This window comes from Myripristis murdjan, chromosome 15, assembly GCF_902150065.1.
Source record: "Myripristis murdjan chromosome 15, fMyrMur1.1, whole genome shotgun sequence".
In the NCBI taxonomy this organism is placed as follows: Eukaryota; Metazoa; Chordata; class Actinopteri; order Holocentriformes; family Holocentridae; genus Myripristis; species Myripristis murdjan.
In genome coordinates, this window is record NC_043994.1 from 28,139,166 (window position 1) to 28,210,750 (window position 71,585).

The 71,585-nt window shown below is 42.6% G+C and overlaps 4 protein-coding genes across 4 annotated transcripts in view; 1 reads left to right on the plus strand and 3 right to left on the minus strand.

Annotated features, from left to right (window-relative positions):
• The window catches only part of stpg4 (sperm-tail PG-rich repeat containing 4), an 8,895-nt gene extending 2,049 nt beyond the window's left edge, over positions 1–6,846 (minus strand). Inside the window, exons 1-5 of the mRNA XM_030070147.1 lie at positions 6,781–6,846; positions 6,611–6,667; positions 3,857–4,111; positions 2,878–2,942; positions 2,488–2,533 (exon numbers count right to left, since the gene is read on the minus strand). Of these exons, the coding sequence (XP_029926007.1) occupies positions 2,488–2,533; positions 2,878–2,942; positions 3,857–4,111; positions 6,611–6,667; positions 6,781–6,846 (489 nt within the window). The remainder of the gene's footprint in view (positions 1–2,487; positions 2,534–2,877; positions 2,943–3,856; positions 4,112–6,610; positions 6,668–6,780) is intronic.
• A 3,385-nt stretch (positions 6,847–10,231) lies between these two features.
• Positions 10,232–14,841, minus strand: calm2a (calmodulin 2a (phosphorylase kinase, delta)). The gene is made up of 6 exons (XM_030071406.1): positions 14,699–14,841; positions 13,668–13,698; positions 12,034–12,177; positions 11,824–11,930; positions 11,604–11,739; positions 10,232–11,509 (listed from the first exon to the last, which is right to left on the minus strand). The coding sequence occupies exons 1-6, from the start codon at positions 14,699–14,701 to the stop codon at positions 11,481–11,483; spliced, it is 450 nt and encodes a 149-aa protein (XP_029927266.1). The 5' UTR covers positions 14,702–14,841; the 3' UTR covers positions 10,232–11,480.
• A 4,998-nt stretch (positions 14,842–19,839) lies between these two features.
• Positions 19,840–54,622, minus strand: LOC115373122 (fibrillin-3). The gene is made up of 24 exons (XM_030071386.1): positions 54,023–54,622; positions 50,196–50,245; positions 47,939–50,020; positions 47,153–47,275; positions 44,451–44,584; positions 44,006–44,173; positions 43,388–43,564; positions 40,928–41,528; positions 39,635–39,784; positions 38,030–38,244; positions 37,638–37,713; positions 36,274–36,564; positions 35,284–35,520; positions 33,956–34,108; positions 33,124–33,302; positions 32,128–32,320; positions 31,345–31,464; positions 30,037–30,156; positions 29,233–29,253; positions 29,026–29,093; positions 26,310–26,502; positions 24,958–25,086; positions 23,895–24,018; positions 19,840–20,885 (listed from the first exon to the last, which is right to left on the minus strand). Exons 1-24 carry the CDS (start codon positions 54,025–54,027, stop codon positions 20,756–20,758), a joined length of 5,739 nt encoding a protein of 1,912 aa, XP_029927246.1. The 5' UTR covers positions 54,028–54,622; the 3' UTR covers positions 19,840–20,755.
• An 11,826-nt stretch (positions 54,623–66,448) lies between these two features.
• On the plus strand, positions 66,449–70,045 carry epcam (epithelial cell adhesion molecule). Its single transcript, XM_030071401.1, has 9 exons — positions 66,449–66,814; positions 67,611–67,712; positions 67,831–68,089; positions 68,185–68,253; positions 68,516–68,579; positions 68,835–68,933; positions 69,139–69,336; positions 69,460–69,504; positions 69,617–70,045. The coding sequence occupies exons 1-9, from the start codon at positions 66,757–66,759 to the stop codon at positions 69,638–69,640; spliced, it is 918 nt and encodes a 305-aa protein (XP_029927261.1). The 5' UTR covers positions 66,449–66,756; the 3' UTR covers positions 69,641–70,045.
• Positions 70,046–71,585: the final 1,540 nt, after the last annotated feature.

Here is a 71,585-nt window from a genome sequence, read left to right on the forward strand (position 1 = left end):
TTCAGACCTGTGGCGTATTATTGATCCCCGGCATTATGACACTCGGGCTTTTCCAGTCTGTCTCTGGTTGTGTCGAGGATTTCACCCTCGATGAGTTTCATTAAAGAACAGTCCGTTTCTGTCTCTCTCTCCCTCTTCTTGCCTTTCACTTCTCCTTTACTCCTACCCACTAACACACATACTGGTCATCACCAGCGGCATGCCATGCAGAAATAGCATCACCCCCCCACCGCCACCGCCACCGCCACCCCTCCCCTCAGCCCCCCATCTTGTCCTCAGACATTAAACTGTCTCCGTGTCCCTGAACGGAGGACCGGCCTTTTTCGATTTCACACACTCTCCGGTTCTTACAGACGGACAGAAACACAGCCAGGTCTCGTTTCCTGTCTTCTGCCCCCTTGGATGTGCGGGTGCTGCCATTACGGGCCATTTGATCCCAGCAGCCCGTTCACTTGATCCCCTGCTGGCGGCTCGGTGGACCCGCGGGCCCGCCGGCTGCACCCAGAGGTGCTAATGCAGGTGTATTTCACAGGAGCCGGTGGAGGGGACATGGGGGACTCAAACTCTCGTACGAGTGGCTCTGCCTGCCATGATGGTACTTCTCCTCTGTGTGTGTGTGTGTGTGTGTGTGTGCAATGTGTGTGTTTGAGCCAAGGCACCTGGCCTACTTTCTGCTAACACGCTAGCAGCGTTCTCCCACTGTGGCGTGGATAACTGGCACATGCTGCAAATGTCTGTGAAACCTTTTAACTGTGACCTTTTGTTAAGTATGGGTTTCAGCAGGCCTCAGTGCAGCCAGCAGCCCCCCGCCTCCCCGCCAACACACACACACACACACTTTTTCAATACTTCCTGTGAATCAACTGGCTGTGGAACCAAGACTGTAACTCATAGTTTGAAAATCTGAAACAGTGATAGAAAATGACACGAGATCCTTGTGTTTAAGCAAGTAATAATATATCACGACACAGTATCCTGCAATTTAAATGCATGCATCACAATATCCCTGATCTCACAGCAAGTTCACACGAATGGTGATCTCATAAATTAATGATTTCATAACAAAGCGGCAAGACACTTCCTCCTCTGCTGATTCACTCTTCATTTGAAGGAGGAAACCAGAAGCCTGAGTCATAACGCCGTCACAGACCTGGTTTGATCATCATTTCTAACACAGTATCATTACAGAGTTGCGAAGTGGGTGAAATATCGTCCCCCAAGTTGGGAATTTTACTTTTAACCGAATTATTACTCAACACCGGATAATTAAATGCTCAGCCAGATCCTCAGCAGCTCTTGTTTTATTTCTTGGTGTTAAGTTTTCACTGCTGCGCTGTTCCTGCACCGCGCTCCCCCAGAGGTCACCCGCCAATCAAACGGCGTGGGGCGGGGCTGTGAGGTCGCTCTCCTCTCGTTTGCAGTGGACACTTTGTGTGTTTGTGAAGGCGGCGCTCTCCGTCTTGCACCGCCATGGTGGCCGTCGCCTCTCATCCCGCCGAGCCAGCTCCTCTTCTTCCTCTGTTTATTCCAAAACACCACAGAAGGGCGCCGGAGAACGGGACGTCTGTTTACATGAAAACGATGTGGATTATTACTTTAATTCGGCCGGGCTCGAGTCTCAAGGCGGGATTTGTCCTTCCGAGCAGAACGTGCAGCAGACATTGCACAAACATATCACAAATCTAGGACACACATTGGCCCCGGGATGGAAAAATTAAGTCGAATCAGAATAAGAGAGTATACATTGTTTTTGTTGTTTTTTCCTTAAACATCCTCAGCTCAGTGGACGTTTCTCTTTGCATGTTCTCGTCTCATCTCGGGACAAATTTGAATCCTTCCTTTCCTTTGCACAGGCGTATTTGGACAAGACCTGCCTCTCCCGGTGTAAACCATTAAGACGGCTCACCTTTGACCCAGTAATATCCGTCCAACCTGTCCGTCTCCATCAGCTGTCTGTAAAGGGGCCGCGGCCCACAGAAACCGCCGCTCACGGGATTTGTTGGGCTGCTTAACCTTTCACAGTAAACTTGTCTCGGAGTCGCCGTGACACCACTAAAAGCAGAAAAACTGCTCCCAACTCTGCAGTAATAACGCCCCCGGGATTTCTTAGCACCTTTCCTTCTCTGTCAACACCCGGCAGCTGCCAGCACGGCTCAAATATCCACCAGCTACCGCACTGGTGAGGCTGCAACCCTGCGCAATATGAACCAAACCCGACCTGCCAGCCAGCACAGCGCCATAACAGGCGCTCAAATGAGGCGAATGATATAATCAGATAACCTCTGGTATCGTTTTTCTTTGACCCTTATGGTTGTCATAACTAACGCTGTTGTGTACAGCGCATACCGCCGCGGATGAGGTCACGGCGTTGGGTCACGGGGTGAGGTGCAACCAAAACCTATTGAAAGTCATTGGTAAATGAGCCCCCTTTTTGTAAGCAGTGGAAAGATTGGTCCTAATAACCAGCGGTGGTGACTAGATACTTACAGGCAGAAAGCTGATACGTTTCACGGCCGACCGAAACATCACATGCCTGCAAGCAGAGAGGAGAGAGAGAGTGTGTGTGAGAGAGAGAGAGAGAGAGCAGAGAAGCGGCCTGTCAGAAAGAGAGAGGAGAGAGGGAGAAAACAGTGAGGGGGGAAGGAGTGAGAGAAGAAAGGAAGAAGGCCACGCATGATCAGAGGTAGAGAAAATGAGAGAGCAGGTTGGTGATTGCTCTGCTATCGCTGCGCTGCGAGGAGATTAGAGAGGGAGAGAGAGAGAGAGCGATGCGGTGATCAAGGGATGATTCATGGGACTTGTGCTCGGCTGCGATTCGGCGGGGCTGATCAGAGGGAGGCAGGGCGCTAAAGCGAGGCTGTTTGTCGAGGGCTTTACTTGCAGGGAATCTTCTCCACTGGCGCTGCTGTCACATTGTAGTCGCACGGCGAAGTGTTTACATCCTGGCATAAAGGGAATAAAGTGGAGATAAATCAGTGTTTGAGGATATACGGAGGTGCGACCACGGGATCGTTTTGTCTGCTGCGTTGCTCTGTCAACAACATGCCTCTGTTTCTGGCACTTTCTGTATTCAGATAGTCCACAGCAGGTACTTTTTTTTTTTTTTTTTTTTTTTTTTTTAATTTTAACTTTAACAGCAAGACAGTGCAGCATTGTGATGAAACACGCCACCGCCCTGTCAAATACACCTAAACAACAACAGTGAATGAACAATGCCCACACTAATTACACCCTTTTGTTTCTTAACAAGACACCAAAGTCCAAGTGGTGTGGAGGCCTATAACGTAATAACTGCCTATAATGTAATAAAATGTAATGCGATACAACCCACATCATAATGAAACCCAATGATCTAGCAAAATCTTGCAATAGTAGCAGCATTTTTGTCATTAATGTCATAATTCATGACATTATTGACTTGTTAGTACAGTGCTGACACTTATTTTTTGGCTGGATAATCTAATATCATCAACCGATGATGCAGCAACTTTCTTTAAATCTCTTTTTACATGTTCAAAGGGTTCATATTTCGTGCAAGTAACATGATATCCGCTGTATTATTTTAAAGTAAAGACACAGCTGCTCATTTCCTCTTTACTGAGAGAGGGTTTCTCTCACTGTCGACAAAACATCATCCATTTAATCTCGGCTGACGTCAGAGAGCCATAATGGTTAATATAATTTTGCCAATAACAAGAATTATGGTTTCAAGATTTTATTGCATTATTGGCTTTACGTTATGGGCTTCATTACATTTAGTTTTATTGCATTACAGGTCTCTATAGGGTCCTGGTATGGGACAGAGGTCTGTATATGCCAGGAAGGGGGTTAAAGGTCACAGCTAAACCACCCCCACCTTGTCTCTGACGCCCAGGGTGACGATGTCGGGACGGGGGCAGGTTTTAAAGGCGTAGGAGGCCCGGCGCTTCAGGACCTCCCGGGTGGAGTCGGGGTAGTCGTACGCCCCGGGTAGAAGCAGATCCCCTTTATGCGTGCCCCAAACCGGGACGCTCCTGCCTGGGCTTTTAAAACCATAAGTCTTCTTCACCGGGTTCAGCTCAGCCTCCTCGGTGAAGTCCTGGATGCGGTAGTGACCTGGGACGGGCGTGTCCTGGAAGAAATGAGAAGACGGAGGCCCGAGGGAACGTGTGACCTCATCGGTGTCGGGACGAACACTCTGTCCTAAATTATCACCGCGCTGCATCACCGCTGCCCCGTTCTCTTCAAGAGCTAAATGCAGCCGGGGTGATTCCAGCAGAGAGCCATGAAACATCAGTGTGGTGTGGTAAAAATCCATTATGAACATAACATCGTGAATCATTGTGAAAAAACCATCACATTAAACGGGATGTTAATAAACAACAATACACAAAATGAAGTGGTACGCTGGTCAGGGACAATACCGCACAGTAAAGCCGAATTTTAACACAGTTTTATCATTAATTTATTGTTGAATTTTTTATGAGCGACCGCTGAGAATATATTCCAGAAATAAAAATGGTTCCCTCTACAGTGTTGCTGCTGGTGTTGTTGTTACTTACAGGTACAGTATCAGAGGTAAACGAGTAATGGGAGATTCTGGCGCTCATCAGGACGGCTCTCAGCCAATCAAAACGCGAGACTGGAGGAGGTCATGGGGCTGTGGTCTTATTTCCCATAATCCTTTTTGAATGCAATTGCGCTTTAACAGCAGAAGTGAGGAACTTAATTCCATGTTCAGCACCTCGTGTTCTTGAATCTTTTTATGGTAATAACGCAAAACTTAATCTGGCATTTTATAAAGAAACACTGGTACCCTGCTTTATGTATTTTCTTAAAAAATGTGTTTGCTAACTGCTCAGTTTCTAATATTATCTCACGAGCCAAGTCATGAATGGTACCATATGTGACCAGCTAGGGATCCAGATAACTGGGGACACCTTTAATAAACCGATTATCCATCATATTTTTTTTTTTTTTCATAAGCAACATCAATACAGAATCAATAGTCATAATCAGCTCACACATAGACAGAGATTTGAAATATATCATGTCTATATGCATGAAAAAGAATACAAACAAGAGAAAGGAAAATAAAAATATATAAACATGCATGCCATTAGAAGAATCCGAAAAAAAATATATGAGTGACTTCTGCTTTTAATTAATTCGAGGATAGCTTCTAGTAAAACTACCAATTTTACTAGATTTGTATTTTGAAAATGCTGTAGAATTAATTAATTAATCCCAGAATTGCCTAAGTTTTATCGCATTATTAAAAAGTATGGATAAAGCTGGAAACCGTCCCCCTGCAGCTCCTCCAGTAGCTGCTGGATGATGGTGACCCAGTCGCCCCTGTTATGTGCGGTGATCTAAAATACCTCACCACCAGCCTCCATTTAACTTCTCTCCAACCATTAGGACCATTAAGTTATTCAATGAGATTCAGAGCAGATGTCCTCAACGGCGATTCCTAACCATAATTCTCCTCGTGTTTACTAAGAAATTGTCTAATTTGTCGTTTCCTAGAAAAAGAAAGAAAAAAAATCAGCGTCCAGGACACCAAATTCAAATGACTTAATGTTGTTTGAATCCATTAGAAGCTGTACAGTGTCTGAAGCCTGAGTCTAATTGTAGTGTTTCAAAACTGGGAGTGGATTGGATTGTTGTTAAGGTCAACAAGCAGGTACAGGTAATTCATAAATGTTGTTGAATTTCTCTCCGTATATAACCGACGTTTCTTGTCCTTATGATTAGCATGACGTCAGAGGTGTATTTGAGAATGACATTTGTTCAGTGGAATATTCACATTTTGTTCTGTCAGTGTTCAGCCATCTTGTTGTGGTATCTTTGGTAATCCTTGTAAGCCAACATGGCCAAAAAAAAATATAGTTTTAGGTTCAGTAGGACAAGCTCCTCATTGGACTTTAAGACTTTGAGGCATAAATATTGAACTGCAGCGCTGCACTCAATCATTTTACGCATACACAATACACTGGAGAGAGATGGGAGATATGAGAAAGACATATAACCATTAACAACCTACATGGAGGCAATGGATCTTATTGCTACTGTAGCTATACATTATTGATGGACAAATACAGTGGTTCTCAAAGTGGAGTCCAGATAAGCCCAAGGGTCCTTGAGGGGCTTCCAGGAGGTTCATTTCATTCAAAAACATGGAAAAACGGGGATTAGTAAAAAAAAAATAAATAAATAAATAAATACAAAAAAAAATACAAAAAAAAAAACATGATAATTTGTAAAAAAAAAAAAAAAAAAAAAAAAATTAGGGGGGACTTAAAATTAACAAGAAAAATTACCAGAGAATTAGAAAAAACAATTAATATTTGCAAAAAAGTAATGATATTAATGTAATGTAATAAAGAAAGAAAATTACATTTAACTTTTATTCGCTACACTGTATCGTGGTTGTGTCAAACCGTGAAGCCTGCATTGAACATTGAATCGTATCGTCTTATGCCTATCAAACACAGGCTAATGGTAATTTTCCTATTCGCCAATCAAAAACCACAAATCATGAAATGAGGCCGTTAATGGCAGCCGTGCAAGTTTACCTTCCAAACACTAAACATAAAAAAAAAAAAAATGCCCTAAAGCAGAAACCTACTCGGAGTGTTGCCAGCCACCAGTTCCCTCGGCCGCTCGGGTCTGCCTGCTTATGGGCCTGCACATAAACAAGAAGATAACGCTTGAGTATTTGATTTTTTGCTTGAATCGATGCATCTGTTTGCTCGCATTAACCACACGGGGTTATGAGCCGGCTTCATCGATCCTTACCTTGCGCACTCCTCCTCTGGACGTATCACTGACTCCAGAGCTGCCTTTGTTTTTCCATGTGGCCATGTTCTGCTCTGCACCAGCTGTGGTCGACTTGAGATCCGGTGACACCTGACCATCACTAAACTGCGGCTGTTACTATAGTAGCGACTCCACTATCAATCAATTTTTCAGCGAGCTGGGCTGGGCGGAGGGCTAAATTTAGACTCGTGGGCCAGTTTGACTGAGAGGAGGACACAATGGGAAGCCAGTACCAAGGTGCATAAATACTGCAAGATATACTTTGTGTTTATAAATAAGCAATTTCTCCTCTCTGGTGTGTGTTTGTGGAGTGATATTACGGTGCAGATCACGGTGATGCGGTTGATGCACATGATAAAACAATTCATGTCTCATTTGTCCCAAAACGGTGGACGTGCCTCAGCTGTTTGTGTTCCCCGAAATTGAAGTCGGAGGTGAACCTGGGGGACCTACACGGGGTCCCGGGACAGCCAGCAAGAACAGGAGCAGTTTCATTTTGTATTTCTTTCACTCTGTAGGAGAACAAAGGAGAAACAACTGAAAAGGAGTGACTGTTTTGATCATAACAGCTTCATCTGCGTCCTGTTGTCACCTCATCTCACCTCGCAGCCGTGTAACTCCGCCTGGAATGACAGATAAATCGACTCAGGCGGCGTTTCTTGGGTTAAAATCCGTGCACTAACATGCCTCTGTGGTTTTCAGGGTGGATGAAAAAGTTTGGGAGGCCTACGAGTTGAAAGCCCTTTACCTTAAGTAACTCTTTCAAACTCACCCACTTGTCTGTGTTTGGAGTATCTCACCTCTTGTGGCAGATTAGTCATCTCAGAAGGTTGGCGAGCGTGATGCACCGAGGCACACGCACACGCACACACACACACACACGCATGCACTCATACACACTTGTGAGCACACACAGTCAGCACAGCAGTATTTCAGAGTAAGACCATCATCTGAAGCTAAAATCTGGCTCTGCGGGGACAAAAAAAGCTCCACATTCAGCCCGGTTGCTAGGCTACAGGGAACATATGATCCGAGGGAGCCAGGAATTCATGTTTACTCTGCTTTAGAAAAGTCCCATGTGACCTGAGAGTGCACGAGGACTCACACACACACACACACACACACACACACACACACACACACCTCCCCTTGCATCACGGTACCTGCTGCACACTCGTCTTATTAGGGCCACTCATTGTGTCTCGACCTGATCCGTACCTCCCGCCCAATCGCCGGCGCGCATGTGCGGCTCAAGCGCAACTGACAGAAATGCAATCTGATAAAAAAGCTGCAATAAAACGGTGAAAAGCTAAGCATGTTAGGTAAAAATAGCATCGCTCTCTTGTGCTCTGCAAAGCGAACGCAGGAAGGTTGTTGCCACTAATTAAAGCCTCCCCTTATCTTGGGGGTCAATTTGCCTCCATTCAATGTTTAACGTCTCGAAACACATGATAAACATTTTTTTCATGACTTTTCCTAATTTAATGGGGACAAGTGGGTAAACATAAACATGATGATATGTTTTCAATGTCCCGGACACATTTATATGTATCGGTGTTTCTCTGGAGTCTATTTGACCCCAGGCTTTTTTTTAGCTGTATAAAACATAGAAGAAATATCATTTGTTTTGTTGTGGATGACGAGATGAGACTTTGTATAATTGGGGATGAGTGAGTGGGGGAGGTTGTGTTTTATTTAAAGGGCTATTTAGGTCATCAGCACATAAAGTAATCATTTTTATTATAATCACTTTCTGGAGGTTTAAATTACTGGGGTCAAGTTGAACCCAACTGCTAAATAAAGTTAGTAAGTTTGAAGGTAACAGGAGGATTAACAAGGTAATGTAAAAAGAAGATATTTATGATATATTATAAGCAGAAAAACATGTTGCAGGACGATGACGAGGAACTGGGGAACAGTGAGAAAGTTGTTGATCGAGAAAGATCAGCTGTGGCAATAATCTGTTTCTGTGAGTGCTCGTCCAGGATCAGATATAAGCTCTTAATTCATATGATGTAATAAGCAAAACTGATCAGTACTCATACAATTTGGTGTCTTGTAGTGCAAAAGCAAAGTAACAAGTAGGCCTGATGTTATTACCTTTTAAGAGAGAGTAATAAAGCAATGTGATTACAATTTCTACACAGTAACTTTACCTATTTCCTTTTTTCGAGTAACTTCTCCAACACTGCCGGTCAAAGGCCTGCAGTGTGAGCACAGTCCTTTTAATATGATTTTTGCATTCACTGATAAAATGACTTGGCCAGTTCCTTACGTGCAGCATCTTAAATTTTAAAATCCAAAATCCCCAAAAAAATCCATATATTTTCATGTATAAATTGAACAAGTGGCCTCTGTCTTGCACATTGTGGTGGTTTGTCTACTTAGGGCTTTTTACTCTTATTTTTCTTTTTTGAAGAGCCATATCGCTTTTTTTTTTCTTTTTCTTTTCTTTGATAGACCTGGTTGCTTGTTTTTCTTGCAAGATCTGGCAACACCGGTGAGGGCGACTCCACTGCGGAGAAATGGCGCCTAGTTATTGTGATGTCTGTGACAGGGGAGAGCTAATTGTCTTCAAATTGCATTAATGTGAGGTGAGGTTCAGTTTGCTTTGCACTTATGCTATTAACTCATTAATAATTAACAGCTGCTTCATGGAAAAAAGGGCTGTAGAAATATTTTGAATTTTTGAATGCTAAAACACAGCCTGTACTTTTTACTTGAGTACAGATGCAACAGTACTTCTACTTTTACCAGTTTCTTTTTGTTGTGGCTGTTGTTGTTGCACACAAGTATCTGTACTTCTACTTGAATGAAGAATGTGTGCACTTTTGCCACCTCTGAAAAAAAATGCTTAGTGTTAACTGGTTTTGACAGGATGGGTGCCACTGATCCACACAAACTGCTGTGGGTGAGAGACAGGCCTCACTTTCACGCTGACCCTGGAGGCTGAACCCGGTCGTAGTGCATGTGCACCGTGCGAAGGGGGATGACCCACTCCTTTGACTGTGTGCATGATGTAACAAGATTAAGGAAAATCAAATCAAACGTACTTTCACTAAACAACCCCTTTAAATGAAATAATAGCATATGGCTGGTACTATATTGCTGCAAGGCCTCTTTTTTTTTTTTTCCTCAACGCTCAAAATGTTTAAATATGCATCCATGGGGACTATTGAATTTGCATGACTGGCCAAGCTTCAAAACAACCTCAGCTTTTACTGGTCCCTAGGCACGACTGAATATCATCACACTAAAGTTTAAATATGGGAAAATCTGACCAAAATCCTCAAAAAACAGGTGTGCTCGTGCCTGCTCAACCTTGAAAACCACACAAATCTACAAAAAGTACCAGCAGGGGGTTGTGTATCCATTATGTACAAAAAAAATAATAATGTACCAAAATAATAATAATCACACAAGGCAGGGCAGAGGTCCACAATAGAGCTTTATTTTGTCATTCATCAAAATAACAAACTTAGTATCTCTGCAAGCTACTGTAACAAACTCAATATTCAGAAATTAAACAAAACAGGTACAACTCTATTTACATCACGGTTTCTGATGTACGCTCATATCACCTGCACCTCGTGATTGGGGGCAAATGCCAAGTAAGACATGAGGCAGTCAGCTTCTACCTGGTGCTGTGCCAACAGTAGCAGACAACACACACGCCTATCTAGTCAGTAGGGGGGCTGGACAGTACATGGCTAATCTAATGTCGAGTACCATTGTGTGCACTTCAAAATAGAAGCCTTTGATCCCACTCAGTGCTTTAAATTATTTTAATGACAATACAGATTTGATCTGAACTTATCTGAACATTAAGAGGCATTGGCTGATGCTCCTCTCAGTGCTTCGGGGGCATTAACAGGGGACACTTTTAAAATAAATGGTAAACATCGTTTCATATGTATTCTAAGCAACAAAAGAAAATAAGATCCTATATCAAAAAAGGAGCATCCTGCCCTTAATACAAAAATGGGAATTATTACAGCGTATACAAACTCAAGGATCCATTCTAACTGAGAAAACAAGACAATTTTCAAATCTGGGTAGATTGTAAATTTTATTGGAAAACAAAAATATACAACTTGGAATGGATTATTTGAGGCATGACCAGAGGCCATAAAAAAAAAGTAAAGAAAAGTAAAAGTAGTGAGTAAAACATTAAAAAGCATAAGATTAGTCGTTTTCTGGTATATAGAACAGCAGATACAAAAAGAGTTTGTACGAGTACCTAGGAGATACACCCGTGTCATTTTTTTGCAGTAGTGCAATGCTGAGAGATTTTCCATATATACTTTGTCCGTACTAGTCCATGCAGAGTTAACTCCTCTACATTGTTTCCATGTCAACAACGTTGCCAAGTGACAACCAGCTGACAGGTTTCCAATGTCGCCATGCGTGGAGGGGCCCGAGCCCTCAAGAAAGGAAGATTCGAAGTTCTCCGGCCCACAGGGGCCTCCACGGGCATCTGGTTGTATGACCGCTCCGTCACTCCAAAACACCATGACAGCAAAAGAAAAGGGACATGGGGACAAGAGCCTATGCAGTTTACATGCAGTTCCTTTGGACAGCAGAGGGGGCGGGGACGAAGGAGGGGCTATTAAGATTTTACAGATAAATTACACAAAGAAAAAGGCAAATTATTTATATAAGAAATCTGTACAAGGCCTTCACTTCGCCGTCATCATTTGTACGAACTCTGCAGGAAGAAGGGGGGGAAAAAATTAAAATTCACGTTGCGGCGCCATCTGTATCAAAAGAATGACTCAAATGAATAAAGAAATTACACCAACCTTCATAGTTGACCTGTCCATCTCCATCAATGTCTGCTTCTCTGATCATCTCATCAACCTCTTCGTCAGTCAGCTTCTCCCCCAGGTTTGTCATCACATGGCGCAGCTCAGCAGCACTGATGTACCCATTGCCATCCTGAAATTACATGAGTTAGTCACCATTCTTTTTTTTGAAGGAGCTTGCTTGAGTGTGTGTGGGAGGCCAGACAGGAGCTTTTACCTTGTCGAAGACACGGAATGCTTCTCTGATCTCCTCCTCGCTGTCCGTATCCTTCATCTTGCGGGCCATCATGGTCAAGAACTCTGGGAAGTCTATCGTTCCATTTCCTGGAGGACAAAAACAAAGAGGTGATGAGGGATTTCCATACACTGACATCTATCAAGATACAATTTTTGGTGTGCATAGAGATATGTCAAGGTGAGGGCTCACCATCGGCATCCACTTCATTTATCATGTCCTGCAGCTCTGCCTCTGTGGGGTTTTGGCCCAGAGAGCGCATCACAGTGCCCAGTTCTTTGGTGGTAATGGTGCCATCGCCATCCTTATCAAAAAGTGAAAATGCCTCCTTGAACTCTGGTTACAGGGGAAAAAGAGGAGATGGGGAGCTTCTTTAGAAAGGCAGGAATGACACAGCTAAACAGACCAAGAAGCAAATCAACTAAAGTTTTACCACAGGTACACTGCAGACAAATATTTAAAATTAAAAAGAAAGATGGTAACTACAAGATATGTCAATAAAAAAAAAAAATCCGCCTAACTTGCATCAACCTCACTTCATCTTTGCCTGACATCTGCCATTTACACCGACCCAAACCCTGAATTAGCCCATGACCGACAAGGGTGTTACATCAGTCATGTTGCAGTTACAAACAAGCCACAGTAGGCTGATGAGGCATTCTGTTTTGAGTTCCCACTGCAGTCGTTTCTGGCTAAACGGCAACAGCGACCATGAGAGCAAGCAGCAGGACAAAGTCAGTCTACATCAGCAGTGAATAACAGTCTGTGTGGGCTTGGTAGAGATGGGGGGGTGGGCGGGGGATGAGACACTCATCAAGTGTGACGAGGCCAATGGGCAATGTGTAGTGGCATGCAGCAGCTTGTCAGCATCATCAGCAGCACAACCTGCCCTGCCGTTTCCAGGGTCAAACGTCAGGCACAACACCTTTTATGCTATGAGGAAATGCTTATGATAAATAGCTACCTGCTGCCTCTGTGGGAAATCAGGAAATCCTATCCCTTTGTTACGGGCCATTAAAAGACCCACAAACGTACACTTATTGCACTTAGTGTTCAATTACAAAGTCAATATGCACAAGATTATAAACGGTAGGTTTACGCTGTATATACAAATTGACACTTTGAAATGGACATGTCAGCAAACCACCAAGCAAGAGTTTACCCACTGAAAGCTGATGCTATGAAAATACAGAAACAGCAATCAGCATATTTTGAAACCTGAGGCCTAAGCTGAATAAAAAAAATGAACTGAAGCAGCTGTCAGGAGTGAGATATGATCAAACAAACCACTTCAACAGCGCCAAATTTCATGCCTGACCACCGCACATAATTGCAAATGGCTTCAATCACAAACTAGGCTCTGATCGGTGCTGACATTTCCCCCTTTGCATAACTATGCTCCATCTCATCATACAGATACATATAGTGCATGCTGCTTGCTACTGGGCTTTCCTTCTTTGAACTTGGCACTTTCCATTTGGCGAAGAACACACCCAGAGCAAAGGGCACATCATGCACAGGATGTAAAAAGGTGGCTACAAAACCTCACTAGAGCACACAGCCTGCCCAGATTACATAATTTATGACGCCGGTAACCATGAAAATGCAAAAAAGGTTTCCATGAGGGAGTCCTTGTGGGCTAGAGAGCCAGCAAGCAACAACCATTTCATTCATTCCTGATTTTATGACCAGTAGGCTGTCCCGTGAAAACGCCTTAAAAGGCAAAAGTATAAATCCAATGCAAGCGATGTGAGGATCCATACTGCAGGCCACTTGCCAGGGTAGAAGGGAAAAAAAAGAAGCTGCTCAATGTAGTGATGTCTTACCGGCAATTTGCTCCTCGGTCAACTGATCAGCCTGCAGAGAAGAAAAGGAGGCGATTAAGAATGTATGAAATAAAAAAAAAAAATGCCCAGTGTCCAAAATTAGCTTTTTGACGTTAATACAATGTCAGTCGTTCAAGTCTATACGTAGGAGAGCAGAGCTAGGCCCACCCACCAACTAAAATGACATGAACACACCCTATTATAAAGCTATGGCCGTTAATTATGAGCAGTCAACTGAAATAGCAGCATTTCTACGCCTGTTGGTTGGTGAACTCGCCACTAAACTTAGAAGAAAAAATATACAAGATGTGAACCCAAGTCCACAAAATCACCAGTTGCCCATTGTATTAAAGCGTGTTCATCCGGCACACTACGCCCCATGTTGTTATCTTCACATTTAATAACACAAACGTCACAATGAATGGGTTACATTTTGGCGGTAAGTGTTAGCCGGTTTGTCTGTGTAGCTAGCCCAGCTACCGGGGAGGCAGACACCGCATCACAACTGACTTTACACAGCAGCATTACCTCATTTCAAGCCGGGTAGCGGTTGACAAATAATTCATGTACGTTACCGCAACTCGCATGTTGGGCTTGTAATTAGCGCGGCGTTACAAAATAGTAAAAGCCCGCAACACAATTAAGTTAGCTCACCTAGCTAAACTAGCTAGCGGGGTTCCTGTTGAAATGTCAAAATCCTAAAGCAGCGACGGAGCCGAGCTGAGGAAATGAACGGCTGTTCGCCAACGCATTCATGTAGAAATACAGCTTCTTTTTTTTAGCCATGGTAGCTAACGTTAGCTTTGTCTAGCATTACCTCACTGTACCAGGCTGTCAGTTTCCGCCGAGCCCCTGCGGAGCCACGGCGGCGGCGTTAGCTCCGCTTAACGGCGGCTTCCGCTCAGCCTGCCATCACATTACACACGGCGCACGGTGATTTCGATCAACTTAAGACTTGCTGTCGTGGTCGTGGCGTCTCTTTGGAACGTCGATGCGGCACATGAGCGAAATGTACATCGTGTCTTTCTTACCATTTCGACGTAGATGCAGCAGCTGGTTTACGACAAAGTCCGTAAGAAACCAAAGCCAATGCACAGGTTCACCCCACTGACTGGCAATCTGTATGAATGCACTGAGAGAGTGGCAACTGGACGCGCCTTTAACGGCTATCCCTAAAACTCCTCCTATTTTGAAGATCCCTCCGCCGACTTCCCTTTTCCTCAATTACCAAATAAATGAAAAACAACTCCACCGAGCTGACGCATCGCACGAAAAAACCCATCGTATGTTGTCATGTGTGAATGCGAGCTCGTTGAAGATTTTATGGGCATGTTCGAAATTAAACAGCTCGTCGTTGGCGGTCTACTTAACCGCGTATGGATTCTTTCTGCTACTCTGTGATGCGGCGCAAGACGTAGCTGGATGAAATAGCGCTCTCTGATTGGTGTGTTTGTACCTGCAATGCGTCACTCCCTTGGTCTGCGCTGCCGCTGCATCTTGTCCATAGACATCCCAGTCCGTGCCACAGGCATAGCAGACAAGCTTGTTGCATAGTGTGTATACATATGGGCATCATCTTTAGGGACACCCGAGAAGATAGTTTTGATAAGCAATTAGCCTCAAGGAACATAGAGTATCACCTGCAACTGGGGCAATATTGACCCAGATTGAGTGTGCAGGGGGTTCTCCTGTCCCTAGTGCTGCAGTTTGCACATATCTGATTACATTCCTTGTGCTTGTCACCTAAAAATCTGTCTCATGAACATATTTATTCTTATGCCTTTTGACACTGGTGTTCTCTCAGGCGTCATATGCATTCCCATAGGCTCAGAGAAAGTACATTGTGTCTCAGGAATACAAAAAGTTCCTGTGACCCGTCAGCTGTCTTTATCACTTTGAATCATGCGTTTTATGCGCAATGAGATGCAGTGTCAGAGCTGAAGTGGCTGGGTGCGTAATAGTTGGTGATGTGCATGTGTGTGTGTGTGTGTGTGTGTGTGCTAGTGTGTGTGTTCAGATGTGTGATGTGTGACTGGGTCTGTAGCAGGCGTTGCTGTCAGATGACTGTGGATTCTCAGGTCTAATTGCGCTGCTGGTGTGGATGGGAGTATCTGATAGCCTGATTGCTTATGCCTGACTGCTCCCCTGTCTCCCAGTGGCCACCTGTCTCTGGCCTGGTCCCATGGGAGATGCTGAGGAGGAGGAGGTGGAGGGTAGAGAGACTGCGTGAGGAGGCGGATTTGAAGAACCACTCGGAGAATGTACCAGAATCTCCTTCCCATGTCCCAAAACAGACCTCCTGTTCCACTGCCTCTCTTGTCATTGGACTCGGGTGTGATGTAACAACAGGGATTGTGAAAACCTCAGATTTAAGAAATGAGCATCCCGAAGTGTCTCCAACTTCAATCTGCGGCGTTTGCTGGGCTTGAGGTGATGCTGCTTGTTGCCATGTGATCTGGTGTGCAGCCTAGGAATCAGCCAGGCTCTTTCCCACATACCTAATCTGGAACACACTGGAGTCTATTCATTTAAATCTGTTTTTCTGCACAGGACTTTTGTCACTCTGCAGATTATGTAACGCCGAAGGAGACGGCACAAAGGTCTAAATCTGTCACAAGAACCAGATAAGCTGGAGCATGTGTGAACGACAGTATGTGGCGGCGTATATTTTCATCATATGCATCTCTTAGAATGCGTCTCAGCGCGCACACTCCATTTGTAGACCAATATCTATTGGCTTTACTCGTGCATGACTTTAAACACTTAAGTGCCTATCTTCTGGCATACACATATCTTTGTTATGCAATGCCACTATACTGTGTTATGCCAGCACTCCTATCATGAGACAATGGTTTAATGCTGGGTCATAAATGGGTATAAAATCAGCATAGCCCTCTAGTTTATCCTTGCGCCCCACTTCCATAGTCCATACTTCATCCATTATGCAGAATCAGCTGTTCAGCTGGTTGATGACATGCCTTCCAATGATCCGCAGGTCTCAGAGGAGCTGCTCCAGGTCAAAAGTGATTGTAGGTTGGAGGTTAATGTGGATGGGGTGTATTGGAACCCAGGAGAAATTACTTCATGGTCTATAAAACCTGAAACCAATCTTCATGATGCAAGCCGAAGAGGATTTTGCTCACAACACAGGGCGCAGCATGTGTTTAAACACCATGTTTGCATTATGGATAGCATGTGTTACGTTAACGCTGCACCTCCACACCTGGAAGGAACTAAACCCGAACTGCCGGTCTCCCTATTATCCCTCTTATCAGCTCCTGTGAATATGTAACCTTCCCACACAAGAACCAGGCTTTATCGGACACAGCCCAACCCAGAATGCTCTTTGCAGAATAGACGCTTTTATTTCCATACCACAGGGGTCAAAGGTCACCTCGGTTTAGTGGAGACAAGGCTGAGCCTGCCCCTCCATCTTCATTAACGTCACCTCTCAATAGCCTGTAACATCACTCCCGTTGATAACAGTTAGTATTGTACTCCTAGCAAAAAAAGCCACCATGTGGGTCAATCCAATCGCAGGCGAGGGGCGGGAGGAAGGAGGGGGCTGTCACATAGCATCTGACATATGTGGTAGTATTATTTTCATTGCTCAATCTTCTTCTAAAATAAAGCGGCTTTCAAGTAAATCTTCAACAGAGGCCAATTCATGCACCTCAAGTGGCACGTGAAGGGGGAAAATCCAGGTGCCAAACCTGAGAAGACATTCACCTGTGTAACTGGAAGATGTGGACATCATTGTAAATGCATGAGGCTTTGTAATGCACCTGCTGGTCCGCTGCCAGGAGAGTGGATCACCTTTCATGGGAGAGAATGGCTGTTGTTTGTGTGCCATGGATGTGAAGCTACTATCAGTGAAAAGGGCTTTGCATTGTGACGGGGAGTGTTTGTGCATCTGCGCCCTGTGTCTGTTTGCTTTGGGTTCTGCGTGTCTGAAAATTTGTGCCTCCATGTGAGCGTGCAAATGGCTGTGTAGCCGACATGTCTGCATGTGTGCACTTGCATATTGATGGTAAATATGACAGGGAAGGGGTGTGTTCATGCATGCATGTATTTTTTATGACCTGCAGGCAATTTCAGCTGTATCTGACCAGTCTCCTTGGAGAATTCCCGGCCTCCATTAATGTTTCCCGGTATGAGTTGGCCAAAGGTCTTGCTGCCTCAGCCAGTGGACAAAGATGACACCATCCACTCCCAGCGAACATGAATGGCAGCAGTAACTCCAACTCTATGGTTTTATAGCCGTGTGATAAGGGCATTAGCTGTGTAAAATCCACCAACAGGCCAGCTGTGTACGAGCCAATCCCATCGGCATGCTGGCCTACCTGTTACTGAGAAATTACTTGTTTTCCAAAATTACATCATGAGGCAGAAATGATTAATGGCCTCAAATCGGATAAGAGGATTTGGTCAGGCTTGCTATTCCCTGCCTATTTCAATCATGTTGTGATGAAATGGATACAGTGTTAAGCATGCACTTAGGTTTCTATCCCCCCTAACGCGCTCTGTTTGTTTGGTCTGGCACTGGATCTTCAACTGTCTCTGAGCAGGCACTTGTCATTCGTTTTATTTGAGAGGATCTGAGGGACAAAACCACTTACTAGCTGTCAAATAGAATCCCTGCTGTTGATCTTCACTCTCTCTCTTTTATTTCGCTCCCATCCTTCCCTCTCTCTCCCTCTCTCTCTGACTCTGTCCCTCTCCCTTCCTCCCTCTTTCCCTCTCTGGCTTGCCTCCAGGTTGTCTGCTGCAGTCAGCGTGGAACTGGAGTTCAAACACTGCAGCCTTCAGCGGCACATGAAACAGCGCTCCTTGGAACCTTCCAGAAGTGTGGCACTACAAAGCTCCCTTTGCCGAGGTGATTTCATCCTCAGTGGCTGTCTTTCGGCTGCTGCATTTCTCCCTGTTAGATGTGCTTTTGTCTTTCACAGGTGTCAGGGCGCGCTTCTCGCTGTGCAATTTCGCTCTCCTTCCAGAAGTTTCCCTCCCCAGATTCTCTATGTAGCATTACGACATTATCTCGGTTTACTCTGTCAGTCAGTTCTCTGGAGACAGAAACCAGAGGAAATGAGAGGCACTGCGGAGGTTATGCAAGGGGAGTGTGTGTGTGGGTGTGGGTGTGTGTGTGTGTGAATGTGTAAGCACAATAAGGAAGTGGAAGGAAGAGAATCTTTTGCAGTGGCCTGTCCTTGACCCTGTCGGTGGTGTGGGCCAGGTCTGTCTCTGCAGTGGCAGGGACGTGCAGGGCCACCTCTCCTCTCAGATGATCTCATCCTGCAGGGGGCAGCGGGCTTCACCGCATGCTGCGGCCACTTCCAGATGAAGGCTGCGGAGCAGGTGTCTGACCGGGAATGTGTGTCTGTGTGTATGTGTGTGGCTGTAAGTGCGCTGCTGCTGGAAACCTACAGTACTCACAAACAAATGTGATTGATCTGTCTTGTGTGGAAGACTCAGCGATGACACCCAGTGGTTGGAGAAGAAATTGCAGGGAAACTGGCAACACAGTAGAGCGGAAATGATGTAGTAATAATCACAACAATGATAATTAGATGACAGATATATCAGTTTGTCGATACTGGCCTCTTTTTTAAAAATTAGATACTGGCTAGGCACCAAGCCTCCAACCACCTCCAGTAGAATGGATATTGAATAATTGCTTGATAAGCTCTAATCATGAGTTTATTTTAATGCCACATTTTGATAACATGGATCAGAGTGAGTGTGCATGAAAGTTTTTATTATCATTATTATTAGTAACAGTTATAGAGATAGAAGTATCTTTGGTAGTAGCATTCATGGCTGACAAGAACTGGAACTTCTTTGAGTCTATTTATCTTTGAATATCTACTCAAATAGGAAAACAGAATATCCTTGCAGTTAAAGCACTAAAACTGTCAAATTAAAAGATATCAAATATAGGCACAAAATGTCTGATGTTAGAGGCCTGAAACCAAAAATATCAGTATCCGCCTTCAAGATATTGTTTATTGGTCTTGCCCTCCTTCACAGTGAGGTCAGATTTCAGGGGCAGCAACAGAAAGCAGCCCTGGAGCTGGTAGGGATCCAACAGAAGTGACACGGCCACCACAACACTAAAGTTCGGTGTGTCCTCCAAAGTTTTTTGTCCTTTAAATCAGATCTTCACAACACAGCATTGATGAAATGGCACTTACTTTTAATGATACACATTGTATTTACAGATAGTTTTACTCACAGCAACATCACCGGTTTACAAAAGACCGCTGCCATTTGAAACACTGAACAACTCTGCTGTGTTACCTCGAGTAACAACTAAAGAGTTTCATTCCAAAAACGAGATTTTGGAACCTCTCGACTATTTTTCAGATTTTTTTACCACCTACTCTTTCAAAATGACCAGCAGCACACAATGAAAACAAATTCTGGCACTGTGTGAAGCATTGCTGATTACGTCTTCAGTTAATAAACTGATAACATGTTCACAGATTGGATCCTGTGTGTTTTAGAGATACTGAATGATTAACTGCAGGCACTGATTTATATATTCATTCGTTTATTTATTTATTTTCAGAGTGGATGCATGGCAGTTTGGACCAGAGCTCTTCAATTATTTTGTGATAACACATTTGGTGCTTTAAATCTGAACTGCAACTGTGAGCCTGAGGCCAGGTAATCTGGCAAATGATAATGATGCTATCAAGGAGGCAGTTGGCTCATTGTCAGCTGGAAGCCGAGCGCCACTGCAGTGGTTTACTTTTCATCAACATCTCCAGCCAAAAGACTGTTGATTTTTTGCTGGGTCAGACGCTGAGTGTAAACTGTTGTCCAGGCGAAAAACTTGCAGCTCAAACTTGGCAGGTCCATTGCTCAGCATTAGAGGGCTGGAAATAATTGACTTTAAAAGTCACTCAGGTTTAATCACTCGTTCGTTACAAGTATAAATAAGACTCATCTATCTTGACTTTATAAAACATATACAGGGGTTCTCAAAACATGGAAGTACTTGCAAGTGTGCATTTGTGCATGTGCTTTTGTGTGTGTGCATACGATCTGTACATACATGTGAGTGTGTGTGTGTGTTTCAGTGAGTGTTATCGGCGGTGTCTGTTGGCTGCGATTCGGGGGCTGCAGTGGGTTCTGTAGTGGAAGGCCTGGTCGTCGTAGTTGAAGGGCGGAGGCATGTAAGGCTGCTGCACGTCCTCTGACTGCAAGTGCGTTAACCTGAAAGTAAAACCAAACAGAGCGCAGAAATAAACACTACACGACAGGAAAAAGAGTGAATGTTTATAGATTGTTGACTTGATGCCCTCGTGTGATGTGGGTCAGGATGGACAACGAATTCCTTGACGAACATCTCAATCAGTGCCCATCTCGTTCAATTCCTGTACATTTACTGGACTTTCCACGAGTCTCACTCTGATGATCCATAATGCTAAACAGGTGATCTTGGCTGATAATTTAGGAAATGTGCAGCACTTGTTGGGGAATATTCAGTCGGTCTCATTTCTGAATATTCATACAGGCCTAGATATTTAGAGTGCTGAAAGACACTGAAATCTGGGGCTAAAGCTGATTAACAACATGAAGCATGCACACCAAATGCTGCTCCAGACCCGTTGTTGTGATTTGCAGTTCAGATGTTCTGGATTGTATTATTAGGGTTGTTCTCTCTTAAAATATTTGTGTATCTTCTCTGATTAATGAGGCACAGTCTGTGCAACCTGGTGCACCATGAATCATACTGTACCAAAATGACCAAAAAGAAAAAAGAAAAAGAAAAGGCATTTTGGCAGTGATTCCTGGCAAAATTGCCCATTGACTGAACATTACCTTAAACATTTGCTCGTCTATCATATCCCTTACATCTGGGACATTAAGTATGCAGGCATTAGGCATAACATTATACCATATAATCCAAATAATGTCTCTCAGCTGCTTTGTGCAAAGACAACAGCACAGCCTCTTCTCTGACAATGGTTTAACTCCATCTAATCTAACAACCTAATCCCACAATCCTGGCTCTGACCCAGTCCATTATATCCATAGGGTCTAGTTTACAGCGAGGGCAGGAAAAGCAGGCCAGACCTCAGGGGGGGATTATGAGTCTCTGTGGCCCACTAACACCTGGCCCAGATGCCGTACATCTGCATACACATGCCGGGTCCAAGGACACATGCACAAATTAATGCATGCATTCATAAATGCATACGCTGCTGCGCGGTGTGTGGCATGCATGCACGTTCGCAGGCACACACACACACACACGCGTACATACACATAGAGCGCCAGATGTACTTTGTAGCGCCAAAGGGATTTTCCCACATCAAAGGGGATTTTCATTCAACATGGCCAGTTCTGAATAATATGAAAATCCCAAAGTGATCAAAGATGTCTGCATGTGTTGTTAAGAATGTGATTCGATAGCATCCGGTTGTTATACATGCAGCTTTACATACATCCTCCTGTACACGTCTACTGTGACTTCACCATCTGCATTGTTGAGTTAGAACAAAACAAAGTGAAGCAGCGTTTTGTTGCAATGCAGCACAGATTTGGAATAACCCCCCCAGGTGATATTAGACAAGGCAACACTAGTACTGCTTTTAAATCTAAACTTTAAACTTTTTATGTTCTCGACTGCCTATCCTGCCAGGTAGTGAAAATCCTGCTGAAGTGCCTCTTTTAATTCTATTTTCCTGTATTTTTATTGGAATGTAAAGCACTTTGAATTGCCTCTCTGTATGAAATATGTTATAATAAAGCCATCTTGCATGAACTGTCTCTCTTTAACCCACAATAAAAAATATCCTGTATGTTTTTATTTTTATTTATTCATGAAAATACAGGATTTTTTTGGCCATTTTAGTGAAAGCGAGAGTATCACCTCTCATACTGCTAATATTTTTTTATTGTTGGATCCGCTACTCTCATTATTATCTTGGTTTATTGTATACTCTGTTCACAAATATGCCTTAGCAATACTCAAGTACAGTTTCATAACTCACACCAAAGCTGCTAGTAGGTAGTGTTTTTGTTTTATATAGTAAGAGAGTGGGCAGTCCACCCTCCAACTGAGAAGTTAAATACAAGGAGGACAGTGCGGCAGCAGCACAACAGAGGCCTGGACTCAAAGCCATGCAGGCGCTGCAAGGCGGTTTCTCCTGGCAGTCGATGAGATGCTTTCATACTTTGTTTGTGCACAAAATGCTGGACACTCTCTGCTAAGACGCTACACAGCCATGGTTTCCTCATCACAGTTATACCAAAAAATCAGATTACATCCTGGCCTTTCAAGTTCAACAACTCTCAGCGCACGTTGCCCGCCATTAATTTGATTTTACTCAGCAGTTTGCAGGGTGACGGTGTCTAAAATCTGCAGTCAAACCTGCCTGATCCTACGTTTAGGAGCTGTTAACTGGGGATGTCGCTGGAAATGATGCTTTGGTACCAAGACAATATTAAAATTCTGAAAATGGGGTCAACATTAGTGTTTTTAATATCGACACCTCACTCCAGAGCCATGTGACCGCACCGGCAGGATGAAACTGGAAATGCCCACCAGCACAAGACCGATAACCACAGGCGGTGCAAGAGCTCTGCAGCCTCTTGGACTCCCCAACAACAGAAATACAACTTGAAACGAGTATTTTGTGGTATTTTTCTCCCTGAAGGCCTGATGTTGTACTACTCGGCGTACTCACTGCAATGTGGCGTGTATGTATCTCTTTCTGTTTATTTGTTCAACTTTATACAATGTTATGAAATAAAGGAGTGTGTGCTGAATGGGGCTTCATGTTTTTATCCTTGCTGAGAGTGGTGGACTTTAACTGGATTTAGTGTGAGTTACATAAAATTACACAGCATGACATCACTCCTGCTAACCAACCTAAGAGAATTTCGTTAAGCTGCTTTCACTGGAGTGTTTTATTGTCCTGCGCTGGTCTAAACGTTGTGGATGTTTTCCCACACTGACATGAATAAGACAAAATAATTTTCTGACGTGAAATGGGCAAATTTAAATGTGCAGTACAGATCAAAACCCCAGATATTAGCCCGCTTCAATCCAACGATAACGGCGTCTGCATCAGCCTTTTAAAACCCTGCAGTGCTCCAACCCAAGTCCTCAGATGCTGCTAAGTCTTGCATGCTGAACCTCTGCATCATCTGAAAATGTAAAGTCCATAATATTTGTTTAAAGTGAATAAAGTATTTAGCATCCGTGCTACTCACTCTCCAGTGATGGTCCTCTTGCGGAGGCACAGGAGGCAGACCAGCACGGCCAGGATCAGGGGGATGCCAATGCCCAGGACCAGGCCCAGTATCAGGGCCAGATGGTTCACCTCGTCCCCCTTGTCTGGACAGGAGCAAGTCAAGTCACACACATGTAGTTTACTGAAGATTTGAGGAGCTAACTATACTTTTCTTTTTGGACCAATTAAGCAACATGATAACCACTCTCACACTTTTAACACCTTAGTTATCATGTTTTCCCTCAGATTTTTCATGTATTTGTTTGTATACGCTTTTATGTTGAATGTCTCATTTTAGTAGGAACACCCAACAAGCCCTTATGTTTTTATTTTTTTGTTTTACTTTTTTGGCTGCTCCTGCACATTTCTTTTTTTAAATTATTGATTTCTCTTCCCAGTCTCTATGTTTTGCATGTATTTTATTATTATATCTAATAATAATAAGTACTTTCAACAAAAACAAGCCTCACATTGTGCTTTACTTAGTGGTGAAAGACAGAAAACTCAAAACTGAAAACTAGAGAGATGTTGACAGAGGTGGAGAAGGAGCTCAAACGGTTTACTAAAGTAAAAGTGAAGTAAAGTAAAGTAAAGTAGTAAAACCATAATGGAAACATACTCCGATAAAGTATAAAAGTATTAGCAGTAGAAAGTAATTGGGTATGAAATTGTTAAGAGCAGTTCCTTTTTAAAGCTTATTCTGCACAGAAGCCGTCAGATAAACGCCACGCAGTGAAGAAAAGTACAATATTTCCCTCTAAAATGTCTCACAGAAAGAAATCACTGCAGTAAAATGCCGCTACTTCAAAACTGTACTTGACTAAGTAAGAATCTGTAGACAAATCATAATTTTTCACTCGTACGTCTGAGTGACAGCAGCACGTAATGATTTTCTATTAAATCATGACCTGGAAAATGATGAAGAGGCCACTCGAAAGTCTAAAAGGAGCTGAAGTGTTTTGTGGCTTTAGCTCTCAGCCGTGGTATTGATTTGGACGTCTTATCAGCCTGTTTATGCACAGAGTGGCTGCTCGGGTCTTTACCTAATATGCAGGACTGGGTGTCGTCCACGTCCGTCGTGCCGTTGCACACACACCTGTAGCCTCCGTACGTGTTGGCGCAGAGGGCAGGCTGGACACACACCGCCTCCTTGGCCTTACACTCGTCCAGATCTGTGGGTGTGGACGGGCCAGCAGCGAGTGGGAGAGACACACACTGTTACCAACACTTTTTAACCACACACACACACCACTGCATATTTTACACCACAACTCAACACCCTTGTAAAATGACACATCAGTTTCTGTGTAAATATCTAAATCATGCAGCTCCAAATCCATCTCTATATTACAGTTGCAATTATTACATTAGAAAAAATTAACAATTCATCACAAGTTGTTGATTGATTTTACTTCATTCCTGTGCTGTATAATTATGATAATGGAAATATGCTTTCCTATAAATATGATAATGAAGCTTATTTATTTAACACTTTTTGGCATGGTGTCACAAAGTGCTTTACAGCCATGAAACACAACTAAGAAGAAAAATAACAATAGCAACAGGCATGAATTATACAGCAAGTGGCTTTAAATTAGCAGTAAAGTAATAAAAGTCAAGCAAAAGCCATTAGCTGTGGGGACACTATGATTTTTTATGATGCTCTTTAGAAAATATGTAAGGCAATACGTTAAACCAAACAGCGGAACTCGTGTTGTTATTGCAGCGATATGAACGTCTCGCGGCAAAAATCAACTTTATCTTCATTTATTTTCTCATGATGGTGTAGTGGGGCCATTTTAGATGACAGAGACAAGGAAGGGGAGTGATATTCTGAAGGAAAAAATTGTCATAATTTCCAAGATTAAAATGCTAAATTTACAAGAAAAAAAACTCAGATGTTCTCAGAGATTAAAGTGATAAATTTATGAGAAAAAAAAAATTATGAAAAAAAAACAACTCAAAAATACTAGAAAAAAGATAAAGATAAAAAAAAACTAGGAAAACAATTTTTCTTTTATTTTTTTCTGTTTTTTTTTTTTTTTTTTTTTTTTTTTGGTCAAGGATCCAAAAAGAAAAAGGAAAAACTGTTTTTCCAAGTTTTTTCTAGGAAATTTGTAACTTCATAATCTCAAAATTTTCCAGTGATTTTCACATAAATTTATGAGTTTCTTTGTGTAAATGTACCACTTTTATCACTTTAAGTTTTTTTCACGGAATATTAATTTTCTCTGAATTTTACGTAACCCTAACATGCTGTCATATTTTCTGACTGTATTTTTTAATGATCGGTTTATTTTTCTGTGGATCTCTTTGGCAAATGTAAGGACAATGTAAGGCTTCGTTTTCATTTTGAGTCATGCAGAGCCACGGCTCGGTGAGGCAGCAGGTTTACCTCCGACGTCCACGTTGCTCATGCCGTAGTAGGTGCTGACTCGGCTCAGGTAGTCCTGGACGTACCAGTGCGGCGTGTCGCTGGACACGTTGATCCGGTATTCGTCCAGACCATCACTGGAGCCCTGGCTCAGCCCCTTAATACTGGCATTGTAGAATTTGTTCTTGAACCCCATGGACAGAATAGTCTCCAGCTGAGGAAGACAGAGCGGCAGAAAGTCATGTTCATGTTTTTTAGAGGAATACTTTCCCAAAAACGTGCTGTTTTCGAGTTGTTGTCTTGAATGGCTCCAAACGCTGCAGGCTTGTCTGTTAGCAGGGAGCTGAAGTGCAACAAACAGCAGCAAAAACAACAAGAAATCACCTGTTTCAAATTCCCTTCATGCAATGTAATCCCAGTCTTGACTTTCTATTTATACGCTCAGTAAAGGAGGAAAAAAAAACTAAATTTTGGCGAGGTAAAATCTAGCATGGCTAATTCCAGCAGGGTTCCTTGACCTCTGACCTCCAGATGTGTGAATGAAAATGGGTTCTCTGGGCAGCCACGGCTCTCCCCTTTGCAGACACGCCCACCTTCTGCTAATCCCATGCAATTTGGGCCCCAAACCCTGCAGTCCACAGGTGTTCTTGTGGCCTGTTGTAAAATGGTGTGTTTGTGCAGACTGGGGCCTCAACAGTCTTGGAGTCACATCAGTTGGCTTTGCCTGGAAAGCTGAGACTCTTGTGGATTCAATGAGCCACATGTGATTCATGTGTGATGATGTTGGCCCCCACAGGAGCCATTTCACTGCAGGCAGACCAGTTTTTTAAACCTGAGGTCACTGTATGAAATGACCTATAGTGACCTCTGGGAGAATCACAGCCTCATGAAACTTTACATCCACAAACTAGACGATAATTCAAAAAACAAAAATTACAATAAATCATAATATTAAATCACAATCCTTGTAGAATCACAATACATATTGGCACCCAAGTGTCGTGATAGTATCAAATCGAGATAAACATATCGCCCCAGACCTAATGTTCAGTATCTCCAGAACCAATACACTTTTGTCAAAACATTGTTTCCCACTTCTGGGACGTGGGAAGTATCGGTGTAGCCGGTGAGGGAGTTTTGGGCGTACTGAACGTGCAAATGGAGAGTCAAGATGTGGATTTTACTGCATCAACAGTTTGAAAATTTGAAACAAGGCACTGATGAACTTCACGCTTCATATCACACGTAGCTGCAGTTTCTGGGACCTTTTTTTTTCTTTCAAGACAGATCTTAACCAAAATTAAGAGTAATTTCTGGAAAAATCACCCTTTTGCTATTCAAATAAGCACTGCAGGTCAGTAGTATAAATGTGTGAACTTGCTGAGGTCACTTTTAGGCTGTGGTCACGTGACTCTAACAGCCTCCTTTACCTTAGACAGCTGCTGCTACTGGAACTTTTTTTTTTTTTAACTAAGAACTTGGGACGTGTAAGTCCAAGGATTTTTGTGGATTTCTCTCCATTGCATGCTAAAGTGAATAATCTGGTTTCTTGTGTACGTGTAAATACAGTGTACTGGTAATAAAGTGAGTTAAGCACGGCACATCAGTATAAAAAATATATAAAGTTTAGCAGAAACATGAAGAACAGCTTGACTCATTTTGAAAACCAGAAATTAAATGGATGAATTAAATTTAATAATATTAATAATATTAAGACCCCATACATTTACATTTTAGACTACTTAATGACTTCATGACCTAGTGTTGATCCAGTTGAATTTAAGACTTTTGAGGACTTTTGAAGGATCTGCAGATGCCCTGTCGTTCTCCATGAAGCATGTGATTTAATTTTTTTTTTTTTTTTTTTACCTGACATTCACAGCAGCTCAGAGTCAGTAAAGGATACAAAATACAGTGTATAGTTTTTGGGTGATGTGTTCCTTTAACGTTTATTTAATCATGTAGACGTTGCACTGTAATTAAAATCTCTTTTAAACGAGACACCTGCCGGCCAAAAAGGCATTAAAATTAGACGATAGGAGCGTTATGTAAAAGGACAAACACTCAGACAGGAACATCCAGTTGGAGCTGAAGCATCAGACTATACATATTTCAAATGTCAAGCAGCTGTCCAAACAAACAGATCAGACTCTGAGCGACGGAGTCAGCCTGTGTTTAAACTGCTTTACAGAGCCCATTCTTACAAGTGTTTGCACACAGTATGAATTTACACACTCTTGAATGCTCTTAATAAATGACTGGCAGGTGATGCATGAAACACTGCAGGGCTTTTAAGTCAAAAAATGGATTTAATTGTTCCCGCTAATTTCAAAATAAATAGCATTAGTTTACTTATTAAACTTTCAGAGCATGGATTAATTATTATACCGCTCATTATAGGCTACTGCTCTTTTTAATTAACTCAGTTGCATCTTTTATCTAAAACCAGCATAATCACTACAGAAAAAAATGATTCATGATAGTTTTTGGATATAATGATGAAAATAACGATGTATTTTTTTTTTATTGGTATTGTAAATGCATTACTGATGCTGAAATAGTAATTTTACATTATTAATTATTCAGAAAAGTAAATTTTACTTTAACGTCATATCACTTTTTAATACACCAGCATGCCCGCACACATGCATACACTCACATCACATGCACCGATGGGCGACACACACACACACATACTCTTTGTCGTTCACAAACACACACACACACACACACACACCTGTTTAAGTGCATCCCCACTGGCTCTTTTAACCCTCCAGTCCACGGAGACGTTAAACACATTAAACCCTGTGGACACAAAACAACAGCGGCGTCATGACCTTTCTCGCCATATATGGACACGGTCGCTATGGTAACAGTGGAAGCAATGCCATGCCGTGATAACACTACTGAGGAAACAGAGGAAAACCACGCGGGAGCTGCTTACCTGGGGGATTGGCAGAGTCACCTGCGGAGAAACACATGGTTCAGAACAGATATCTCTATAACCATTATTTTTTTCACACATTATGCACCATTGTGTTTACAGTTTAAAATACTGCACTAGCTGTTGTAAACATCCCGCCGCCCTGCAGGGTTTTAAAAAACAATGGGAACGCAACAGTGCAACTGAAGCGCAACAAACATGTAAAGAGATTATGGAGGATAAAACTGGGAATCTGAGACATTACAGCAAAAAAACTGATTAAAATCAAAATGACATTAAAGCGGGTGCACTGAAACATACTTTCACAAAACATTTCAGAAGGACATTTCTGCTCAAATTTTAAGTAGGAATGTAAGACTGAAAGAATGAGAAAAAAAAAAAACATCACAAAAAGCTAAATATGAACAGAAACTATTGCTGTATATGTGGACCTGCATTAAAGAGTAACCACATGCCGAAGCCAAGTTTGAGTAAGGCCTGACATCTACTGGTGAAAAGTAGGGCAATGAATGAGCTTTCTGCTATTGGCTGATCCCGCCAGGTGAGGTCACCACCTGAGATCAGCCAATAGCAGGCGCTCCAGTCATTCCTCTACTTTTCACCTTCACCTTGCACCAATTTAGGTTTGGGATTTGGTTACTCTTAAAAAAAGATTAAAAAAAAAAAAAAAAAAAAAAACAAGCAAACAAACTGTTGACAATGACTGCATTTTATTTACTGTTAAAATGGACTTCTATTGTAGCTATGGCTGTCAGTGTGTGTGTGTATGTGTATGTGTGTGTGTGTGTGTGAGGGTGTACGCACCACAGCCATCAGACTCCACGGTGTCCAGGTATCTGCAGGAGCAGTGAACCGAGCCGGGCGTGTTCACACACTCAAACTTGGCGTTGGGACAGGCTGAAGGCTCCTGGCATTCATTTATATCTGCAGCACAGACAAAAGACCTGCAGTTTAACTCCTCCCGTCCCCAACAGGAGAGACTCGACAGCAGAAAGATTATATATTAGAAGGGTTTGACCTGGGCCCGGATGATAAACTTTGAAAAAAAAAAAAAAAAAATCAACAACTGTTATCTTTCAAAAAAGATCCAAACATCAGGGAAACAAATAAAACTGCAACTAATCAAATTCGGCAAACCACAAATTACGCGTAGCCTACCTAAGGCTAAAAATTGGTTCAACACATAATTTCAATTTTGCCGTGAATGAACTTGAAGAAAAAGACAGAGGGGCTTTGAGGTACCCATCACTGCTGGGCACGAAATTCCGGAAATCGGTAAAAGGAACCAATTGCACCTCATGGCAGTGAAATAGAAAGTCCTGTCACAAATGATAAAAAAAAAAAATCAGATTGTGACTCTGCAAAAAGAGCAAAAAGAGCCATCGAAAATCATTAAAACATCAGATATACAAACCACCAAAATGCTGAGAGGTGAATAAAAAGAGTCTCCTCTGTCAAAGTAAGCCACACCAACACCACCAATAAGACCCGACACAATCACATCACAGCCCCAAAAAAAATCAACCAAATGAAATTATCACAAAAAAGACAAAATATCTAACCCACGGGACGGCACATCACAAAAACTCAATCTAAATTTGATAACTCACACCTGGGAATGCATTATCCTGCGTATACCATGACTACTTGCCAACAACAAAAAAGATGGAGAAATGACTAATTTAGGAAGCGATTTGCTCTGAAAAAAAAAAAAAAATATATATATATATAAAAAATCAGCTTGCACTATTTTTTACAGCCTAGCAACAGAAGTGCTACTGATGATTCATGTTATTCAACTAGAAACTGCAGCAGAGAGGTAAGTTCCTCATCACTAAAGTTACCAGTGATGTTGTCTATGTACGGTTATAAACAATTACATGTAACCATATTTAATTCAGGCGCTATTCTGAGAAATGTGCATGGAGCAAACATTAAAACGATAAAAAGAAGTGAGATTGTTGCTAAGAAAATAACAAAAATTGCACATAAGAGTCTTTCTAGTGACTTTCTTAAGCGTTGATGAATCCAGTCCAGGTATCACATAGACACCGCCTGTGTCTCGGAGATGGTTGGTTATTAATGTAGTTATTAATACCGGGAGTTGGGTACCTGTGCAGTTGTGTCCGTCTCCAGTGAAACCAGGCTTACATTGGCAGGTGTAGTTGTACTTTGTGCTGTAGCAGTCGGCCATTTCGTGGCAGGGGAAACGATAGGGAGGCAGGCAGAGGTCTGGCAAGGTGACACAGAGAAACCAGATCAAGGACAAACATGATGAATCGGTCCAAGAGCGTTTCCCAGACCCGACGGTGGGACTGGGACTCATTCCCGCACAAAGAAATCCATCATTTCCTAATGGACGCAGAGTAAACTCGCTGCCGGGCCGTCATTATTTACATGGCTCTGTCTTTTACCCCTGACATGAACATCTGGACTGCATGCAGGTAAGTTTCAGCCGCGTCACATTCACACCTGGCATCGTAAAACACGGCTCTTGCATCTTCTCTGTCCTGCACCAGACTCAGTCATGTACACTTTCTTTAGCAACATTTACATCCTTTAAAATGAGCACACAGGATGCACGTTCACACCTGGTGTAAATGGGGCCTTGCACTCAATTTTTATTTAATTATATCTAATTTTATTATGACTGTGATCTTTAATTTGTTTATCTATTTATGCGAAGGTCTCCTTTAAATTGAATATGTTCAGTCAAGAGCATTAATCCATAACGGCCCAGAAGGTCGTTCCTATGCGCAAAATACAGTCTTGCAAGAATTGTATTGCATTTTATTGATTGATTTTATTCAAGATAGACAGATTGATTGACTGATTGATTGAATAGCTCAAGCAAACGTGCGCTGCCACTGATTCATTATCTGGTGTGCCACTGACCGTTCTTAAAACACTTGTATCCCGGTTTGTCGTGGTGGATGGTGTGATTGGGACATTGTCCACAGGTGAACAGCTCCGGCTCTGGCTCCGGCTGGCACGCCACGCCTGGAAAACACGGCTTCCCTCGACAGGCATCCGTGACGTTCCCGCAAAACTTCCCGCTGAATCCCTTCGGGCAGAGACAGCCCACCACCTGGAGAGAGAAACAAACACATACACACCACATAAACTGAACGTCTGAACACATTCAACTGATTCTACATGTCAGAAATCTACATCACCGACTTTCTGTTCTTTGCATTTGAAGAATTCACGTCTTTTGAGCTGAAATTTAGTCTCTGATCATAATACTTTTTGAGTATGTTACTTCTCTATGTAAAATATTTTTTTCTCTGCTAATTTGACCAGACATACATACACCTTTAAGATAAGATAAGATACTTTATTGTCATTATACACGCATGTACAACGAAATTAAGGTGCACAGCCAGGATGTGGACTCATAAGAAGAATAAAAGAATAAATAGAATTTAAAAAAACAAAAAAACAAAAACAAAGCATGCATCACCTGGTGGTCACCTTCTTCTATTTATCTATAAATTAGTTAAACTCACTGGGATGATTTGAATGAATGGAGATTATGACATGAGTTGCTTTCTAAAAGAAAAACGAGAATCCACTCATTTGATAATTATCTTTGCTCTTAAAGTGGTAATTAGTGCCTCAGGTGAACTGGTACACAGCATAAACAACACAAACACTATTGAAAATAATTTTTCTATGCTTTTTCAATATTATTTCAGGCATTTTTTGGTGATGCAATACTAATGAGGGATGGAGAACCTACAGATATTGATTACACCTATGACTTGTAGAAAAGGGAAGCTGAGGTCACTTCTGTCACCTTATTTTTTATTATTATTGTGGGGTTGTTGCATTTTCTCCTTGCAACTGTGGCGTGCCATTAGTATTGTCATTCAAAAATGTAAAATATACCTGGAACTTCCCCTTCAGGTGGTTTTCCGTGATGCTGTCATACTGGCAGGTGCCTCCGTTGTGGCAGCCGCAGACCTGCAGGAGGGGGGTGAACAGGGAGGTGACGAGGCCGTCGCTCACGCTGATGATCAGCTGCTCCGGCTGCGTGCTGAGGGGCGTCCAGGTCAGGAGGCCATCATCTGGGACAGAGGACAGCAGGGTCATGCAACAGCACTGCTAAAATGAAAACGACTCAAATGACGATGTCAAGAGAAAAATGTTTAGATGGATTTCCTTATAATTCACGCTCTTCTGAGTCTGAAGTGGCTTAATGTCTGTGGATCTATGAGCACTGACTGTCCATTTCACTCTCATTTCCTATTTTTATCCCAACAAAATTTGATCTCTCGACTGTATTTGAAGGTTCAGGTCAGTTATTGTACATATGACACATAATACACATTAATGTTGGCAGTATGACTGAGAAAAAAAGGCCATATCACCATTTTGATGAAATATAACAGCAAGTAGAAAGACAGGGGATCCGCAGCTCACATGTACATCAGGAGAAAACAACAATCTTTTATGCTGTGCCAGTCTTCTCTGCATTGTGTATGCTAATGTAGGTGTGTGTGTGAGTGTCTGTGTGTGTGTGTGTGTGTGTGTGTGTGTGTGTGTGTGTCATCCATCCCCCTGACTCAAATGTCCAACTTGCAGAAACACGTCAACAGCAGCACCTCACCATCCCACTCACAAATGTAACGTCATCTGCAACAACAGCGGGCTTTCTTGGCACCAAGGCTGTTTATATTATATGTATGTGTGTGTGTGTGTGTGTGTGTGTGTGTCTCACTGCGACCGATGAAGGTCTGTGGAGGCCCGGGGAAGACCACTGAGTAGGTGACCGGGTCTCCGTTGTCATCCTGGGCGATGACCTGCACGCTGACAGTCGAGTTGATTTTCCCCCTGATCACTGTGGGCTCTGTCACTATGGGAGGCATGTTGGCTGCATAAAACACAGGATAGCATATCAGATATTGCCACTTTCAAGTACCTGGAAACAAGCAAAGTAAACCAATAGCCTCTCTAGCCCTCTCTTTCCCTGGCACTCTGCTCTGGTATTACCATTCTCCGTTCACATGAATACTGAAGCTGCACAGCCCTATCTTTTGCTCTACCGATTTTTTTTTTTTTTTTTTTTTTGTGATCTCTGATTGGAAGAGATTCAAGATTCAAGATTCAAGATTCAAGATTTATTCGTCACATGCATGAATGTACAGGTACAGCAGCAGTGAAATGTAATTGCAACAAGTCCAGCACTGTGCAAGTAAAAAATAAAAATAAAAAATAAAATAATAATAACGATAATAATAATAAAAAAATAAAATAAAATAAAATAAAATAAAAATAAAGATAAAATAGAAAGAATATATGACATTCCTATATACAATGAACAACCTGTATACAATATACAACAATATACAAAAAGTACAAATAAGTAGGTATGTGAAGGTTATGTGACTGCTGCACTCACTCAGGAGTATCAGCTAACTGTGTGAAATGTAAGGTGGGTCATTCCATGTCATTTCACCAAATTTTCAGGACATCCCACGCACTTGGGGTCTCAAAAAATTCTGAAAAATTCACCAGTTGTTCCATATGTATCCAATAGGCACACTGTAAAAATTTTAGTTTGCTCGGATGGATACTTTTTGAGATACGGCCAATTTAGTGAGGGGGGTATGTGTCGATTTTGGCGTATCCTTATTTTTCCTCCATTTTCACGTGTCAATGTCTCAGGAACTACACCACATAGGAAACTGAAATTTGGTACGACAATACACCTCCACCTACTCTCTCAGAATGTACAAAAACATCTGTCATACATCATAACTGGGAGGCACGCCAGCCCCTCAAAAAAGCATGTGGGCCCATAACCGCATGTGGGAATGTCTTAAAAATTCTTCTCTCTGTTTTTATTTAAAGTTCAAAGCTTACCCTTTCTTGGGATATAAAACAATTTTTCTTTATGCAAGTTCTTCATGTTTTTTTATCCCAAACATTTCAGAATTTTTTGAGACCCAAGTGCATGGGCCATTTGTTGAAATGACATGGAATGACCAGGTGCAAAAAAAAAAAAAAAATGTTTTCAGTACCAACTAGGCAATCAGGGCAGTTTACCAAAGGTCTGAGCCAGTCTGTAGTGTTTCCTTTGGGCCTCCAGGCTCTGCAGGCCGAGCTCGGGGCTGCCGGAGGCCAGGCTGTCGTAAACGCACTGCATGCTGTCCTCGCAGGTCTCCTTCAGCTCGTCCAGCTCGGCCAGGCTCACGCCGGCCAGCAGGTCCTCGGCGGAGACAGGAACCAACGACACCGTTGAAGCTGTGGAGGACAGGAGGCTCTCTGGGAGCGGGACGGCCCCTGCAGACACACATACACACACACACACAGATTTGGGTAAAAACACAGGCACCTTTATGGATGTAGAAGCCGTATGCTGTCCTATTAAAATCCTATTAAATATGTTTATTGTAGTACGGTTTGGTGGAGATGGCTTTTCATTATATTTGTCTGTACTGTACATTTTTTGTTGACCACTTTACTTGGCCTCAGATTGATTTGCTTTAACTGTGTGAATGGACTTTCAGGGATGCTGAAACTTTCCCTGAAAGAGAAAATAAATGGTTAAGCGAATGTTTTACTGGCGCGTCACAAACACATCCCCTCCTTTAGCCCCTCAGTGGCCTGTGGTCGCATCTGGTAGCCACTATAATGTCCTCTTATTGGTTTCTGTTTTATCACAATGTGTCACTTTAGTCTCATTTACTATTGAAGAATTTCCAATTTTTGATAATTTAGTTTTTATACTTTATTTTACTTTATTGTAATTTTTAGGGTCTTTGTTGGTTCTGTACATATGGCACTACTTTTATTTTACTTAAATCTGTTCTTGCAAGTCATTGTGAAGCACCTGGTGACTGTGGTTTTGACATGTGCTGAATAAATAAAGTTGATTGTTTGTTGTTGTGATACGGCCACCAGCATGTCTCCACCCTCAGGCCTCCGTCATCAGCCTCTAAAACTAAACTAAACCCATAAAGGATTTTGTGTTGACTTACCCTTGGAAATAACCTTATTTGTATTTTATTTGTAGATGCAGCTGCTTCTACTCACAGGACAGGCCGAACAGATGCAGGCTCTCCTCCGCGGGGGGGTTGAGGTCAGGCAAGGGGAGGAGCCTGCCGTCGGACATGAGGAAGTCGTCGGTGCGGTTGGAGCTCCAGAGGCCCAGCAGGCCCACCGTGCGGTTGTAGAAGGTCTGGGGTACCTCCACTATGGCCGCCAGCTGGCTGCAGCCCGCCGTCCGCCACACCAACACGTGGAGCCCGCCGGCGTACACCACCGCACAGCGACTCATCGACAGACAGCGCACAGCGAAGCCCTGCTCGCCCATGTGCACGACACCTGGGAGGACGGAGAAGAAAATGAGAGAATAACAGACTCATTTCTTTTAAAACAAGTGAATCTGCCAGTGGGATGAGATCGTGCCACTTGTTTCCAATGCAGCTGCACTTGTTTAGGGAATTTTCTAGGAAGAAGTATAAATATGATGACACAAGGCAGAGTGAGTCAGATCAGCCCACTGGGATTTAAAAAAAAAAAAAAAAAAAAAAAAAAAAAAAAAAAAAGATTCAGTAAAATTCTGGAAACAAGTGGATCATCTCATCCCTCTGGCAGATTTTTTTTTTGTTTTTGTTTTACTTTGAAACATGACTTACAAGGAAACGTCTGCAGGGAATTTTTTTGTTCATTATTCCCTTCAATCCACATGATCCACCGTGTAAATAAACCAGCTTTGGAGTGGCTGTAAGGTTTATTTTTTCACTTCGATGGAGCCAGGCTAACGACTCCCATAGACTTCAAGTCTTTATGCTAAGCTAACACAAAATGCTACCCACAGCAACCAAACCACTGGATGCACAGAGGTGAAAATGGTATCCAGCAGTCAAGACAGTCAGAAAAGGGGATTTTGCCTAAAATGTTGGAATATTCCTTTAATTGCCATGGAAGGACACAAGCTCTTGCTGGATTGTAAGTTTGTGGTTCACACTGACATGTTTGGTTGTAAAACATGAACTGAAACACAATTACTAAACACACTTTATTTTTTTATTTATTGACTGAATCTTTATTTATTTTATTTAATCTCTTATTCAAGGAAGGCCCCTCCAGTATAACAGCAGCTGTACAAATAAAAACAGTAGTTTCATATAGACAACCCAATTAAAAATGAAGATACACATTAATAAAGGCATGTATGTTATGTTTTAGGTGTGGAAATGCTGATAGCAGAGTAACCGAGGTCAAATGAAATGGCCATTTAACCAGGACATCAAAAAACGCACACAACAGCAATGTAAAATGTTTTTGTGTACGGTGATAAGTAAGTGGAACCCTGTCTTTTTATTGGCCTCAACCTGAATGCTTTCATATAACATCATTTTAAAGCCGAGCTGGAGATCCTTCGTGATCCTTACCAACAGAAACTGGGACCTGAACATCGTCCACCAGAAGCTGCAGCCCTTCTCCTTCCTCGGCACACCTCCACTCAACCTGAAACAGCACAGTCAGGCCAAATGTCATGCACAACTCATCTCTGGCGTTTCTTTTTTCTTACTTGAATGACCAGAGGGGTGGGGTTTGCTCGCTGCGGCGCCCCCTACAGCGAACCCCACCTCTCTGGTCCTGCAGTGAGCTCAAAACAAATGCAGAAATGCTATTTAAATCCAAATCCGGGGGAAAGCAACACCTTTACTTTCTGCATCTCTTAGTGAGGATACACAAACTCTCTGTCTCTCGCTCTCTGTGACACACACTTTCCCTTCACACACACACACAAACGCACACAAACACACAAACCCAGCCTGACCTTGCCGATGCCCTGGTGGAAGGCAGCCATGCGCACCACCACTGGGACCTGTCTGGGCTGCGCGTCGGTCTGCAGCCTGTCGGTCTCTCCTTGCAGGGTAAAGATATTAGAGCCGGTGGTGGAGGACAGCCGCACGATCACAAACTCTCCCAGGGCCTTGAAGGAGTACTCTGTCCCGTCGAAGGTGATGAAATGGAGGCTGCCGTACACCATCGCTGCAAGAGAAACACGCGTTCAACACGATGCTCTCAAGGCAAGAATTTACAGATCTGTGCCGTGTTGAGGTCGTCTCTGATTAACAGAACGGTAAATGTGAGGAAATGCAAAACAAAAACAAAAAGTGCACTATGAAAGCCTCTTCATTCTTACTTTTTCATACATGCGTCATAAGTGTTGGATGATAGGATAACAGATTACTATTTACCTTGTTAAGCGTGCAATAAGCAATGAAACTATTTTAATGACTTCATCAAAGTCATGTGACTCATTACGTTTGATTGCTTTTTGATTTACCTTTCTGACAAATGTTTTATACTCGACAATAAAGCTGAAAAGTCCAAGAAACACAAGTTTAAACCAGGCAGTGTGAACCGCACAACTCAACACTGACTGTCAAATTTTCACTAAAAATTATTTTTATTGAAAGTTCCTCGGTGGAACTTGAATTAAGATCAGAAAGTTTTGTTTTTCAGACAAATCACATGTCTGTCAATCACAAACAATAAACTGCCTCGGGCAAATTCAAGCAAGAGAATCAATCAGACACAGCGCTGAAGATTCGAGTGCATGCTGCCAAATGAAGGGAACCCCTTTGAAATCACCAACATTTTGATGAGTGATTGAATTATATTTTTTTTCTCAGTGACTATAACAGAATACAATTCCATTTATTTTGCAGTTTAACTGGTGATGTGTAACTAGTTCCTCCCTCACACTGTGTGTCACTGAGCCCTGCACACCTAAACAGAGTGAACTTAGAGCCAAATCACCGCCGCCGCCACATCCCTCTCAAGAGCCTCAAGAAAATCTCAGCTCATCACCAGTATTTTGCAGCAGCGTTTAAATAGTCCATTTGATCTGACAAAATGCTGACAACACAGCAGCTGACTGGATGGATAATGCATTAGAAGGAAGCGGAGCAGCCGTGCACCGTGTTTTTAAGGTATTTTTCTACATGCATACATGCAAACACACATGTGCCATATGTTTGTGGATGCAGATGTTATTTCACCATGCCTAACCCCACTGGAGTGGCACAAATTTGGAGGAACAATGTCATTATTTAGTCATTGTAACAGATTATTAGATGTAGATTATAAAGCTTTGGGCTTAGAGAGAACATTTGTCCTGAATGCTTCTTAATTTGACTTGATTTTTTTTTTTTTTTTTTTTTATTTAAATGTGGTTTTCAGTCAATACATGCAGGCAATTTTGCTGATTTTAAGCTTTACAACTCAAATCTCTACAAATCCCAGCTAACTCCCAAGACTGGAGTCAAGCAAACTATAATCTACATTTTACAGTTAATGTACTGAAGAATATTCAGGTGTTTGTCAGCTCATTAGTCTTATTTTGCTTTTTTTTTTTTTTTTTTTTGTCCCTCACCGACACCCTGTGTTGTCTTTTTGGTCGGGCTGGAGACGCCACTGGTGTCCCAGTCGTAACCTTGGCAACGGTCCAAAGGTCGCTTGCTCAGGTAAAGGTGGCACATAGGAGACTCGATGCAACACCACTCGAACGGCAGGAGATCCTTTTCTGTAGAGAGAGAGAGAGAGAGAGAGAAATATTTCATCAAACATTGTGGAAGAAAGGTGGAGGTGTGGTCATGTGACCTGCAGAAACCTGTGGCTCTAAAAGTCGAGGTGCATCGGCTCCTTAGAGGCTGAAGAGTTTATCACTGAACTCCATCAGCTCTGTTTATCCTACAGAAACTCCAGAGATTTATTTCCCCCCCGTGACTCGGTCTTTTACATCATTTGTTCACTCAGCTATGATTCACACACCATCCTGTATCTCAGGCACCGCTGATCTGACTTTGACAAAACTTTGGGAAATGATGCATCTCAGTTCTGGGCTCAGTGAAACACCTCCTGGTCCACGGAGGAACTTCATCTACTGCTCAAAACGAGGTGACAAATCTGTTGCTCAGGCAGGGACTTCATCAACACAGCGGCACTGTTTATCGTTTATTTTGTTCTCGGTCAAAGATGAGGAGAAAATTATAGAGGGTAAAGACACACATACTGGACACACAGTGCAAACACTTGGCCTCAGAAAACTTTAATCATCCTGGCTGATTACCAAAATTATCCTGGCCACGTAGACAGCCACCTAAGGCACCAACCAATCATGGGGAAAAAGTGAAATAAATAAATAGATATTTTTTTTAGTGTGCCCTTGGGACAGAGAAGAGATAAAATGCAATGAATTTCATGTCCCTGCAAAAATCAAACATGCCTGCCTTGAACCACTCTCCATTTCACCATTGAACTGATAATAATCACACAATTTTGATATTTACTAATTTTATATTTGTAAATTAGTTAGGAAGTTGTCTTATTGTGCCCAGGGCCCCCTGTTGGCTGATGAACTTTTATTGTAATATTTTTTATCTATTCACTCAAGTTTTGGAAAAGCCAGAAGCTCGATGTAAAAGCTACTTCACTGTGTGCTAAATTGAAAGACAGTGTTAAGCAGACATGAAGGTGAATACATCATGACTAAGTTTTTTGTAAAACTGGAATACTTAACGGATGTATTACAGTGACAATACAAGGGTGAACTTCCTGGGCCACATGATTGGGCAAATCAAACCAGATATACAGTTTGATTTATTTTGTCAACAAGGGGTCAGAGAAAACCAGGGTTTGGTGAGTCATTCAGAAGAATATGTGTTACCTAAATGATTCTGTGTGGTTTGTCCGGAGAAGTAGCGCTCGCTGTACCCGGCCAGCAGAGGACCCTGGGGGTCGTACACACACCTCTTCCCTGACCCATGTTCGTTGGACAGGATGGACTCGACGGCGTGGCCCCTGCTGGCCCCCCAGCGCAGACCCCTGGACCTCTTCACTCTGGAGGTCTGATCGGTGGGCAGCGTCTCCGGTCTGAAGGCCAGGTCCTCCACCGCCTGGGTGCGGGTGCAGGGGCACGGAGGAATGCCCGTCGCCCACTCCGCAGGGTGAGGCTCCGCCATCGCCCACACCTGGCACCTGAGACGGGGATCCGGGTCTCCCCTCTCCTGGCCTGTTAGATCATACACCAGCTGGCCTGGCTTTCTCATGGTGCCCACCACCTGCTGGGGCCTGTATCGGCCCCCGGGGCCAAACAGGTTCTCCGGGGGGTCGGTGATCTCATTGTGAAAGTTTTTTTGTCCGTTTGTATAGCCGATGAGAGCGTTGTGGTGGACTCTCCGGCCAGGACCCCACTGCATCTCCCCGTACCGCAGCAGGGCGAAGGAGCGGAGCCCGTCCGTGGTCAGGATGCACTGGAAGGTGTTCGTCTGAAAACAACAGAGTCAGTGGATAACATGACAACCCACCTGAGCTCAGGCTTCTGGTTTATTTACAGAGTACACTTTACCCACTTTTTAGCAGGACATACATCTTCCCAATGTAAATTCATATTGTAAATAATTGTAAAACTTCAGCCAATTATATGAGGCAATGTCAGTATTTTATTTTATAGTTGGATTTTAAAGATCACATGTAAGATTGCCCTCTTTGCGTAAAACAGTAGCTCAGTTACTTTTACATTAAGTGGCTTTTTAGTAAGCTACTTTTTAATTTAAGTTAAGGTAAAATTACTTGTATGAATATATTTTTTCAGTAAGGCTACAGTTCTTCTACATGAACAGGATGCTTTAGCTATCTTTTCACTCCTGGTAACACAACACAAGAACAACAGGACTTCACATTCAGTGCAAAAGGACATTGAAGGACAGTCAATCGACCCGTTGTTTTCTGTCTGGGAGGGCGGTGGGTGGGGGGATGGAGGTTCACCAAATGATTAATGGGATAGTAAAAAGACCTATTTCTGCTACACAACATTATCAGTTTGTCTGTGTCATTTGTTCTCAAATTGTTGCTGTATTCCCCTGTGAAATACCAGACTGGATTCCAGCCTCTTGGCCTCGGCAAATTAATCAAGCAACCTGAACGCTATACTTTTTCAATTAGGCACGGCTCCATTTTGAGAGTTTGCATGCCAGATAATTGAGATCCATGGCAACAAGCAGGTGACAGCAAACATACTCTATCTACACCCAGCATTCAATGACTTTATCAAAAATGGCCCCAAGGTGGCGCCAAAAGGGAGGAGACGACTGAGGCCTGAGAGTCCTGTTGGAGCTATGATGGCTCTCTGCAGTCTGCATTCCTCCAGCTGACACTGAGCTCACATTGCACACAACAAAAGAAAATAAACTAGGACAAACACACAAGCAAACAATAACATGCCTCCTTTCACTAACCCGTTTCCCATCTACATTTCAGACTCCTTCAGAGTCAGCAGCCCAAAAGTTTAACAAGCTGATACTAACCTTCATAAACACAATTCTTAAATCTCCTATAATTTACTCATATGGTATTAAATAGAGGTTGACCCACAGATGTTAAGACCTACACCATGTTCTGATCAGGTCGATGTATAACTGATGAATGATTTTGTTTTCTGAATTAACTCTTTGATTAAGTCTGACTGAGATGATGCCATAAAGTCAATGCAGTATACTTTATACTGTACTGTACTTGAATAACAATTTACTCAACTCTGATGATGTCCCAAAACCATCCCACCTGGTTTCCAAGATATGCTTCCACATATAAACCAGATTCTTAGGATAAACAAGAATTATTTTTCAGTGATGATTTAACCCAGCTCTGAAACAGGCATGTTCCCTTCTGTGGATACAGGGCGGTAGGTCCAGTATACAGATCACCCACTGCCAAAGATGGAAAGTGCTTTCTTACTTTACCATATTTTGTGATATGGCTGAAATTTAAAAAAAAAGAAAAGAAAAGAAAAGAAAGAAAAAAAAGATGTAATCGGTATCAACATACTTTTATGCATTGTTGTGTTTCAAAATACTAAAACTGCAGAATTACTTTGCATATTCAGAACTGTGTAACATAAAACACGTCATAAAAAATTCATCTGTATTTTGGAGTGACTGTCCAAACTGTCATAACGGATGTATTATGTATGTTGCAATACTTCTCGTTACACACACCTTTTCTGATAAACCTGGTTCGTGTGTGGGAAGTAGTTATGGTGAGGTTAGATTTCATCAGATTTCATTGTTCTGAATGGCACTTAGTCCATATTGCCCAACTGTATTTTTTGACTTTGTTTGAACAATACCTCTGATTGGTTGACCTGGAAGGAGACGGGCCTCGCACGGTCCCAGGTGATCTTCAGGATCCAGGCGGGGGTGAAGGGCAGCTTGTTCCTCCGCTCCTCGAACTCTGTGACGTCGTCCGCCGTACGGTTGAAAACTATCTGGGAGTAGATGTCTGACACATTCAGCTGATGGTATTCCTATGAGATTGAGAGGAAAATGTGAAGAGAATGACAAAGGTAAAAAGAGGAAGTTTGCTGAATCCATGTATATGACCAGACAGCTTGCATGGAAAATCCCTGAAATATGATCTGACTTGATAAAATGAAAATATTGTGGTGGTCATTAGACATCTAAAAAAAGAAAGAAAAAAAACCCGACAACATTACATAAACTTTGCAGCCACCACTATGCAATGTGTTTCACAGAAAGAAAAAAAAAACTAAACTTTTACCATACAGTGTCTCAAATTTTCTTTCTTTTTTTCAGCAAGATACAAACAGTCAAAACTCTCTGCGATGCACTGAAGCCAAAACAGACTTCCTCCTCGGGGACGATATAACAGGCCTACAGACAGTCATTTTTGGTTATGACTATGTTTTGACCCAGGCATGACATTCAATTTGCCGATGACCTCTGACCTGATAGAGCAGCTGGGCGTCCCCGAGGGTGAGGTCAGCATCATCCCAGAAGGCCGCCACTAAAACCAAACTCTCATTGCCATGAAAACCATTGTGGAAGGGGAGAGGAAGCAGAAGTTGGTCGTTCTCAGTGACGGACTGAAACTGGACGAGCCCGTTATCAGAAAACTGAAAGACAGACCGAGAGAGAGAGAGTTTAAAATTAACAATTGGTTCAGTGGGATGAAATATAACTTAATTATTTAACATCTGAATTTGAATGCACCAATCATGTCACTGAAATAAAAAAAAAAAAATAACCCTTAGCACTTTTCTGATATTGATTTCCGCCATATCACCCAGCCCTAGACTCACCAATGTTCAATTTTTCCTCTGTATTTTGGTGCTGTATTCTATTGTGTTCAACTGTATTCAACTATAGAAAATTGATTGCTTAGATACTCACATAAACCCTGTCGTATAATTTACCCATAAAGGGGAAGCCCATTGGGGGTGTGATGTACGGAGAGTTTACATCCGCTGTAGTCACCTCCACTCTGTCATCACCGACTTCGTCTCCAAACGGGTACAGGTCACTCTCTGTTGGGGCAGAACAGTCAGTCAGCCAGCAGCACATACTGATATACAGTCAGCAACAATACCATCAAGTGATTTGATAGGATGAGTTGAGCTGATTAGTTGCACTTCATCAAATTTCATTTATCATAGTTTGTTTTACCCTACTCAGAGAACAGATGGACATGAAAACCTTTTATCTTTAATTATGGTGATGTTCATGCTTTCACTTCTGAAAGCATGAAGGGAGACAAGATATCCTACTGTTTTGAGGAAATTCTGCAATACTTAGATTTATTAAAAAAAAAAAAAAACCCCAAAAAAAACCCTTTCAAAGCCCATTACAGGAACTAAAAAAGGCATGGTTGCCCATGTGAAAACAAAGCTGTTTTGTTCTGATTAAATAACCCCCCACTCTCATCTGGAACCCCAAGCAGGTCAAAACAAATGGCAAAATGAGATATACCCCACCCTTTTGTGCCATCTCTTTGCACATTGTGCCGTTCACAGGACAAGAACAGGTGAAAGACCCTAGCAGGTTGGTACAGGATGTTTGCCCAGGGCATGCCATGGGTGACATACACTCATCCCGATCTGCACATCCTCCTTTTCCATGACCGTTACCCTGGGTGGCATCCCAGCCCCGATTGCATGAGCAACTGAAACCCCCTACGTGGTTGGAGCAGGTGGCAGCGGGGTGACACTGCCCATTATCCTGTTGGCATTCATCTAAGTCCACACAGAGTGTCCCGATGCCCAGGAAGCCCGGTGAACACATACACAGAAAGGAGCCTTGAGTGTTATGGCAACGAGCGCGGGCGTGGCAAGGTTTGCTTAGGGCTATACATTCGTCCACGTCTTCACACCAGGTGCCATTGCCGGTGTGGCCTTCAAGGCAGCGGCATGAAAAAGACCCGGGGCTGTTCCAACAATGTGCCATAGGGTGGCACGGTGCATTCTCACATTCGTTGGTGTCAACGCACGCCCCGTCCTCCTCATGATACCCTTTTGGACAGGAGCAGTTGTACGCTCCAGGCTGGTTGGTGCACACTTGGTCCGAGCGGCAGGTGGTGTTTTCCATGCATTCGTCTATATCTTCGCAGCCCAGGTTGACAGGCATGTATCCGGGAATGCAGAAGCACAGGAAGGACCCCACTGTGTTGTTGCACATTGAGTGCTCAGGGCAAGGGGTGCCACTGGGGTCAGCACACTCATCCACATCCTTGCACTGTGCACCATCAAGAGTGAAACCACTATCACAGGGGCAGTAGTAGGACCCAGGAACATTGATACATGTAGAGTTGGGCTGACATACCGAGGAGTTTAAGGAATCTGCACATTCATCTACATCAACACATTCTGTCACATTGCTCCAGAAGCCTTGGATGCATTCACAGTAATATGAGCCAGCAACATTGATGCATGTCCCGTTAGCACAAAGTGGCCCCAGCTCAGTCACATTGCATTCATCAATATCCACACACAGGTCATCCATGCTGGAGAATCCTAGGTCACAGAGGCAAACGTAACTGCCGTTGGTGTTGATGCATGTGCTATGCTCAGGGCAGGTGGAGTTCTCTAGGCACTCATCAATGTCCTCACAAATGCTGTTGTTCCATTGATAACCTTCCCAGCACTCGCAGAAAAAAGATCCCACTGTGTTTATGCAGTCTGAGATGTTCGGGCACTGGACAAGGCCAAGATCGCACTCGTCTACATCCAAACACAGAGAGTTGTTAGCAGAAAAGCCAGGGTCACATGGACACTGGTAGCTCCCCTCTACATTGGCACAGGTGCTGTTGTTGGGGCAAAAGAAGTTCCTCATCATGCACTCGTTCATGTCTTCGCAGTGCGTCCCATTGCCATGATAACCTTCCCAGCAGTCACAAATATAGGAGCCATTGGTGTTGAAGCAGTAAGAGAATGCTGGGCAGATCTCAGCTAGGCCAATGTCTGATTGGTTGCACTCGTCCACATCCAAGCAGTCTGTGCCATTGCCTTGATAACCATCTAGGCAGTGGCAGTAGAAGGAACCCAGATCAAGGTGGCACTGTGCTTGGGGGTGACAGACACTACTGGTGTTCAGGCAGTCATCTTCACTCACACATGTACCCTGGTCATACACCAGGCCCAAGATACAGGAGCAATTGTAGGACCCAGGGGTATTGTTGCAGGTCATGTTCCTGCCACAGGTTGTAGCCAGCTGACATTCGTCCACATCCTCACAAACAAAGCCATCCCCCTGGTACCCATCCAAGCACTGGCAGAAGTAGGACGCGTTCGTGTTTCTGCACAAAGCCTGGCTGCTGCAGTTGTGGGACTGTTCACACTCGTTCACATCCTGGCAGTCAAAGCCATTTCCCTCTGTGCCGGGTGGGCAGGTACAGTTGAAAGATCCAGGTGCGTTAGTGCAGCGGGCAACTGGATGACATCCACCATTTTGGAGTTGGCACTCATCAATGTCTATAATTCATCCAAAATGGGACAGTGTCAGGGAAACAGCCCCAAGTTATGCTAAAAGAAAGCCCACAAGGAAGTCCAAACATGAGGGCAAAAGGATAAAGTGGTTTTTGATGAGGAATGGATGCTTACCAGAGCAGTTTTTCCCGTTGCCTGTGAAGCCGCTGAGACAGAAGCAGAGGTGGCTGCCTATGGTGTTTTCACACTCGGCAAACTCACTGCACTCCTGCTGGCCCGTTTCACACTCATCCAGATCTAGAAGCATTAAGGACAGGGGGACGGAGGATGAGAGAGGGAGACAGGAAGGACGAGAGGAAAAGGAAGAATTAGGCTTCACAGCATCGTAACATATGACATCACATTATCAAAGTTTAATTTTGTTTGTGTCGATTGAAATGAACAAGCCCTTGATACATGGACTGGCATGATGTACGTGTTAAAATTCTTAATGTGTGTTTTAGTCCTTCTTGGCTTAAAGCCATTAAGAGATTATTTTCAAATTGTAGTCACCCATGCCTAAATTTATTTGCTTTCCCATATTACACAGAAACTGTAAGCATAAAAGGTGTTTTTGAACAGTAGGCCAGCCAAAAAGCCAAAATACAGATATTATTATCATGATTGTTTTTACAAAAAAGACAAAATATGAACTTTTTGAACCTTTGTAACACGTTGTGAAGGAATGCCATGAGACTGCTACTGAAACTGTCCGTGTATCAAGAATTATGAAATTCAAAAATTAGAAAGCTTTTTCAATAAATTATCTTCTATTCCTTGTTTTTTGTTGCTATGACAGAGCTTGAGTCTGTTTTTTTTTTATCTTCTATTTTGAATAAGCAAATTATATGACCCACTCATCCAGACTCAGTTATTATGGTTTAAGAGATTTTTTTTTTGAAAAAGTGAACTGTATTTTACCAACACACTCCGTCCCGTTGTTTGTATACCCTTGTTTGCAGATGCAGGCAAAGGATCCTGGGAAATTCACACATACTGTCTCATTTTGGGGGCAAACATTTTCCCTTTGGCACTCATCTATGTCAGAGCAAGCCAGCCCATCGCCAACATGGCCGAGGTCGCACACACACTGGTATCCAGCAGGTGAAGGGTGGCACAGCCCTTGAGGATGGCAGGCAGGGTTACACCCTTGACTGGGTGACACACAGGAGTCATTGTAGGCCACTGTACCATTCAGACAAGAGCAGACATAAGCACCAGGAGAGTTGACGCACTGTGAGATGGGTGGGCAGATGGTATCGGAGAGGGCGCACTCGTCCACATCTCGACAGGAGAAACCATCACCAATGAAACCCTGCTGACAAGAGCAGGAGAAGTCCCCTGCGATGTTGGTGCACAGCGCCCGTGGGTGACATGCACGCTCCTCCAAACACTCATTTATATCCTCACAATGGGTGGCATTCCCCTTAAAACCTCGCTTACAGGTGCAGGTGTAAGACCCGACACTGTTAAGGCATGTGGCATTGCTGTGGCATGGTTTGTCATTACACTCGTCCACATCGACGCATTCCATGGCTGCAGCGGGGCGAGAGTATCCGACCTTGCAGGGGCACTGGTACGACCCCTCAGTGTTGATGCACTGTTCGTTCTCGTTACATCGATTGTCTAGTTCCTCGCATTCGTCTATATCCTGGCAAAAAGTCCCGTTGACCAGGATGTAGCCTGACAGGCACAGGCATGAGAAGGAGCCCGGGTTGTTAAGGCATGTAGCTTTGTTCCTGCACCCTCCATTATCCACCAGACACTCATTCACATCGCTGCACTGCATCACCCCATCTCCAGAGTAGCCCACCTGACAGCTGCAATTGTAGGTGCCAGGGAGGTTCATGCAGATGCCATTAGAGTGGCACTGCTGGGCCAGTGAGCATTCATCTACATCCACGCAGGTGATGCCATCCCCCTTGTACCCGAATATACACAGACAAGAGAAAGAGCCAGGAAAATTGGTGCAGATAGCGTTGGGGCTGCATCGGCCCATGGCACACTCATCCTGGTCCAGGCACTCAGAATTGTTGTAGTAATAGCCACTGCCACACTCGCAGTCATACGACCCATCAGTGTTGATGCAGGCAACATTAGTAGGGCAGACATCGGGTGTTAAACACTCATCAATATCGTCACAGTGCCGTCCATCTCCTTCAAAACCTTCATTACAAGAGCAGTCATAGCTTCCGAGCTCGTTGTTACAAACTGCATTTGGGTCACAGTTATTCTCTCTATTGCATTCATTGATGTCTACGCATGACAGACCGTTCCCTTCAAAACCGTCATGACAGGTACACCTGTATGACCCGCTAATGTTCTCACAGTCTGCAAACATACTACAGATGTTGTCTGCACATTCATCAATGTCCTCACAGGTCTGGCCTCTGCTTTCGTAGCCATTGCTGCAGATGCAATGGTAGCTGCCAGGCAGATTTTTACAGCCTTCATAACCAGATGTTTTAGGGCACACTGCTGGATTCTCTGAGCATTCGTTTATATCCAGACACAGGTAGTTTCCGTTGCCCTTGTAGCCCTTATTACAGGTGCACATATAGGATCCAGGGTTGTTGGTGCAGGTGGCGTTCCAGTGGCAGATCCCTTTGTCAGTGCACTCGTCAATATCAGAGCACCGGAAGCCGTTGCCCTTAAAGCCCTGTCTACACTTGCAGTCTCGCCCTCCCTCGTAGTTGGTACACAGGGCATTGGCATGGCAACCACCATTTTCATTCTGGCACTCGTCGATGTCCTGGCAGGTGAAGCCGTCCCCGGTGTACCCCTCGAGACAGAAACAGCTGTAGTTTCCCCGGGTGTTCTTGCAGCTGGCCTTTTGGTGACACTCGTGCAGGCGGTTCTCACACTCGTCGACGTCCTCGCACTGCAGCCCGTTGCCGTAGTAGCCCATGCGGCAAACGCAGGTGAAGTTGTTGTTGTGCTTCATGCAGTCGGCCTGGGGGTGGCACGTCCTGCCCACCGCCTCGCAAAACTTGAGGTCAGCGACTGGAAAGAGTAGGGAGTGAGAGAAAACAAAGAGATGGGTTTTGGATCGGATTATGTCACAATTAAAAGTTGATCAGTGTATGTTAATAATGAATGTTTAGTTGGAGTGTCTATTGTCTATGTTTTGGTTAAAAAAATATACATAAATAAAAATGTATTTCATGATATGACTCACGTGCACAGCAGGACTCTAGCACTGCGAAGAGACACACCAACCACAGCAACCTGAGGGGGCAAAGAAAAGAGGATGGTGAAAATCGAACAGCCACCACCCACTATGTAGCAATGCATGGATTTGTTTTTTTTCTCTTTTTGAAAAAGAAGAACAGCCATTCCACAACACTTAGCTGTGGAATAGGATAGGAGAGATAAAGGAGAGAGGGTAATGGCTGGATTGAGTCCTAAGTCAGTGGATGTACATGATGTAACCTCCCTTCTTTCTCGCTTTCTTTCTTTTTTCAACACGACATCATTTATGGCTGTTGCAACTAAAACACCACTGCCAAACCTATAACCATAACCGGCTTCAGGTTTGAGGTTTACGCAATTTTGCGCCAAGTAAAGTGAAACGTCTTCTCGCTTTGCTCTTACAACAGTGGGTAAAGTCCTGCTTCTACTTAAGGTCAGGATATATGTTACCTTTCCTATTATAGTTTTTTGTTTCCTTAGCCTACTTCCACTCAACTGAACAATGGCCTGGCATCTATTACTGCTGGCTTAACACAGATAAGCCTGTTGTCTTAGTGTGACTCAGCCGCCACCCAAGGAGGACGGCGAGAAGTCTGGTTCACGCTGCTGTTGTTCAGCTAACACTGCAACCGATTCCTTCTAGGTAAATATTATACAATACATGTGCCTGGTTAAGAACAGGAATCAGTGCCCTGTTAAAGTCCATCAGGAAGAGGCTTTTCTGATACAAACCGGTCAATGCAGCTGTGTTAATTTCAGCTCCTTCCACACCATCCCTGCGTTCCAAATCGCATACTTAAACTTTTTACTTTTAGTATGTACTGCAGCTGCCCTTACAAAGTATGTAGTTTAGTATGAAATATGCATGCTAATTCTTTTTTTCCCCTACTAAACAGTATGGTAGTATGAGTATTGGAACGCAGGGCCTATCTGCTGAAATCTCAGATTTTTTTTTATGTCTTGAAAATTATCTGTTGATTTAGTTATTTTTGGCACAATTCATCCATTTATTCAAAACATGAAAATCCATCCGTTATTTTCTAAAGCTCTGACAAAGACCATCAGTGGTCCACATACACTGGCTTTTCTAGGATTTAGCCACTACAATCAAGGCTTTTTAATATTTCCTTTCTTATTGTCACATTTCTTGATGTTTAGAGTATTTGGATCAGCCTCTTCAGTGGCTTTCCCATCCTCCTGAGAATAAAAATCTAGAGGAAATGCTGAATACCAGTAATGTTTTTGCCTTGAGAAAGGTCAGATTTAAAGATCCTGCGGCACAAAACAGATTAATATCACCAATCAGCAGCTTCAATATGGACAAGTTAGTATCAGCACTGGCCTTGAAAAAGCCACATCTGTCAAATCCTAGCTCCAAGATAGTAAAAAAAACAAAACTTCAGTTTCCTGCTGGCTACGAAGATGTGTAACAAAGCTGCCTGGTTTAAAATCTGTTATTGTTCACACAATGCTCTCAGAGTCGCTGTCAGTCATTCCATTACTTTTTATGAACAGTGACTCTGGGAACTGAAAACACGGTGTAAAGTAGAATAGAGAGATATGATAACAATAATCCCGGTTTGTTCTGATTGGGTTACCGTCTAAATGGTAATATTCCCTCCAGGCGGTGCAGGGCTATTGTCTGTGTTTCAGGAGGGGCATGTTGCTGCAGAAACCCATTACATAAATGCAGCACTGTCTGCTGTAAATCTGATTACTGGGAAGCTGTCATGATCTCTGTTTACCCTCCGTGTGTGACAGCCTAAGATTGAAACTTGGGGAACCTGAAACCGATTGAGAGTTAAAGAAAAAAAAACGTGGGAGGATTCTTCTGGAAAACGATTATTCTTTCAGTTTTATGATGTCGCCACTGTTTTGTTTCACTTTTCACTTTTCACTTTTTTCACTTTCACTTTTCACTTTTCACTTTTTGTTGTCTTTCTCATCATTATCCTCTTATTCTGATTTTTCATTGTATTTATTACGTCTCTGCTTGCATCGGTGATCTGTGGTGCTGCCATCTTGGCCAGGTTACCCTTGGAAACTTCAACACAGCCTTTGTCCTGTAAATCCTGTAAATCAACCAATTTTCTCACTAATCGGAATGGCATTTAAACAACTTTTGAATGCAAATAATACAATAATTTATATCTACTGACAGGATTTTCCTCCCTTCTCTACGAGCAGAATTGTTTCATATAAGACCAACTCAAAATGGCTGCTTCACATGAACAGTATTAGTATGACTTAGAGATTCAGTGAATTATTATTATTTTACACAGATTGATTATCAACTACAAACCAACTTTGACAAGTGTTGCTTTGCCATTTCCTGGTTGTACAAAGTGTGTCAACCTTGACAGGCTGGACAGGACGACTTTGCTGCGTGTGCTGCCCATCCGTCCCACCAGGAGGCTGAAGTCACTGGAGTGGTCATTTTAGCTCACTGATTAAGGTTAAGGTTATGGTTAAGGTTATGCATTAATGGTTATGACTAGGAAAACACTGCAGAAAATGAAAGTAATCCATGTATTCATTTTATAATAAACAGAAAAAAATACACAGATCTTAGCATCTTACCCATATTTTACCCATACTGGACTATGCAGATGTCATTTATCAAAACACATCAGACACTCAGCTCCATCCTATCAATATCGTTTACAACAGTTTGTGCAGGTTTATTTTAAGATGTCCATACCGAACCCATCACTGTTTCATGTACGACTCACTAAACTGGTTATCACCCAAAGCGAGAAGGCATTTTCACTGGTTACTTTTTATTTTCAAGTGTATTCATTTCAACTATCCCCCTTACCTCAAACAATACCTGACCCCTTACAGTTCACAGTATAACCTCCGTCATACAGACTCCGTATTTTTCTTTGTTCCTAGAATACATAAAGAACTTGGTCGGTATGCCTTTCAATATAAAGCCCCCTCTGACTGGAATAAGCTACCCATTTCCCTTCGAACCATTTCTTCTGTTCATCTTTTAAGAAATCTCTATTTTTTCATTTACAAACACATTGCTCCTGCTATTAGCTTTGCTGTGACTGGAAAATCATTATTATAGCTGGTGTTGGTGGGGGGTGTTAGGTTGGGAGAGCTTTTTTTTTTTTGTAATGTTTGGGTTATGTCTGTGTCTTTTTTCTTAATGTCTGCACTAATTTTCTTATAATTTCCTGTAATGTCAGTACTGTACTGGTTGTCTTGTAATGTTATTGTCTGGTTTGTCTCTCTGTTTGGGACCCCCTCGAAAATGAGATGATTCATCTCAAGGGGCTATCCCATTAATAAACAATTCAATTCAATTCAATGATCTCAGTGATGCTGGGATAGACAAATTTTGGGGATTTTTACCTGAATCAATCAGTTAATAAATGACTTTCACACTTTCACACATCTTTAGCCAGTTAACTCTGTCATCTGACAAATTGATTAGTATACTAATTGTGTCGTGACTACGCTGAAACGAAGCATACTGCTGTTTAGTACTGACATAAGTGCGTTATACACTGACCCACTGACGACTGACCCAGTGACTCATCCTGTCCCGTGTCCCACTGACACCTTTGTGCTGTGACTGACTGAACATGAACCAGCATGTCACCTGTTCATACAAAAGCTATGAAATACAGCAATGTGGCAAATGTGACATCCAGCAGACTTACAATAACTTTTGAAAAGAAGAAAAAAAAAAGGAAGATTTTAGTAAAGCTTAAACATGAACCTCAGCCACATCGGCTAGCAGAGAAGATCTTGGAAGGCACAACGTCAAAATGAATCAGGATGCCGCAGGTGTCCACTCACCGCATGTTTCCCCGTCTCTTGGTGGTCTAGGAGGCTTTCATCAGGGCTGAGAGCGAGGACTCTCCTCCTCTGGATCTCTCTCTCCTTCTCTCCGTCTTCAGCCAGGTTCTGCCACGTCTTTCTCCTCCACCTGTGTCTTGCCTGCTCCACCCCAGGGACCCGGGACAATGGCCCAGCTCACCCCACCACACAGCTCGCTGACATCTTAAACCTCTGAGAAGGGGAACACCCATATTCTCTCTGCTTTATGTATCAGGCCTCGCACAATGAGCCGCCCGATCCCCCCCGAGGCCTTTGTTTGTGCTCCTCACCGCAGAAAAGGACAGAGGACACCCAATTCATTGATGTCTTTGGTGGGGGAGAAAGGGATGTGAAAGCCACAAGTCGTGTTTTACACTTTTATTAAAGGACGTTCTGCTTGTTCTGCATCACAGGTCAATGATTATTGATCTTGATCTTTACATATCTTCAGCTATACCCTAACTCAGGGATACTCAAACACCTGAACCTGGGGGCCACTTTAGGAAAATGGCAAGGGGCCAGGGGCCGGTTGATAAAATGACAACATTAATGATACTTGATTACTTCTCTCTTTCATTTGTTTTATTTTCACAAAACATATCAAAAAGTTAAGTGCAATGATAGTCTTTTATGGCTTGGCGTTTCATTTCCATTATGTCCACGACACAGTTTGTAATCAAATGAATTTGCCACATTTTTCCTCAATATTGAATAATTCTGTAAAGCAATTTGCACATTCAACATTAACAACTTTTTACATGAACAACAAATGTACATGAATAGCTTTCTGTACGTTTGTCTACTGTCAGGTGGGTTAACACTGAAGATACCAGAGCTCATCTTTTTTTAACTGCTTCACAAAGAGTCATTCATGACTTGGCCCACATTCAACACAAATCTACTCCGAGTGAGGGCAGTCTTGCCTGTTTAGATGAGTTTTTAATTATATACTAGTAGTAATTGCAAGCCCAAACGGAATCCACGAACTTTTTCTGGTTTTCTGTGGTGATTCAGGAGGAAAATCTGTGGGATTCTGCGGAGTGATTTTTTTGTTTTCCTTTTAAGGTTTTAGACAGTTATCCAGTACTATAATCAATGTGTTTGGAGCTAAAAGAACAATTTTTAACATGCAAAATCCTACATTAAAATTGCAGAATGAGTGGGCGCTGGACGGACGGACAACCGCCCAAGGAAATTGGCTCTCTCTCTCTCTCTCTCTCTCTCTCTCTCTCTCTCTCTCTCTCTCTCCTCTCTCCTCTCTCTTCTTTCTGTCGTGTCTTTGGGACTTTAGATGCTCCACAGTGGCCTGTTTCCTCAGATAATCCAGCGAGTGCAGACAGACTTTACAGTCCAACTCTCCCCCGCCCTCATAAACATCACTGGCAGGTTCATCTGGCCTCTCTCTGGCAGAGATCCGTGTCGCCTCAGCTCCTCTGCGGTAGATTTGATTTTCCACATCTTTTAGTTGTTAAAACCAGTTGTTTTCTCCTCTGTTGTTCCACCTCATGACATGATATTAGCCACAGACAGAGGGGGGAGGGCCGGGATGCGTTCAGGTACACTGACACGGCTGCTGCAAAGCTGTTGTGTCCAAATTCCGCAGAATTTTAGCGGATTATTCGTCGGAGCACCGCGGGCACGGATTCAGTTCAGGCTGATAAGATAATATCTTTATTACAACTTAAAAATCATAATAATTTTAATATTATTATTTTGTATTTTATCATTTTATTTTTATTTTGATTGATTGCTTGGGTCAGTCAAAATTGCGTCACAGGCCGGACTTTGAGTATCCCTGCCCTAACTTGTTTGGCAGCCAGAAACATGTTTTCCTATGTTATTAGTGTCTATTTTGGTATTTATTTTGTTGAGATAGTTTAATAAAGATTCCATGTTTTAATTAACAAAACAGTTTAGTGTAGTTGTATTGTATGAAGATCGACTGGTAGCAGGTTAGAGCAAGTAAAAGCCAGGAAAGTGATAAAAGTTGGACCATTCAACAAAAAGACAGGAGAAAATGAACTTAAAATAAAAAAGAAAGGCAGATTATTGTTATAACAGTGAAGGCCACCAACATGTGCTGCCCTTTATGGAAAATCCCACTCCTGTGGCAGCTGAGTTTGACCCACAGCTACAATCATTTCTTTGAAAATAAGGATGAGATCCTCCTGGGTCCAAACTGCTTTGACTTGTTTCAGGGTTGTTTTTTTTTTTTTTTTTTTTTTTTTTTTTTCCAGGAACAAGAACAAATGTGGTGCCAACTGAGTCAGGTCATCCCAGGAGAAAATGAAACTTGTTTATGGCTTTTGAAAAGAAGTGGGATCATCTCATGCCAGATCACTTGTTGTCACTTGTTGGAGGAAAAACAAGATTTCAACTCTCGATATGAGACTAAATGACTTGATAAGAGCCTCAAACTTTTCCGTGCAGGTCTCATCTTGCACTCAGATGCTGCGGCTGTCGGCCGGTCACCCGGGCTGAGGAGACTGTGAGCTGGTTTATGAGCTCCCTCCGCAGGCGGGGGAGGGGGTTGCATTTACAGCCTCTCACACAGTTTACAGCCTCTCATAAAGATAACAGCGTCTGATCGATTTGACCCCAACAATTGTTTAACCTTGTTACTTGACAGTAAAGTCATAAACGTCGGTCATCAGCGTGTTTGAATGTGTTTTTTTATGGTGATGGTTATTCAACTCAACCATAAATCGTGTTTGATTTTTATCGCTGGATGTGTGAGTCCGTCGATACGGCCTACTACTGTGTGAGTTCATAAGACGAAGGATTCAAATCTGGTAAAACGGATGTAAAAACTCTTGATGCAATTTTGTAATTTCTATGATGTGTTTTTGAAATTATTCTTTCTTTTCTTTTAGGTCGAGGCAAATGGGGTGTAAAACACGGTCTGGGCGTAATTCGTTGCCTTATATCCTTGACTCAATTTCTACTTTTCTTTTTTTTAACATCTCTTGTGAGGCATCGGTGGTGGGAAGGGCTGGGCAGGACGGGGTTAAAGTGATTTGCTAAAATTAAATTAGAGAAGGACTGTCCTTGGTCCTTTAACTGCCTTTTGATAATTCCTCATTGCATCTTTCCAGCTGTCATAAAATAAATCTAAACCCACTTTCAGTTCTTTTTTTTTGCGATTTGTCCTACAGCCTCTCTTTAATTCCTGGGTGGCCTCATTTGGCCGTGGCTGCAGTTTCTTTTTGACTTTTTGTCTTTGCAGGGGGCGACAGAGTCCGGGACAGCCTGACAGGTGTGATTTAAAAAGGTGTAGGCCTAAATGTGGGTTAAAGGCACTGGGTTAAAGAGGCAGCAGGGAAAAGCTACACTGTGGTTGACAGGTAGCTGGGATAAAACACACTGAATAAAACTGCTTTGTGGTCAGACACACACACACACACACACACACACACACATCCTTCGTCTCAAGGCTCTCAGGGCTGAAACTGGCATGGGACAGAGCTAAGGCTCGGGTGTGGCTGCTGAGGGACCGGGCTCCTGTAAGGCCCGAGTAACGTGAAAGGTTTCCAAAGTGTCCATACAATAGTCTGAGAAGAGCAGCAGACATGTACATTAAAATCTCCTAAAGCAGGAACTCTGCCATATTTTGATATCAAATAACTTGGCAAAGTCTTCATTATTTAGAGGTCTGGTATTTAAAAGACCAGGATTTACAATCCAAGAGCAGAGGGTAACAGAGATGACCAAGAGAATTAAATTATATTGTTATGATAGATGGATAGATAGATAGACAGATAGATAGATAGATAGATAGATAGATAGATAGATAGATAGATAGATAGATAGATAGATAGAACATTCCTCAAATTTACACAAAGTGAGAATAACAGTAATAAAACAGATATAACTTGTGTTTATGGAGAGGATGGCTTTTTTTTTTTTTTTTTTTTTTTTTTTTTTTTTAAATAATACAGCCTTTACTGCTTTATCCTGGTGATTAGCACATTTTATCATATAGTTTGGGAAAATCAAAAAGGTAAATGAATAAGTCAGTGCATCTGGATGAAAAAAACTAAACAAACAAATGAAAGAGAAAAAAAGGAACATTAAACACACACGCACACACACACACACACACACACAAACACACACACATATGGTTCCTTATGTTGTACCACTTCCTCTCTGAAATAAGTCATTTACGGTAAATCTCTGGAGGATTTTGTCATTACTGGCTGGCGCACCTTTCCAAAGCTGCTCTCACTTCTTCTTCTTTTTTTTTTTTTTAACCCATCCACATGGAAAAAAATATACATATTTCTTTCAGGAACTCATTTGAAAATTGTCCTTAACTCAACTCCTTTGTTGCAATTTTGGGACAGTCCCAAAAAAACAACATGTACAGTAATTTCCCTCTGTATTTTTAAAATCTGTCATTTTTACTGATAACTGAGTGTTACAGTGGAGAGTGGGCTTTGAGAATATGCACAACATCCTGATCACTTGTGCTTGAAAAGTGCTAAAAAAAAAAAAAACTGAGGTGAAACTGAGGATTTGGGTTAAAATTTTCCACGCTGCTGTGTGATGTGATGCAGGACAGGTGAGAATATTTCTGGGCCTGATAATCCCTGAGGACGTGACTCAGCCGTGGCATCCAGCAGGACCGGTTTCATGACTCACGGCCTCAGCGAGCAGCTCCTCTCTCCTGCAGCCTGGTTTCAGTCTGGTGAGATTCCCGGCGTGCGCGGTGCGGTGACGCCGCGTTGTTTTGCAATAAACAAAATAACGCTGGCTCAGATGCGGTCCTGCGTGCACTGATACAAAAAACAAGAACAACAAACATCAGAACACACATGGCTGTCGCAAAACCTCCACCAATCATGCGAAATCAAAATCCTTCACCGTCAGAAATAAGTGTACAGTAGGAGTCCATCTCTGTCCCTAAAGGTACAATCCACTCAAATCTAATTATTGGACCTCAAGGTGATCATGTGCACCTTTTTATACAGCCAAGATAGGCACATATACAGGGTGTCCATAAAGTCTCTTTACAATTTAACAAATTGATTACAAAAGCAAATGAATAGACAAATCTGTGGAAATTATTACAAAATGAGAAGTAGATACTGAAGTTTTGTTTTGCCTCATTTAATACACCTCTATATGGGCACCATTGTTGCACAATGCACATCAAGACGATACTCGATTTCTTGTTCACTGTAGCAGAGCCTCATCAGTGGTGGCAACGGCATCAGTGATTTTTTGCGTCAGGTTGCTGATGTCCTGTATCTTTGTTCAATACACCATATCTTTAACAATATCTTTTGGTGAGTCTGCATATCCGATTTTGTTTCAATAAACCACGGCACACATTGTACCCAGGGGTGCCGTATATGGGGGAAAAGTTAGGACAATTCCAAGGGCCCTTGCCTGACAGGGGCCCCAAAAATAGGTAAAAACTAATATAAAATTATTAAACCATCATCGAGTCAATATACAGTACAGGCCAAAAGTTTGGACACACCTTCTCATTCAATGCGTTTTCTTTATTTTCATGACTATTTACATTGTAGATTCTAACTGAAGGAATCAAAACTATGAATGAACACATGTGGAGTTATGTACTTAACAAAAAAAGGTGAAATAACTGAAAACATGTTTTATATTCTAGTTTCTTCAAAATAGCCACCCTTTGCTCTGATTACTGCTTTGCACACTCTTGGCATTCTCTCCATGGGGCCCAAAATTCCTGGCGGTGCCCATGATTGTACCTTTTCTTAAGGAGTAGACATTTTTTAGCGGTTTATTTAACAGAACCTATTTCATCAACAGGGTACCTGAAATACACAAATGCAACGTGATTAAAAACTCTGATAACCACTGAGTACATAGAACAAATCTGATTTACATATCTCATCAATTGCTTTTGTAATAGATTTTTTTAAAATTGTAAAGAGACTTTGTGGACACCCTGTATGTTCCCAAGAAGAAAAATGTACACGTTTCCTCTACATGTTAGGGTTCGATATCAGGAGACAGAGGTTGTTAGGGCAAATACAATGCATCAACACATAAATAAATACCTAAATAAATAAATAAGTTAGGTCAAATTTAAGGTAGGTTTTAAGATGATAGGAGTGATCTGTGTGACCTGTCCTGCCATATGACACATTGTTTAAATGGTAGAACATACTCACATTGTTTTTTTTTGTTTTGTTTTTTTTTGTCTGTGTGTGTGTCTAACAGTAATCTCTAGGCTGAGGATGGATGATAGGACGAGGTTCCACCGAAAAATAATGGCTCAGAGCAGCTCATTTTTAAAAAATGGAAGAAATGAACGTGAACTAGATCATTTTAAACTGTGTGAACTGAACTTTGAGTCAGTTTTTGTGAGGTGTGAATTTACACAACACTGCCACTGGCCAGGTGTGGTGGGCAGGACCTGATCACCACCCTCATCCCATCACCACACACCTCTGCGCTGTCCCATCAGTGCCGGCTTCCAACAACATCATTAACATCATTTCCCACAAGTGATGCGGGCGTCCTGTCGACCAATCAGCTTTTCTTTTTGTGTGTTTGCTTGGCAAAGAAAACAAAAACAACACAACAATACAGTTTATATAAGATATATAGGTGTGCAGGCCCAGTCATTTAAAGGTGAGGAATATTTTAGGTACAATCGCCTGTAACAACGTTAACTGAATTCACAGCAGTTACATGCTCCCGTCTGCCCGTTAGCAGAAAAATGTAACACGCTGAATCTTTTTTGGTGGAGAAAAAGAGCTGACTTTGCCCACAACTGCCTTGGACCCATTTCTTCTGTGGTGCTTTTACGGCTGTGAGGGGCTGAAGGATCCAAGGCTGACAGGAATATAAAACACAGTGATTTAAAACACTACACACCGACAGAGAAGCCACGATCTATTAAGTAATATTCTGTGTCCTTCTGCACATCCAGAGGCTCTCAGACACGGCCCAGATTCATACAAATACATACACATATATATATATATATATATATATATATATATATATATATATATATATATATACGGACAAAAGTATTGTTCCACCTCCATGTTTCAGCTACAGGAGCTTTTCTGAGCTCCCATTCTAAATCCAGAGGCATTAATATGGAGTTAATGGAGTTAAAAAATGTTGAAATTGTCTTCCCAGTGAAAAAGATTGTATCACAGTCATTGCTAAGCTGTGTAAACCAGAGTCAACTTTGGGTGACTGGTGCATAAGAAACCACAAAAATACAGGAAAAGCAGCCACACACACACACATTGCACGTGAAACAATTTATTTAGTAATCAGGCATTCATCTCTAACATCGGAACTGACTCTGAAGCTTCTCCTGCTGCTGCTCTCACCGACACACTCATGTTTGCTTACATCTGTATGGTGCTTGGTGAAGTTTGTCCCACACACAAACACACACACACAGAACTGCGCCTCTACAGGTTCTCTCCAGTGTGGAGTCTCATGTGTTGTTTGAGGTGCGCTCTCTCTGTAAAACCTCTCTCACAGGTGGAGCAGGCAAATACGTTTTCTTCAGTGTGGATTCTCATGTGTTCTTTGAGGTATCGTTCCTTCGCAAAACCTTTACCACAGACAGAGCAGGCACATGGTTGCTCTCCATTGTGGATTTTCATGTGTTTGTGGAGGTGTGCTCTCCATGAAAAACCTTTACCACAGGTGGAGCAGGCAAATTTCTCTCCAGTGTGGTATCTCATGTGGTTTTTGAGGTGATGTTCCTGTGCGAACCCTTTACAACAGAGTGAGCACAGCCATGGTTTCTCTCTGCTCCACCGAGCTTGCTGCCAACTCCTCACAGGGACCGGAGTGAACGGGAGCTCAGTGACAATCTGAAGCTGCTCTCCCTGATGATTGGTCCCGAGTTCCTCCTGTCCCTCTTCAGTGTGTGGGGGCTCTGGCTCGAGACTGGGGGTCCGCTCCCGCTGCTCAGGGACATCCTCTTTACACACTACTGGGAAACACACACACACAGAGACACACACACACACACAATGATGCTTGGAAGCTGACCGGAGCCTGTCAGCATCAGTTCATGATGTTGATGAGATCCATGTTAATGCCACCTGTGCAGCAGGATTGCAGCCAAACACAAACACACAAACTCATTTGTTTCCCCATAAAACTGCCATGAAAATGCGGAGAAACAGAAGATTGTTCATTTTCTTCTTCATTGTCAATTTGCATTTGCTATTTTGAGCAAAATAAAGTTTGGGTTTATGAAAAAAAAAGGACTTTATACCTTCCTCCTGGCATAAATCTATATGGGTCAGTTTTGACCCATAAGACCACAGATGTCACTATGGTTAATAATATTAAATACAATCAATCAATCAATCAATCAATCAATCAATCAGTTAATTAATTAATACTAATATTAGTCTTTAATAGTCAGATATCACAATTATCCATTGTTTTCACTGTATGAAATATAATGGAGTGAATTTAAACATGTTTATAATTGAAAACAAATGGTATTGTAAGATGAAAGTTCCATGGGGCTAACACACATGAAATTGAAAACACTGTTTACATGAATATGAATGCAAAACAAGTTAGTGATGAGGTGAACAACAATACTGGATGATCGGCTAATCGTTGTTTTTTGACTATTTTGGGCTACTTAGAGTTAAATCACCGGTCAAACTTGACCCGCTGCTGGCAGCAAAAGTGTCGGCAGCTTTCTAACACGATACAAGAGTTAAAGCTGACGAACCTCTGTGCAGTCGCACCTCCGGCAGCAAGATGGCATCCAGGAGCCTCTGCTGCCGCTCCACCTTCAGTCTCAGGCGGGAGTTTTGACGCTTGCTCTCGGCCAGCGTCTCCTCCAGCAGAGCCAGCGTCTCCTCGGCGGCTGCACTTTGTAGCCGCATCACCTGCGATCTCAGCTCACAGAGTTTAGACATTTTCACAAACTTGGTCCTCGACTTCCTGCCGTCTGCAAGAGATCCGACTCCAAGAAAAACGACTCAGATATTCGCCTCAAAAATGAGTTTTTGTTTATTTTCTTCCTCGGCTGACGATTCTGATTCTAAGAATGTTGTACTTCAAATCTGTGACTCTGGTTACTAATGATGCAAAAACATGTATTATGATATTTATTTATATACATTGTGGTTTTTTTTCTTTTTGTTTATTTTCCTTCCCTTTTTTATTATTCTTGTTGATAAATCTTTTTGTATCGCTGCTTGTTGGCAGTATTGTTTGTGTCATTTTCATCAAATCATTCAAATTCAAAAAATGCACTCCAGGAATTGTATGAGGTCATCAGCAGTCACATGACTAAACAGCCAAATGCTGTTATTATTGTTGCTGGGGATTTTAATCAAACGAATCTCAGAACCGTTTTACCTACAACACCGCCAGAGCAAAACTGAAAGCTGGCATCAAGGAGGCAAAGCGAAGGCATCAGCAGAGACTGGAGAGAGACCTCAACACCAACAACAGAAAAGACTTGTGGCAGGCGGTCAAAAGTGTGACAGGCTACAAAAGCAGGAGCGCTTCCATCATGTGTGAGACCATGTTACCAGATGAGCTAAACATTTTATGTTCGCTTTGATCGCCTCAAAGTCTACTCCACCTCCAGAGGACCGATCACTGTCAGTATCCACAGTGGATGTGAGGAAAGTCCTGCTGAAAGTGAATTTGAGTAAAGCTGCTGGGCCTGACAACATCCCTGGCTGTGTACTAAAAACATGTGCCAACCAGCTAGTAGATGTCATTACTGACATTTTCAACATATCGCTGTCACAGGAGAGTGTTCCTACCTGCTTCAAGACAGCCACCATCATCCCTGCGCCTAAAAAGTCTGCAGTGTCTGATCTAAATGACTACCGCCCTGTGGCACTCACCCCCATCCTGAAGTGCTTTGAGAAACTGGTTCTCCAGCACATAAAGAACAACATCCCTGCCAGTCTGGACCCTCAGCAGTTTGCATTCAGAACCAACAGATCCACAGAGGATGCCATCTCCACTGCTCTCCACTCAGTCTTCACTCACCTTGAGAAAAGCAACACCTACACCAGAATGCTGTTTGTTGAGTTCAGCTCAGCTTTCAACACAATCTCCCCCATGAAGCTGATTGGAAAACTGAACACTCTGGGCATCAGTACCACTCTCTGCAACTGGATACTGGACTTCCTCACAAACAGATCCCAGTCAGTTTGGATTGGCTCTCCTCCTCCACTCTAGTGCTCAACACTGGAGTGCCCCAGGGCTGTGTGCTCAGCCCCCTCCTGTTCTGCAACCCCCGACATGGAGAGAACTCTATTGTGAAGTTCGCAGATGACACCACCATCATCGGCCAGATCTCCAACAATGATGAGTTTTCATATCGGGAGGAAATCAACCATCTTGCAGAATGGTGCACAGAAAACAACCTACTGCTCAACGTCAGCAAAACCAAAGAGCTGATAGTTGATTTTAGGAAAAAGGAGGCAAAAACACACGACCCTGTTTACATCAATGGAGCTGAGGTGGAGCGAGTGAGCAGTTTTAAGTTCCTGGGAATCAACATAACAGAGAACCTGTCATGGACTTCACATATCTCTGCCTTGGTTAAAAAAGCTCAGAAACGGCTGTATTTCTTAAGGAAACTTAAGAAAGCAAAATTCCCACGCCAAGTTCTTGTCAATTTCTACAAAGGAGCGATTGAAAGCATCCTGACTGGAAACATCACAAACTGGCATGGGATTTGCACGGCCCAGGACAGAAAGACTCTGCAATGAGTGATTAAAACTGCCCAAAACATCATTGGCACCCATCTACCAAGCATCAGTGATAACGGGGAGGTGAGGTGCCTGTGCAGAGCCAAAAGGATCCTAAAAGACAACAGCCACCCCAGCCACAGCCTGTTCACCCTGCTGCCATCAGGCAAAAGATACAGAAGTATTCGCTGCCGTACCACCAGACTACAGAGCAGCTTCTTCCCTCAGGCTGTGAGACTACTAAATGCACCATCTGCATTCCTCCATGTTTAATAATTCTATTTTCTACACAATCAATCAATTAATCAATCAAGATTTAATTTCATTATTCAACCTGTTGTATAATGACAAATAAACTTCCTTGTATCCTTGTATTATCCTGTGAGAGGACAGGGTGCTGGGTGATTATTGCTCATGAGAAACTTTATTTATAGGACAGATTTATGTGTTTGTTTGTTTGTTTTTTCTATCATAGGCCTACATGAAAAACTGGTTTGTTAGTGTGACAGTGTCATGCAAAACCTATAGGTCAGCTGTCTACTGGATGTAAAATGATTCACTGTTAAACTTTTTATTTTGTTTCCATTTTTTCTAACTGTTACTTGGAAGGAGAAAGGGTTCAATTTCAACTCGAACCTATTTGAATGTAACGCGCCAAAGGAAGCCGTCGTTTTCTACCTAATCCAAAACCCAAATAATTTCACACTACCTGATTGTTGATGTCATTACTATTATTATTGTTTAACATGGACGAAGAGTAAACCTTTACTCTGCTGCACGTTGTTATCAGTTTGATAAAGCAGGTACATAAAGACCAGGGACTAGTGGGTTCACCCGAGCAGGAACCACCGGATTCCGTTTAAAAATTTGCAAAATTTAGATGATTTTGCTTGTCGAAAAGACGACGTGCTTCCTCGGACATGACATAACACCTCTGTCTACTAAACAGGACCTTTTCTTCCAGTCGGCATGCATCTAATACACACAGTAGCGCTTATGTTAGTACAATTTTCATAATAAATCCAGCTTGTCCTCTGCTGCCCTAATTGTTCAGAGGAGTGTTGAAGTAATCTTGTAAAATGCCGATAAGTAAAGACACAGCATGTTTACAGATTTCTCTAATGAAGTTCCTCATCAGGTTGATTTTAAGAGGGGACAGGTATGTATTACAGACGGTGTCAAAGTTACAGAACAAGTTTTAACCCTTTGAAACCTGAGCAAATCGGCTTGATTTCTTTCTAAAACATGGGAAAAGGGTATTGAGCAGTTTAGTGAGAAATAACACGAGGATTTGCGAGAAAATAGTAAAAAGTCTGAAGAACATTTACCCCAAAAATAGGAGAAATTAACTGAAAGGAAGAAACCAAAAAGACCTGAAAATTAAAAAAAAAAGAAAAGAAAAGAAAATAATTAATAAAACAAACAAGACAATGATCTGAAAATTGCCCAAACAATCCTGTAATGCTATTTCAAATGTATAATTATAATAATTATAAATGTAGGTTTCAGGACTTGGGACCTAGAAAGTCAAAATCCAAATCTGGAAAAAAACAGTCACCAGGTTGACTGACACCAAATATGGTCAAAGGAAGAAAGGTGTGTTTGACGTCGCGGGGCCCCCTCCCCCTGCCCTCAAGTATTATTCTAATTGGGGTGACATCATGAAACTTGAAGCCTTATAAATTTAGTACACAGCAGCTCTTCGTCAGTTTGGCAACAACAGCCAAAGCGGAATAATCAAGAAGAAATAAACTTTATTTACAGCTTGATATTTTCACTCTAGGCCTTACCTGTAGAAATCCACCCGCTCGAGTTTTTTTTTTTTCTTCTCCAAACTGGTTTGACCAGGACACACCTGTAGGAAGAAAGGGAGTCCTTGTGTGCTGAGACGGGACTTTGTTGCTCCATTTTCGAGCTGTGTGGACGACGGACGGACGCAAAGCCAGCAGAGGAACACTTTTACACAATTTATTGGAGTTTGTTTTTATTCCACTTCTCACCATGAAACTCTGGATTGCTCTCCTGCTCGCCGCATTCGCGGTGGGAGCCTCGGCTCAATGTGAGTGACTTTTAATTTGTCAACTTATTGTGAGCTGCTCTTACATTAAAACAAGGGGGAAAAAAGTTTTATTCAAGACTCAGATCACACTTCCAGTTTACAAACACGTTTAAATACTTATTTTTTGGAGTTTTATAAAGTGGAAACAAGATAAAGTGGGAATATTCACTTGGGCTTTGGCCTGTAATCATCTCAACTCCGGTTTAATGTGTGTTTTGCTCTTACAGAATCAAACTCAGGTATGATTTTAGGTGGTTGAAAATGCATTAAAGGGATTTCTGATGCGGAAAAAGCAGTGAGTTTCGGTGCAGGGTGGGGGTTGGGAGGGTTTGTGCTGGTCTCCGCTCTCCGGGGAGCTCGCTGCTGGTGAAACCAACGCCCAGTTGGTTTATCCAAATTACCTGCTGGGTTACCTGTGGGCCTTGTCTCTCACAGGGAACACAGGCCGCCCTCCCCTTGTGGAGAAGAACTATTACTAAGCCTATTTTAGATGGTGATTGAAGTAATAATCACATAATTATTATAAACAAGGCTTTATATTATGATACTTACTGACAGGTGCCATGAAGTCATCAGCTTGTCTGTTTAGTGACTACATTTTATGTAATGATACTGTAGGACATAACAAAAAGCCATACTGTGACTGGGTTGTTATAAGACCACCACATTTGGACCCTGTGGAGAAAATGCATTTTGCCTTAGAAGCTGTTGGTGTGTTATTGTTAAGACATTAGACTTGGATGAAGTTGCTCTCAAGTACATATAAAAACGACTTGTTCTCCCCGGTGTGCCTTAGGCTCCTGTGACACTATGAAGTGGGCCATCTGTGACGGCACCCCTTGTACGTGCACCCTGTGGGTTGACTCTGGTGTAAAGCTACCGCTGGACTGCAGTAAAAGTAAGCTAATCAATGCCACATTTCTATTTTGAAGATGTTATTAGATTATTAGGTATCTAGGTTTGGCCCTTTTTTGTTTTATCATTTTAATGTGGCTTTTCATTTGTCCCCCCTGTAGTGATTCCCAAGTGCTTCCTGATGAAGGCTGAGATGTACAGAGCCAGGAAGGGCCTGAGCACCCGCACGGGAGGAAAGCCGGCGGAGACCGCCTTTGTGGACAACGACGGCATCTACGACCCAGAGTGCGAGGCAGACGGCAAATTCAAGGCCAAGCAGTGCAACGGCACAGAGGAGTGCTGGTGCGTCAACAGCGCCGGCGTTCGGCGAACTGACAAAGGCGACAAATCCCTCAAGTGTGAGAAGCTGGTGGAGACCTAGTAAGTCTTTCTTTTTTCATCAGAATGCGATAATGTCTAAGCTGTAAACTGCACCAAGTCTTGAACACTAACCCCGTGTCTCCTTTTTCCCCCAGCTGGGTGCGTCTGGAACTGAAACACAAAGAGGTGGCAAATAAAAACATCAACAAGGACGACCTGAAGACGTAAGAGCCCCTACATTCATTTATCAATTCACTGGGCCAATTGCAGTTGCTAATATTCTCAAGACAAGAATTATATCATAGGAAACAGAAAAAGACACAGGAAATATAAAATATATGTGGCTTAGAAGTTAAAAAAAAAGTTTGTGCATAATGTCTAAATATTTGCAGTTATCTTACAACACATTACAACAGTTAATCCAGAAATAAGAAATTGATTGCACAATGTCCCGTGCAGTGAATGACATTGATTCTTGTCTTGCAGGGCCATCGCAGACGCCATCAACCAACGCTACAAATTTGACAAGGCGCTCGTGAAGGATATCGAGGTAATAATGAAATGGGCGTGGCACATGACTCTCTGTTTGTCATGTTGATATCTTGGATGTTGAGGTGTGTGTGTGTGTGTGTGTGACTGTAAAAATGTTGGCATGTTCAGTTTGTGGCATGAGAGTGGTATTCCTATACGACATTCTTTCGTAGGAACTGCATGAAAATATGTGACTGTGAATTCCTAAAGTTTTTTTTTTGTTTTTTTTTTGCTCTGAGAGTTTGTGTTGAATAATCTGTGTGTCCTTCTGCAGTACGACGGTGATGCCCGCATGATTGTGGTGGATGTGCAGAAGCCAAAGGGAGACCGTAGCATTGATCTCTCACGAATGGCCTACTACATGGAGAAAGACGTACGTTGGAAGCTTTTTTTTTTTTTTTTTTTTTTTATATATATCATGTTAAATGGAAAGGGAACTAAAACCGGATGTGTAGTGAGTCGTATTCAAATTGCAGCAGGCCTCTTTCCATATTTTGATCTTTAGCTGCAAAAACAGCAACAGAGGCAAGCTCCTCCCGAACTGTCTTTCCTTACGTTTTTCCTTTTTGGCCCCACAGGTCAAGGTGCTGCCCCTGTTCCGTGACGAGAAAAAGTTTGAGCCTGAAGTGAAGGGCCAGAAGCTGGAGATGGAGAACATCATCGTCTACTACGTGGACGAGGAGCCGCCCACCTTCACCATGAAGCGGCTGACGGGCGGAATCATCGCCGTCATCGTGGTGGTGGTGCTCGCCGTGGTCGCCGGCCTGCTCATCGTGGTGAGTCGACGCGTAATGTCATGAACCCACTGGAGATTTTTTTTTTTTTTTCCCCACTTGACTTGAATATTTATCCTAATTTGAAACTAAGAGACTAACCGCTTCCTTTCCTGTCTTAAACAGTTCTTTGCCAGGAGGAGAGAGCAGCAGCGGTATGCCAAAGCAGAGGTGAGTTGAATTGTATATTTGCATATCCAACAGTGTGTATTTTTTATTTTCCCTTGCTGCAAAAGGGAGTGACTGTGCAATAATAACTTGTTGTGTTTTTGGTCGTTTTCAGCCCAGAGAGATGGAGGCCATGTAAAGTCTTCTCATCACACTGGAAGGTCATGGCAAGAAATCCCCAGCTTGCACATCGCCTTTTGCAGGAACTTGTGTGCAGTGTGTGTTTGCCATTCTTTTTTTTTTTTTTACATTGTACTTGAGGAACGTGGATTGTAAGGAAATGATCAACCGTCTATTTTTTTTTTGGCACTACTGATCCCCTACTGCATGATTTATTTATAAACTGTAAAGTCAATGCACATCATGCCATCTCTACATGCCAAAAGGAACTGTGCTTTTATAAATAATAATAATTATAATTATAACGGCACATGCCTTGATTTTAATGTTTAACTTGTCAAAATGGAGAGTTCCATTTTCATAGATTGTACATAACAGTTTGTTAAGGATTTGTGTTTTGTTTGGATTGTTTTTAATAAAACGACTTCCAAAAAAAAAAAAAAAAGTTTCTGTATTGTGGTTTTATGTACAAGGTCTAGAAGTAGAAGTGGCTTCTCTCTAAGGGAAAGAATAGATGTTGTGTTGGAGGCAGGGATCTCGGCCTCAGTGGAAAAATACTGTCTGATATGGGGGAGGGGCGCAGGGCAAGGGGAAGCCTCTGTGGGAACTACTCTGCACGTTAAAGGTGATTTCTCTCAAATCCTAAACGTTAAACCTCAGCTGATAACGACCTCCTCTTTGCTTTTGCACTCTACACCAAAGCGGTCGCATTAAAAACTTATTTTTCTCGGTCTGGTTTGTGTGCAGTTATGAATTCCTGAGCTTAACTCAGATCAGGAACAAGATACAGGCTATTGTTGACTGGGTGTGTTCTGCAAAGATATTTCCCAGGGTGTTTATTAGAAACTTATATCTCCCCTTTTGTCTCTTTGTCTCATGCACACCAGATGTCTGCTTCATGCCGAGAAGATAAAAATGCTTGATTTTTAACAAGTGTCTTTTGTTTACATGCTGGTGCATTCCCCTCAGGTGACACTGAATGGGTGTGGTAGCCCTTTTTTTTTTTTTTTTTTTTTTTTTTGAATGTGTTACTCCAGTAGTATCTGTGGTACTCAGTAGGAAAGTATGTGTAATGCCTGCCTTGCATCATGTGCATGTTGTGTTTGTAAGCCACAGTGACCTTGTCAGTGAGGTGAAACCACCACTTCTACAGTGCAATTGTCTGACAGGACCTCATGACTGCAGACGAGAGGAATGATTATTGAAATAAGCACGGTCATAGTCATGCAGCAGATGGAACATGTATTAAAGTATTGGTGATACTGGGCTGAGGCGCTGATACCAGTGACGAACACCTGTTAGTACAGAGGGAGGGAGGCGGCTAGTCAGCTCTCCAACAGTTTGGCATCATGTTCAACCTGTCCGTCAGGTTTTCCCTCTCATGAACAAACACATTCACAACAAACACTGAGGCAGACGTAGGTGTACACAGACATTTTAAATTCACAAGTTAATGTTAGTGGCAAAACCTGAGAGACAGCGCCGAACGCTGAAGACGAGGAAACAGCTTTCCATCAGGAATTTTCAGCAGAACTAATTTGGCTGCTGTTGTGTTGCAATGCTGGGTCTAATAAGGCGGAGGTAGCTTGTCGTGACACGTTCTCACTGTTTTTGTTTGTGTGGCTGTGCGGGATCTTTTACTCCGGAGGCAGGGCCAGAAGTACTCAAGCAGTCCTGCCTTAACCTTTGATTTCACCAGGAAGTCCCTTTGAAATAAGAAATCTGGCCTGGTTCCACACAAATAATGCAAATATCTTGTTTGGCATTAATCCCTAAGTGATGCAGACAGCCATGGGGAAAACTAAGGCACTCTGTCTTTGAATGAAGCATCGTAATTTATAACTTGAGCAAGTCTCTGACCTGTCGAAACTGGTTTTGAAAGCATTTATTTACATATCTGACAGCGTACATTTGACTTAAACGCTGCACAGGGACTTGTTCCGTCTCATTGTCTCACTCTTCCT

Excerpts from the sequence above, each read along its gene's own strand:
- calm2a (XM_030071406.1), bottom strand. Across the intron at positions 12,178-13,667 it reads GACCGAGGAGCAAATTGCCG|AGTTCAAGGAGGCATTTTCA; the intron begins GTAAGACATCAC and ends CCCTGTAACCAG. Across the intron at positions 11,510-11,603 it reads TGGACAGGTCAACTATGAAG|AGTTCGTACAAATGATGACG; the intron begins GTTGGTGTAATT and ends TTCTTCCTGCAG.
- LOC115373122 (XM_030071386.1), bottom strand. Across the intron at positions 38,245-39,634 it reads AAAGACAACACAGGGTGTCG|CGATGGTGTACGGCAGCCTC; the intron begins GTGAGGGACAAA and ends TTTCTCTTGCAG. Across the intron at positions 37,714-38,029 it reads TCCACCAGGGCATCGGCAAG|GTTGAGTGGAGGTGTGCCGA; the intron begins GTCAGGCTGGGT and ends GTGCTGTTTCAG.
- epcam (XM_030071401.1), top strand. The coding sequence starts at position 66,757 with ATGAAACTCTGGATTGCTCTCCTGCTCGCCGCATTCGCGGTGGGAGCC. Across the intron at positions 68,090-68,184 it reads GAGAAGCTGGTGGAGACCTA|CTGGGTGCGTCTGGAACTGA; the intron begins GTAAGTCTTTCT and ends TTTTTCCCCCAG. Across the intron at positions 68,580-68,834 it reads CGCTCGTGAAGGATATCGAG|TACGACGGTGATGCCCGCAT; the intron begins GTAATAATGAAA and ends GTCCTTCTGCAG.